Source organism: Salmo salar, chromosome ssa16 (genome assembly GCF_905237065.1).
Source record: "Salmo salar chromosome ssa16, Ssal_v3.1, whole genome shotgun sequence".
Classification (NCBI taxonomy): Eukaryota; Metazoa; Chordata; class Actinopteri; order Salmoniformes; family Salmonidae; genus Salmo; species Salmo salar.
The window spans coordinates 25,507,377-25,579,465 of record NC_059457.1 but is presented as its reverse complement, the minus strand read 5'-3'; the positions used below and the strand labels follow the sequence as shown (position 1 = coordinate 25,579,465).

At 42.9% G+C, this 72,089-nt stretch overlaps 1 protein-coding gene across 1 annotated transcript; it reads left to right on the top strand.

The window, feature by feature from the left end:
• The first annotated feature begins 27,600 nt into the window (after positions 1 to 27,600).
• LOC106573451 (semaphorin-3ab) lies at positions 27,601 to 62,475 on the top strand. Its single transcript, XM_014148512.2, has 18 exons — positions 27,601 to 28,045; positions 28,173 to 28,409; positions 48,200 to 48,360; positions 49,483 to 49,545; positions 52,927 to 53,046; positions 53,949 to 54,039; positions 55,060 to 55,179; positions 55,670 to 55,812; positions 56,497 to 56,611; positions 56,804 to 56,873; positions 57,004 to 57,148; positions 57,326 to 57,545; positions 57,635 to 57,726; positions 57,875 to 57,916; positions 58,659 to 58,816; positions 59,707 to 59,774; positions 59,874 to 60,019; positions 60,269 to 62,475. The coding sequence occupies exons 2-18, from the start codon at positions 28,304 to 28,306 to the stop codon at positions 60,827 to 60,829; spliced, it is 2,421 nt and encodes an 806-aa protein (XP_014003987.1). The 5' UTR covers positions 27,601 to 28,045; positions 28,173 to 28,303; the 3' UTR covers positions 60,830 to 62,475.
• Positions 62,476 to 72,089: the final 9,614 nt, after the last annotated feature.

Below are 72,089 nucleotides of genomic sequence, written 5' to 3'. Positions count from 1 at the left end.
TAAATATAACTTTTTCTTGACTTTTCGTCATCACATTTCCCTCGCGTGCCCTACATTTTGAGTAGCCTACTGAACGCGCAAACAACATGGAGTTATTTGGACATAAATTGTGAACTTTATCGAACAAAACAACATTTATTGTGTACCTGGGAATCCTGGAAGTGCCTTCTGATGATGATTATTAAAGGTAAGTGAATTTTTCTTATGCTATTTATGCATTTAGATGACTCCAAAATGGCGGCTATCTGTAATTGCCTGCTGTTTTTTCTGAGCGCAGTACTCAGATTATTGCAAAGTGTGCTTTCCACGTAAAGTTATTTTGAAATCTGTCAATGCGGTTGCATAAAGGACTAGCCTATCTATAATTCTTAAAATAATTGTTATGTATTTTGTCAACGTTTATGAGGTGTATTTTTGTAAATTCACTGGAAGTTTTTGGTGGAAAATACATTTTCTGAACTTCAAGCGCCAATGTAAAATGCTGTTTTTGGATATAAATATGAACTTGATGGAACAAAAAATGCATGTATTGTCTAACATAATGTCCTCTAGCTTGGCTTCCTGAACTTGGTAGGTAATCGCCTTTCATCTCATATTAATCTTGTCCATCTATGACAAACAGAAAGTGTTTTGCTTAAAATCTATTAATTATTTTACATTAATGGCTATAAATCAATCTCTGAATGTGCTATAGTGAGGAAACCACTTTATATATATCATATTTGCATCATATTTGTACTGTGCGCTTGAGCTAGTGTCCTCAAAAGTGACTACACCTCAGTAATTTAGAATGATTTTTAAAAGGTGAGATTTTAACATTTCTTGGAGAATGCAGCATTACTAGTTATTTTTTATGGTCCTCTTATGATAAATAATTACTTTTGGGGACTTGGTAGATTACATTTTAGATTACATGTAGTTACATTTAAGAGGAGATAAAGATACAAATGGTGTAATTAGAAACAACAAGGTGATTAATCACAATTGTAAAAGTTTATATGAAAATGGATATAAATCAAAATTAAACAATAGTTGGAAGGATCCTATAGACTTCCTAGACTCAACAACCCTGAAGCAAGTATCAGCAGACAAAAATCACTAAAAACAGAGATCATCCAAAAATAAATATCAGATACTGTTGAAACATTTGCATGGAGAAAAGCAGCAGGAATGGAAGCCTTTCCCATAGAATTATATTCACCATTTTGGGACAAAGTAGCACCCCTATTTACGTACTGTAAATGACAACACACATGTCACTCAATTCAGTACTTCCATGTATCAAACAGTTATTTCAGTTATATTAAAAGTCCTTTTTAATAAATTGTAACAATAAAATAACAAACTTTATAAGCAATAGAGTGGGAAAGCCTTACCAGACATGATACATATTAATCAAACAGGGTTTATTAACAAGACATTTATTTTAAAAAATCAAATAACATGTTTCAGTTTCATACAATATGCAAAAAAATAGATCTAGATTGATGGTTGTTGATATGGTTGTTTCGAACGTCTTGAATGGCCTTTTCTATTCACTTTGGAGGCTTTCATCTTTCCAGCTGAAATAATACATGAAATAAAAATATTATATAAATGCCCTAAAGTAAAAAAATAAACAAATAATAGTATTATCTTATGAAATTGCTTTAGAAAGGGGCACAAGACAGGGTTGTCCCCTCTCCCCCCTCCTGTTTGCACTGGCAATTGAACCGCTTGCAGATATAATTAGACAGGACCCAAACGTAACAGGTATCAGTTGACATGAATGTAAACTAAGCTTACTTGCAGTTGATCTCTTGATATACCTGACCAATATTGAAATCTCAATGCCACTCATTGCTAAAAATATTTATTGAATAGTCAAAAATCTCTGGATATAAAATAACAAATGTGGAAAAATGAAAAAATAATAACTGGACAAAATAATAAAAATAACTCATGATCTTCAGCAATCCTTTAAGTTGACCACAATACTTAGGATGCTTAGTACGTGACAACAAATATAGAAATATCACTTTATTCCATTACTAAAAAATATGAAGGCAAACCTAATTAAATGGAAAAATCTTCCCATAAATCTTACAGGTAGAATAAACCTCTTCAGAATGGCATGGCTCCCAAAGTGTTTGTATTTATTTTCGGTAATACCAATTACCCCACTGAAGATATTCTTTTAAAAAGTATACTCAGTCATAACAGACCTTGTATGGGCAAATAACATTCATAGAATATAAAGGAAAGTTTAAATTTTCCTAAGTCTGAGGGTGGTTTTATCCTTCCAGACTTGGAAATGTATCAACTCGCTACCCAAGGCTTTTACTTGTGACATGTAGTTAAATGCACTAAAGAGGAACAATGGGTAAATATTGAAGATGCGCATGCCCATCCCCAGGACCTTTCCATGTGTCTATTTTCAAAGAATTAAGCTAAGAATGTTAAGAACTTAATCATTAAAAACACTATAAATATATGGAAGAAAATTAAATGTATTTTACAAGAACCAATATCATTCCCTAAAAACACAACATTATGGAACAATCCTTGGTTAGCTTTTCACAGATAAGTTCACAGATAAATTGGTCCACATGGAAACTAAAGGCATAGAAACCGTAAATGACTTGTTAACCAGATATTTGTTTTTCCATGACAGAATTAAAAAGCAATTTTGGACTGAACAATGTAGATCATTTCAAATACACGCAACTTAAAAGTTACATATCACAATATTTCGATTTGAAACATTTTGGACATCAGAGCAACCTTGAGGGAATGTTATTTGAGTCAGAAAAGGATGTTCATACGATAGGTAGTATATACAAAACCTTGCATACTGTATAGCATATCTGACAATCTCTTAGAAAAGAATATAAACTACTGGAACCAAGACTTAAAAATATCTGATGTTGGCACAAGATGGAGGGAAGGTTGGAACATAACTAACACAATTACAGTTAATGTACACCTAATCCAGTACAAACTAATGTATAGAATGTATTATACAAAATTCTAAATTCACAAATTCTACAGCACAATGGCAGTCATGTCTTAAGTGTAAAATTAACAATGACTTCATGCTTTCTAAGAATTCTATATGGTCCAAAAGTTATGGGTGGAGCTAGAAAGTTGGATGTCAGAAGTATTACAATGTAAATTTACTTTTAATATGTCTGTCTGCATATTTCGAGATATGGAATATGGGGGTGTAATGAGATACCCAATAGGCTGGACGATAATTTTCTCATCACTCATCTTGAAAAAACATTTAAAAAATGTGGAAATCTATCAATCTGCCACAATTAACACAACGGAAAAATCGCATGATTTATCATTGAAATATTTAAATTGCATGGGCGACTGAGAAAAACAAATTGCTTTAATTTAAGGCCATGTTTTAAAGAATAATGCAGGCACTAGGGATGGGGATGTGAGCATGCAGGTCTGGACAGATGAGATGTAGTTGTTGTTTGTGTGTGTCTGTAAGTTGTTGTTCAAATGTGTATGTTTGTATCTGGTGTGAGGAAAAAAAGGTGGAAAAAATGTAGATATTTATTTTTGATCATAGCCAGTGCATTCCCATTCACCGACCTCACCGCAGGTCACTGCTTTAGAGTGACAAATATAATGAGAGGACGAGATAGGGAATAGAAAAACAGAGAAACAGAGAGAGATAATAGATACTGAGAGAGAGAGAGAGAGAGAGAGAGAGAGAGAATAGAGAGAAAGAGAACATATCAATGAGGATGACTCTAATCTGGAGTGAACACATTGTTTGATCTATGCAGGCAGGGAGAGGAGAAGAGGCATGCTGTGTCAGATGTCTGCAGCGTGTCGAGCAGAGCTATAAATTGCAACAAGCTGCTGTTTCCTGCCGAAGGACCAATTAGTCTGAGCTCGGTGTGTTTATCAACCTCCCTGGGGCTGAATGGGAGGGCTCTGGTCACAGAGATACAGGTAGCTCTGAGTGTGCTCAGGGGGACAGATGTGGAGTTAACACTAGATTATATATGTTTATATCACAGCACTGAAGGATGTCTATGTCAACATGAGGAGAGGAGAGGAAAGGAGATGTCATCTCAGTCCTGGTGAGCTACAGACTCTGTCGTTATATATTTCGCAGCGTGTTCACTCTACCCTACAAAAAAAGTAATTACCAAAGGTAAATGTGCCTTTGAGGCTTGTAGTGAATCGTGTTCCTCCCAGTGTTCCTCTCCTAAGTGACATGTCTCTCTGAGAGCCAGTTGGCCTGATGAAAGGCTGTTCTCTGAGGACCAACATGTTGAGAGATGTTCAGCTGTAGACAGGGATAACTCAACACTCTCAACACTAACACTAACTAATGACCCTGGACTGTCCCCAGTCCTCTCCATTCCTCCTCTATAGCTCTGGATGATTTGGAGGTGCTATTCTCATTCAGTATGGACAGCTAGGCCCAAACTATAGGACCAAGATTAGTGGAGATTGTCAGGGCTGTGTGTGTTAGTGTTCTGTAAGGAGGTGTATATCAGGGGGAGAAAGGGAGTGAAACCCACTGATCCTTTTCGTTTGACCTCAGCTTAACATTACAGACAGCTGGTAAATAACATGACAGACCGATCAGCACCCAGACTGTAGTCAGGGTTCCTCTAGCCTGCACTAAGGTGGGAGCAGTGTTGGGGTTTGTCACTCAAAAAAAGTAATATATTAACTTTTACTCATTACTTCGTTCAAAAATAATGAATTACTTTACTTATTCCTCCCTGGGGAAAGTACTTTGTTACACTACTCGTTATATTACTTTGGCGTTACACCCCAAAACGTTGCGCGTCCTCACTCAATGTGAACTGTCATTGGTATTTTGCTAAATATCTGTCTGAAAGAGGGGGATTCTACCATGGAAAATAGGCAGCATTTTCTCTATTACATTCCCATCTACAAGGTTGTTCAGCTCTCCCTGGGTTACATCCTGTCCTGCTGAATGATTCAAATCAAGCCTTGGTTGTTTGGATGAGTTAGGCCTACAGTCATATTAGCAGCAGTGGTCAGGTCTTGGGGGTCTTTCGGTACGAAATTGTGTTAGCTTGTTGCCTTTACAGGTGCTTCAAAAGATTGGAAGTCGTGTTTCTAGCAGTGTAGAGGTGTTTTACAGATAAATGATTGTCATTTTCTCCAAATCAAAGTAATGTGAGTACTTCCATGCTGAGAAAGTAAATGTTTTAGAAGCTTCTGACATTTTTCATCTCCCTCACTAAAGCAGTTAGTAGTCGTGCGTGCACGTGTAAACAGGAACTTGGTGAGAGGATGAAAAACATTAGAATCTGGGATGGGGCGATTTTTTTATATTGCGCATAGCATAAGCATAGCCTACCCTCCCCTTCATCAAGGCTGGTTTAGCAGCTTTGCATAGGTGCATCTTTTTATCCTGGCCATGCATTAGCCAAGTAGCGTATATGAATAAAGTGGTTTTAAATGATCTACTAAATGTGATTGAAGAATTGTGGAGGTTTTTGCACTCATGATTCACAATTCACATACCTGCATACTTAATTTTTCTTGTTCAAGTAGGCTCTTCATCCACATTTTCTGGCTCAAAATGGCCAGAAACAAATACCTTTCATCTGAAACTCGTCAGCCTATTCTTGTTCTGAGAAATGAAGGCTATGAAATGTGATAAATTGCCAAGAAATTGAAGATCTTGTACAACTCTGTGTACTACTCCCTTCACAGAACAGCACAAACTGTCTCTAACCGGAATAGAAAGAGGAGTGGGGGGGGCACGGTGCACAACTGAGCAAGAGGACAAGTACATTAGAGTGTCTAGTTTGAGAAACAGATCCCTCACAAGTCCTCAACTGGCAGCTTCATTAAATTGTACCCACATATTGCGGAGCATGAAACGACACAGGGGATGTTCAAGGTGCTGCGTGGCTAAATTGATGAAAAACAGATTCCATCCACAGATTTGGCCCCATCTATGGCGGATCGGCGGGCAGGCCTCTGCACTTTAGTTATGAATGGGTATCACTCTGCCATATGGAGTTATTGTATGAAATGCCGAGAGCAACTGGCGGCAAAAGAGCTGAGCATAGAACTCGGAGATATACTGCAGCAGTCAACTGGGAACTCTGTAAAAAAAAATACCGGTCATCCAACTTGGAATTCCAACTTGGGAACTCAGGCCTCTTTCTAGAGCTCCGACTTTCCGACCTGGAGATCACAGATGTATTGATTTGACCACATATTTTTCAGTTCCCAGCTGTCTTCAAAACACTGAAGATTTCCCAGTTCCCAGTTATTTTGAACTCAGCATTCATGCTAAAACGGAGACAGCAGGGTGTTTGTTCCATTTGAGTCAGGAACCAAAACTCCCCACATTAAACATATGTCATGGAGTGTTGAGAAGACAATCAGAAATACTGTTAGAATGTTTTTCAATTGACTGCCATAGCCCCCCCCCCCGGGTCGCAATAATTTTCATATATCAAAATGGGGTTCTGGGCCAAACAAGTTTGGGAATACCTGCTTTACATGTGGTGAAGATGTCTCCCGAACTACCTCCTGAGGTATTGCGGGAGACATCTCTTAAAAATAGATTTGAATCTAGATCCGTCTCCTTACACTACACAAGTATCTCTACTGGACCTAGTTTGTGTCATCCATTTAGCGTGGTGTACATACAGAAGCTGTTCCATTTTTTAATCAAATTCTAGTATAATTATTCACTCTATTTTTAAGCCTTATCAATTGTGAATTTAATGTTGCTTATTGACAACTTTTGGCATGTCCATAGCTCAGACATGGCAGACATAATAAAATTTACAGTAGGCCTAGCCCATATATTGGTGCAAATGCTATGTTTATACACTGAGCAAAAATATAAACACAATGTGTAAAGTGTTGGTCCCATGTTTCATGAGCTGAAATAAAAGATCCCAGAAATGTTCCTATTGCACAAAAGGCTTATTTCTCAAAAATTTTGTGCACAATTTTGTTTACATCCCTTTTAGAGAGCATTTCTCCTTTGCCAAGATAATCCATCCACCTGACAGGTGTGGCATATCAAGAAGCTGATGAAACAGCATGGCCATTACATAAGTGCACCTTCGGCTGGGGACAATAAAAGTCCACCCTAAAATGTGCAGTTTTGTCACACAACACAATGCCACCGATGTCTCACATTTTGAGAGAGCATGACATTGGCATGCTGAATGCTGGAATGTCTACCAGAGCTGTTGTTTGAGAATTCAACGTTAATTTTTCTGCCATACGCTGAGAAATTTGTTTTAGAGAATTTGGCAGTACGTCTAACTGACTTCACAACTGCAGACCACGTGTAACCATCCCAGCCCAGGACCTCTCTCATCCAGCTTCTTCACCTGCAGGATCATCTGAGGCTTCTTACAATGTGGACTGAAAACATTTTCAACATATTTAGCAAAGATGGGATAGGCTTACATACATCTTGTTATTTTGTTTCTGTAGGCTATTTAACAAACTAGGCTGTAACGGACTAACATTTGGATTTGAGTTGATGACAACACAATACATAAAAGACTGTAAATACACAACCTGAAGCAACCACATATGTGACTGACCGGCTCGATTCGGTCTTATGTAGCAAACATTTGAAATTGTTATTTTTACATTGGATAAAAGTAGAGACTCAGAGCTCAAAATTTGTATATCATACACTGCAGTTGAGGAACAATGGGAAAGTAATTCTGCTTTGAAAGTTGATAGACTTGTAACCTCACTTTTGAGAAAATGTCTAGTGAATGTTTTGGTACCTAGTGGAGAGCTCTTCTTTGTCTACACACATTCAGCATCGTTCACACCCTCTTAAGCTTTGGCCCCACCCATCTCTTTAAGGATTCACATGTGAGGCTATGTACTAAACAACCAAAGATTTCAAGACTAAAGGCTGGTTTATACTACGGGTGTGTTCGTAAATTTTATCTGGAGTGCCAGCGTGTGCTCTGGAGAGCATTGTCAGATTGTCGGCTTGTAAATTCTGAGCGTTTCAGTCTCGGAGTGTTCAGAGCGCACACTGGACGCTCTGGCCCAGGAGTAGGGTTGATCCGAGCGTTCTGGCCTAACAACAGCAGTCAAGCACCCAAGCTAACTGGCTGACGTTGGCTAGCTACTGCCAGACACAAATGAGAGAATGGCTCACTCTGACCATTTTACTCACCCTAGCAGTGCTGGTTAGGCTGTTTTTATGTTATCCAGAGTGTTGGTGAATGCAACTGTGCTGCAGGCAACAATTGAATTACAATTTTTGTCAACTTTTACTGACACTAGCCATATTCATAGGGTGTTGAGTGTTCGTAAATTTGTCACTCTGCGCAAAACACCAGTGTCAACATCAACAGTGAAGAGGCAACTCCGGGATGCTGGCCTTCTAGGCAGAGTTCCTCTGTCCAGTGTCTGTGTTCTTTTGCCCATCTTAATATTTTATTTTCATTGGCCAGTCTGAGATATGGCTTTTTCTTTGCAACTCTGCCTAGAAGGCCAGCATCCCGGAGTCGCCTCATCACTGTTGACGTTGAGACTGGTGACGTTGAGTGTTTTGCGGGTACAATTTAATGAAGCTGCCAGTTGAAGACTTGTGAGTCATCTGTATCTAAAACTAGACACTCTAATGTACTTGTCCTCTTGCTCAGTTGTGCACCGGGGCCTCCCACTCCTCTTTCTATTCTGGTTAGAGCAAGTTTGCGCTGTTCTGTGAAGGGAGTAGTACGTACACAGCGTTGTATGAGATCTTCAGTTTCTTAGCAATTTCTCACATGGAATAGCCTTCATTTCTCAGAACAAGTATAGACTGATGAGTTTCAGGAGAAAGATAATTGTTTTTGACCATTTTGAGCCTGTAATCGAACCCACAAATGCTGATGCTCCAGATCCTCAACTAGTCTAATCAAGGACATTTTTATTGCTTCTTTAATAAGCTTTCAGCTGTGCTAACATAATTGCAAAAGGGTTTTCTAATGATCATTTAGACTTTTAAAATGATAAACTTGGATTAGCTAACACAATGTGCCATTGGAACACAGGAGTGATGGTTCCTGATAATGAGCCTCTGTACGCCTATGTAGATATTCCATAAAGAAATCGTCCGTTTCCGTCATTTACAACATTAACAATGTCTACACTGTATTTCTGATCAATTTTATGTTATTTTAATGGGCAAAAAATGTGCTTTTCTTTCAAAAACAAGGACATTTCTAAGTGACCCCAAACTTTTGAACGGTAGTGTATGTATATATATATATACACAGTTGAAGTTAACATACACCTTAGCCAAATACTTTTAAACTCAGTTTTTCACAATTCCTGACATTTAATCTTAGTAAATTTTCCCTGTTTTAGATCAGTTAGGATCACCACTTAATTTTAAGAATGTTAAATTAAATGTCAGAATAATAGTAGAGAGAATGATTTATTTCAGCTTTTATTTCTTTCATCACATTCCCAGTGGGTCAGAAGTTTACATACATTAAATTAGTATTTGGTAGCATTGCCTTTAAATTGTTTAACTTGGGTCAAACATTTTGGGTAGCCTTCCACAAGCTTCCCACAATAAGTTGGGTGAATTTTGTCCCATTCCTCCTGACAGGGCTGGTGTAACTGAGTCAGGTTTGTAGGCCTCCTTGCTCACACACGCTTTTTCAGTTCTGCCCACAAATGTTCTATAGGATTGAGGTCAGGGCTTTGTGATGGCCACTCCAATACCTTGACTTTGCTGTCCTTAAGTCATTTTGCCACAACTTTGGAAGTATGCTTGGGGTCATTGTCTATTTGGAAGACACATTTGCGACCAATCTTTAACTTCCTGACTGATGTTTTGAGGTGTTGCTTTAATATATCCACATCATTTTCCTTTCTCATGAAACCAGCTATTTTGTGAAGTGCACCAGTCCCTCCTGCAGCAAAGCACCCCCACAACATGACGCTGCCACCCCCGTGCTTCACGGTTGGGATGGTGTTCTTCGGCTTGCAAGCCTCCCCCTTTTTCCTCCAAACATAATGATGGTCATTATGACCAAACAGTTCTATTTTTGTTTCATCAGACCAGAGGTAATTTCTCCAAAAAGTATGATCTTTGTCCCCATGTGCAGTTACAAACCATAGTCTGTCTTTTTTATGGCAGTTTTGGAGCAGTGGCTTCTTCCTTGCTGAGTGGCCTTTCGGTTTAAGTCGATATAGGACTCTTTTTACTGTGGATATAAATACTTTTGTACCTGTTTCCTCCAGCATCTTCACAAGGTCCTTTGCTGTTGTTCTGGGATTGATTTGCACTTTTCACACCAAAGTACGTTCATCTCTAGGAGACAGAACGCATCTCCTTCTTGAGCGGTATGACGGCTGCGTGATCCCATGGTGTTATACTTGCGTACCTTTTGTTTGTACAGATGAATGTGGTACCTTCAGGCGCTTGGAATTTTTTTCTCAAGGATGAACCAGACTTGTGGAGGTCTACAATTTTTTCTGAGGTCTTGGCTGATGTCTTTTGATTTACCCATTATGTCAAGCAAAGAGGCACTGAGTTTGAAGGTAGGCCTTGAAAGACATCCACAGGTACACCTCCAATTGACTCAAATTATGTCAATTAGCCTATCAGAAGCTTCTAAAGCCATGATATCATTTTCTGTAATTTTCCAAGCTGTTTAAAGGCACAGTCAACTTAGTGTATGTAAACTTTTGACCCACTGGAATAGTGATACAGTGAATTCTAAGTGAAATAATCTGTCTGTAAACAATTGTTGGAAAAATGACTTGTGTCATGCACAAACTAGATGTCCTAACCGACTTGCCAAAACTATAGTTTGTTTACAAGAAATTTGTGGAGTGGTTGAAAAACGAGTTTTAATGACTCCAACCTAAGTGTATGTAAACTTCCGACTTCAACTGTTATATATATATATATATATATATATATATATATATATATATATATATATATATATATATATACATATACACACACACACTACCAATGTATACAACAAGCAGGATGGAAATATGTTCTCTACTTATTGAGGGTGAGGGAGCAGAGGCACTTTACTGTTTTCTTTCTTGCTGAGGTTTCTTCAACATCAGTATTTTGTCATTCAGTATTACAGAAAACCTTATAATGTAAAATGTTGTGAAAGTTTAATGAAATGTATACAATACAAAAACAGTAATACATAAAACATAAACTTGTCTGTCCAGGATTCCGCGATTCATTTATTTTTTGCCAAATCAACAATTCCCTGCATATTATGTGAGCGCTTGCAAAATTGACCAATCACTGCACTATTTCTGCATAAAAGAGTCTAATCATTGCAATATTATTGCATGAAACTGACATCAAAGCAGTACAAAAAGGGGGCTCGCAATTTCAACCAATCGCCGCACATTTACTGTATATTACAGTGGTAGAAAAAGTAACCAATTGTCATACTTGAGAAAAAGTTGTGACGACCCTCCCACTCTGTCTGCCGAATTCTTTCTCTTTGCTTTTGATTTCCTTAATAGGATGTCGGTGGGCGGAGCCGGGAGGGTCGTTAGCGACATGGGACACACCTGGGCTCAGGTGTGTCCCAGGATAAATGCACCTCTTCCCCATTCATTGGGGAGACTCTATCCATGCAGACACCTTTATAGATTTTGTTGTGGTATTTTTGTGGCCTTTTGGTTGTTTGCTTTTGCACCTTTCAACACCCCACATTATCACATTTATGCATGCAAAACACTCACTTACACTACTGAATACACACACCATTGTTAATTGAATTTAGTTTACTTTATTTAATAAATATATTTTGTTATTCCTTGTCTCCACGTTGTCTCCCTTTTGTTACGAACTTCGAGCCGGTTCGTGACAAAGTAAAGATACCTTAATAGAAAATCTCTAAAGCGAAAGTCACCCAGTAACATATTACTTTAGTAAAAGTATTTGGTTTTAAATATACTTAAGTGTCAAAAGTAAAAGTGTAAATAATTTCAAATTCCTTATATTAAGCCAACGAGACGGCACTATTTTCTTGTTTTTTCTATTTAAGGATAGACATCTCCAATACTCAGGCATAATTTGCAAATGAAAATCAGTGGTCATCCCTACTGCCTCTGATCTGGCGGACTCACCAGATCAGAGGCAGTAGGGATGACCACTGATTTTGTCTTGATATGTGGGTGAATTGGACCATTTTCCTGTCCTGCTAAGCATTCAAAATGTAACGAGTAGTTTTGGGTGTCAGGGAAATGTATGGAGTAAAAAGTACATTGTTTTCTTTAGAAATGTAGTGAAGTAAAACAAACATTTGTCAAAACTATAAATAGTTAAGTAAAGATGCCCCAAAAAAACGACTTAAGTAGTACTGTTTTTAGTTAAGTACTTTACATCACTGGCATAATATTGTTCAGTCAAGCCACATGTCAACAAACTTTTTCCCTTGTCAGCGCATTTTCACAACACATTGGACAAAATCATTGCATATGGCCATGCAAAATGTTAGAATTACCACAAATATCACAAAAAATCCTTGAGGGACTGATAAACTATATGTAACATGAAGTCCCTCTTTAGTGTCAAATGTTTTAGTACTATTGGTAGGGTGTAGGCTTGGGTTTCTGTGTGTGGAGAAAATATAACAGTGGTGTGTGAATTTCCAGGAATGGTGAATACATTTAGAGAACAACTACAATGCCCCTGGCTTCTCTGCTAGGACAGAATCATAATCAGATTGTTCATGTATTAACCATTAGGAATGAACAATGAATCAATGTTGATAAGCATCATACAGAGGTTTTACTGTATCAAGTCTAAACAGAGGTTATCTGGCCTGGCTGAAAGGACTGTCTGCAGTCTGGGATAGACTTCATCAGGATCACACACTAACAGGTGTGAGGCAGGACAATTCCCTTTGGAGGAAAAAGATAACACGAATGTTATGGTTGATAACAATAACATAACTGTACAATTCATGATCGATCACCCTAACATTCAAGTGAAGTGAATGCATTAAGAAGTTATTTGGACAGAGACGGTATAATGGTGTAGGTCTAAAGCTGTACTGTCAGTCTGGTATGTCTCATGATAGCATGGAAGCCTTCTAAGGATCTGGATAGTTTACAACAGCTGCATATTCACAGTGATAGAGAAAAGCCCTGTCTGGAAAGTACATCTATCTGACTGACTGTTAGCAGGACTCTGGTTCACTATGGAGGACAGAGTGCCAAGAGCTTACAAGGCTCAATACACAACAAGACTGCTGACCAAGTGGCAGTCTCAGTTCCTATTTCTCTTGGTCTTACATAATGCCACGGAACACACACACATACACCAACGTTGCCCAATCAGACCTGTGTGTTATACATATAGGAGCAGGCTTAAAAACATCATCCAAAAATCCATGTTTATTGGTTAAAAAAAACATATATTTAGTTTTCTGTGTGGTTCTGGGGATAGATAAGGATGTTACAGTAAATTATATTGAACAAACCTGAGCTTAACCTCAGACAGTAGAGCCAAGGCAACTTGGAGCGGTGGTGGTAAAATGTAAATGTCCCTATCCCAGTTCACTAGACATGGGGCAATGTGAATCCTTGTGGTTGTGTAACTCAGGTAGACTCACAGTGAAATATTCATGGCAGATGATAAATTCATGTGGAGAAAGAACAGGCTGAGAACAGCGACCCTCAGAGCTCTGCTAAACCTGCCAGTTAGAGAACAGGAATCCTATAGGCTATTCCCTACTGACGGGTAGGCTTACTGTATAGTATATCACTTTTCTGGAATGTATTGGATTAAAGAGTGAAGGTCTATGTGTATTTTAGTTTACTAATCCTGCAGAGTAAGGGTGGGACTTCCACCAGGGATTTAGTGGCTATAACGTTAAACGCTGGTTTAGATGACTGGCAGCAAGAAATGTAAACTCTAATGCTACCAATGCTAATTTAGCTTAAACGTTTGTAACTTGTTCATAAACAGCATTGATGTGCTTTTATGCTCCATTACATCCCTGGCTGCATGGACAGATAGGGTGGATAGGGTGGGGCTGCATGGAAGTCGAGGACAAAACACTGTCCCCAGTTTTTGTTTTATGAATACTACATGGACTAATCTGTCTATTTAATACACGCCTTTCAGATCCAGAGCCATGGGAACGTGCCCATTCACCACCCCCAAAGCTTCTGTTTCATCGTCACAGGCAACTCAATATCCGTGGAAACAGGAGAGACTGTGTCTCTATTTCATATGTGTCACGCCCTGATCTGTTTCACCTGTCTTTGTGATTGTCTCCACCCCTTCAGGTGTCGCCCATCTTCCCCATTATCCCCTGTGTATTTATACCTGTGTTCGCTGTTTGTCTGTTGCCAGTTCGTCTTGTTTGTCAAGTCAACCGGCGTTTTTGTGTCTCAGCTCCTGCTTTTCCCAGTCTCTCTTTTTTTCTAGCCCTCCAGGTTTTGACCCTTGCCTGTCCTGACTCTGAGCCCACCTGCCTGACCACTCTGCCTGCCCCTGACCCTGAGCCTGCCTGCCAACCGGTACCATTGCCCCACCTCTGGTTTACTGACCCCTGCCTGCCTTGCACTGTTTCCCGAGCCTATGCAACTAGGCAGAGCTGGGCTGTCGCCAGCGGAACAGCAACACAGGATCAACACAAGGAGCTGTCTGTATTGCGGGACTTTTGGTCATTTTATGTCCTCTTGCCCGGTAAAAGACCAGGCTCACCGGTAGGAGCGAGTACTCTGGTGGGCCATATGGAGAAGTTCTCTGCTTCCCTTTCTCACACATCTTTTCATGTTATTCTGTTGTGGGGAAACAAGTCCAAATCTCTAGGGGTCCTCATTGACTCTGGGGTCGATGAGAGCTTTTTGGACGCCACACTGGCTTCCGAGCTGAACATCCCCACTCAGCCCCTCTCCATTCCCATGGATATTAGCGTGCTGGATGAGCGTTCTATAGGTCGGGCCACCCATAACACCACTCCCATCAATCTATGTGTGTCAGGGATTCCTGATCATCAAGTCCCCCCAGATTCCTATGGTTTTGGGATTCTTCTGGCTCCAGCGACACAATCCCCTCAACAACTGGTCTGCGGGTGCTATCATGGGCTGGAGTCCGTTCTGCCATGCCCATTGTCTAAAGTCGGCGCAACCTGTCCCGGGACGTCTTTATGGGGGCTTGAAATTTGCCCCGGACCTCGCTGCCATTCCCGCAGAGTAAAAGGACCTCTGGGAGGTGTTCAGCAAGTCCTGGGCCACTTCCCTTCCACCGCAGCCCCCTATGACTGTGGGATTGCCTTTCTCCCTAGCACCACGCTGCCTCGGGGACATCTGTACTCTCTGTCCAGACCAGAAATCAAGGCTATGGAGACCTACAATGGTGACTCCCTAGCTACAAGATTTATCCGTCCCTCTTCCTCTCTTGCTGGCACAGGTTTCTTCTTCGTGGAGAAAAAGGACAAGACCCTGCACCCGTGCATTGAGTACCGGGGACTCAATGACATTACTGTGAAGTACCGTTATCCTCTACCACTCATTTCCTCGGCCTTTGAGATGCTCCATGGGGCCACTGTTTTCTCCAAGCTGGATCTACGAAACACCTACCACCTGGTGCGGATACGAGAAGGGGACGAGTGAAAGACCGCCTTCAACACAGCCAGCGGCCACTACGACTATCTGGTCATGCCCTTTGGCCTGAACAACGCCCATGCCGTGTTCCAGGCTCTGGTGAATGATGTTCTCCACGACATGCTGAACCGGTTCGTCTTCGTCAACATTGATGACATCCTCGTCTTCTCCCGCTCCCCTGATGAACATGTGCTCCACGTCCGACAGGTTATGCATGCCTTCTTCTGGCTAACAAGTTATTTGTTAAGGCGGAAAAGTGTGAGTTCCATCGCCCCTCATTCCCTTTCTGGGCCACATCATCTCTGCTGGGAGTGTCCAGATTGATCCCGAGAAGGTGAGAGCGGTGGTGGATTGGCCTCAGCCTACATCCAGGGTTAAGCTGCATCCCTGCACCTTCTTCTCCCACCACCTCAGCACCACGGAGAGGAACTACGATGTTGGGAATCAAGTGCTTCAAGCGAGATGGGCCCTGCTCTTTACCCGGTTCAACTTTTCCCTCTCCTACCAGCCGGTGTCCAAGAACGTCAAGCCGGATGCCCTGTCTCACCGCTATAACCCCACGGTTACCACTCCAGAGACCGAGACCATCCTTCCCACCTCGTGTCTGGTGAAGGCACTCAGCTGGGGTATAGGGAAACAGGTCCGGGAGGCGCAGTGGTCCCAGCTGAACCCTGGGGGGGCCCAGATAACCAAATGTTTGTGCCTGACACTGTCTGCTCCGCGGTCCTGGAGTGGGCCCATTCCTCCAGACTTGCCTGTCACCCGGATTCTCGTCGGACCCTGGCCTTCGTGCGACAACACTTTTGGTGGCCTACTATGTTTCTGGATGTTGCTATGTTTGTCATCGCATGCACGGTCTGCGCACAGAACAATACTCCTCGGCAAGCTCTGGCTGGTCTTCTCCAACCACTGCTTGTTCCTCACCGTCCCTGGTCCCATATATCCCTGGATTTCATCACGGTTCTCCCCCCATCTGAGGGCAACACTGCCATCCTGACTGTGGTCGAAAAGTTTTCTAAAGCTGCCCACTTCATTCCTCTCCCCAAATTAACCTCCGCCAAGGAGATGGCCCAGCTTACGGTGCAGCACGGCTTCCAGATCCACAGACTCCCGGTGGACATGGTCTCTGACCGGGGTCCGCAGCTCTCGTCCCGGTTCTGGAAGACGTTCTGCGCGCTCATTGGGTCGTCAGCCAGCCTGTCCTCCGGATTCCACCCCCAGTTCAATGGCCAGTCAGAGCGAGCCAACCAGGACTTAGAGACAACTCTTCCCTGCCTAGTCTCCGCAAACCCTACCACCTGGAGTCAGCAACTGGTATGGGTTGAGTACGCTCGCAACACCCTTCCTTGCTCTGCCACGGGTCTCTCGCCATTCGAGTGTTCCCTGGGATATCAGCCTCCGCTCTTCCCCAAGCAAGAGGAGGAAGTCAGCAATCCCTCCGCCCAGATGTCCTTCCGCCGCTGTCGCCATACCTGGAAGAGAACCCGGGCTGCTCTGTTGAAGACCATTTCCAGGTATAGGCGACAAGCGGATCGCCACCGTACCCCTAGTCCATGCTATCGGCTCGGGCAGAGGGTATGGCTCTCCACCCGGGACCTGCCCCTCCACGTGGAGTCCCGTAAACTTTCCCCCATTTCATCGGCCCGTTCCCCATCTCTAGAGTAATTCGAACCACTGCTGTTCGTCTTTTTTCTACCTCGTACCCTCCGTATTCTTCCTACATTCCATGTGTCTAGGATTAAGCCTGTGTCACACAGCCCTTTGTCTTCTATTTCCAGGCCCACCCCTCCTGCCTGTGTCATCGATGGCCATCCGGCATTCACGGTGAGACACCTCCTGAGTGTTCGACCACGATGCAGCAGGTTCCAGTGCCTGGGTGACTGAGAGGGTTATGGCCCGGAGGATATCCCCGCTAGAGACATCATGGACCCAGCCCTCATTGCCGACTTCCCCCGCCGGACCCCCAGTCAACCAGGTATGAGCCCAGGTAGGACGCCAGGTGGTGCCGCAAGAGGGGGGTTACTGTCACACCTTGATCTGTTTCACCTGTCTTTGTGATTGTCTCCACCCCCCTCCAGGTGTCGCCCATCTTCCGCATTATCCCTGTGTATTTATACCTGTGTTCTCTGTTTGTCTGTTGCCAGTTCGTCTTGTTTGTCAAGTCAACCAGCCTTTTTATGTCTCAGCTCCTGCTTTTCCCAGTCTCTCTTTTTTTTCTCACCCTCCTGGTTTTGACCATTGCCTGTTCTGAGTCTGAGCCCACCTGCCTGACCACTCTGCCTGCCCCTGACCCTGAGCCTGCCTGCCAACCGGTACCATTGCCCCACCTCTGGTTTACTGACCCCTGCCTGCCTTGACCTGTCTATTGCCTGCCCCTGTTGGACTATTAAAACATTGTTGCCTTACCTTCATACCTGATAATATGTTTCTTCTCAGGTATATCACACACACACATTTACAAATACACACACACACACACACACACAAACTCATCTCCAATAAAATGTTATTCAGATGTATTTCAGTTAATTCAAGGATCGGTCATCCATTCTGCTAAACCTGCCAGTTAGAGAACAGGAATCTGATAGACATCAGAAACAGAAGGCTTTCCCTGACAAAGCACAGATGAATCCACTGGTTCAATCCCATTGCTAGGCACCCGTTTTTATTATTTTGGTTTTAACCCTATCCCAAACCTTTACCCAATTTGAATGAATGGGGGTATTTATTTTTGGTAAAAACGGACATTTGACATTGAAATGATTAAACCAAATTGAAACTGTGTAAAAATGACCTACAGTATATTTATAGTCTCTTCACTCTGTCCAGCTTGCTAACAGTGATAAAAATCAATGCTAGACAGTCAGGGAGCGTCGAAAATGGGACTATTTTATTAAATATTTTGACGGTAAGGAAATATAATCAATTTTAAGTGCACCCCACCGGACCTCGATGAAAACCGAATGCGGGGCAAAATTTGTTTGACATCCTTGGCCTAAACTTAACCTTTGAGTTGTTTCTGTTTTAACTCTATCCCAAACCTTAACCCTTAAGTTAACCAATAGGAATGAACACCTAAACTGTAATTAACCATCAAAGCTCAATGTTTATCCACCCTGGACAAACGTGTATATTGAAGTCAGACCGTGTCAGGCTATGAGATCTTGTTGCCCACTCCTGTGGAGTGGAGAGAGAACAGAGGGGAGGGGAGAGAGAGTGGAGCGGAGGAAAAAGAAGATAGTGGAAGGGAGGGGAGAAAGATTGTGGGTGAGGTAAGGGGGGAAGGGCTATTCTGAGTCAGAGGGGGTAACAGGGCTGGTCTGGATGGGGGTCAGGTCTTAAGTGGGGTGGGGGAAGAGAGATCTGAGAGTTAGGAGTGCATGTGTGGACATGGGGTGGGGCGATGGAGGTGGTATTGTTTGAAAAGGCATGAGTGAGCTCTGATGGGGTTATCCGGACTCCCAGTGGGTATCAACAGAACCTCTCCACTAACACCCAATCCCTAACAATACCACAAGCACCCCACTGCATAATAAACTGAAACCCTTCCCCCTCTCACTCCAGAAATATGAGTTTTAAGCTCTTCAGTCCTTTGAGGTCGTCAGACCACTTCAAGTCCTCTCTGTATTAACACCATTATTTAGTGGATGTGACAGTTTATATTTTGCCTCATTGAAACAGTGTAGCTCTCTGATAACCCACAAACCCACAGGATACTGTCTGAATACTGAAAGACAAACTGGACTAATGTAATGCAGTGTGTTTCTAAACAGTAGAGGAGCTAAAATGAAAGGCAGAGGAGGCTAATATTCTGGGGTTTACAAGGCTGTAAAGATGAAATCAGACACTGTGACTGAGAGAAGGAGAGAGCAGAGGAGAGAGAGTGAAAGTTTGTGTCAGATTCAGGAGATTTGATAGCACCGGAGAGAGGTGAGGAGAGGAATGGAGAGAAAAGTGAAGAGAGGGGTAATGGAACATGATTGAGAAAGGGAGATCGAGAGGAGTGGAGGGGTGATGGGTGAGTGGGTGAGGAGTAGAGAGAGGTGGAAAGATAAGAGGGGGAGAGTTAAGACATGAGGAGGAGAGGTGTAGAAAAGGGATGAAATGAGATGAGTGGAGATATGGTTTGAGAGATGGAGAAGAGTTGAAGAGGTGACGAGAGTGGGAGAGTGAGGAGTGGAGGACTCTTAAGTTGTCCTAAATACATTCCCTAACGGGATGGAATGGTCAATGCTAGCAGTGAAGGATTTCAAACAACCATTTTTTTCCTCTGTAGCTTTCTGAAGCTCGTTTATCATGCTATCACCCATCACTACTTTTCTAACAAACTGATAACCTTCCATTAGATGGAATTACATTTCAATCCCAGTTGTCAAGAGATGGGAAAGAAGACAAAGTGTGTTTTATCAATCTCAAGTGGGCCATTCACCAGTCATCTACCTCACCAATAGTCCTGTCTGGCTTCATAACCTGGTCTCAGAGCATTTCATATTATTATGTAAGTAAATTTGTAACCCTCCATTTAGTATGATATGTTACTTTTTTGTGTGGTATGTATTAATTTGTGGATGTTCATCACCAATTTTATGTGATATGTTATGAATTACAATTTGTGTTATATGTTATGAATTTGTAAAATGTGCAATGTTACGAATTTCTAAAACGTACTATATGTTACAAACTTGCAAAACTTATGATAGGTTACAAATTATATCTAGGTGGGTATGTGGCTAACGTTAGCTAACTGGCTAATGTTATCTAGGCTAGGGGTTAGGGGTTAGAGGTTAGGGTTAAGTTTAGGAGTTAGGTTAAAGGGTTAGGGGAAGGGTTAGCTAAAAGGGTTAGGGTTATGGGAAGGGTTAGCTAAAAGGGTTAGGGTTAGGGGAAGGGTTAGCTAACATGCAAAGTAGCTAATAAGTAATAAGTAGTTGAAAAGTTGCTAATTAGCTAAAATTCTAAAGTTGTTGTGATGAGATTCGAACTTGCAACCATTGTGTGGCTAGACATTCACGTTATATGATAACCCATCCACCCTGACCAACCAACCACCCTGCTTTGCTTTTTGCCTTAAGTAACCATCTGTCTTCTTTAATCATACCAACCGTAACATATCATACTCATTTGAGAGTGCCGGATTGATTGGATTTGATTTTGACTGTGTGTGTGTGTGCGTGTGTGTGTGTGTGTGTGTCCAGTCCACAAATCTACATTACCATAACCATGTTTCCACTCGCTTTAGTAGGGGATTAGTTCTGCTGTTCTCAGTGTTTCTAAATGGGTCTTTATACACTTTGCATGTTAGTGGTCACTACCATCAGCCCTGGGTCTAGATCAGACACATAGAACCACAATTACTAGAACACACATCTCCATTCAAAGTTACACTCTGTGGTGGATAGACGACTGATGGCCAGAAGTGCCATTTCAAATGTTGAGTTAGTTAAATTCAGAATTCTGTGCCACTACATAATTCAGTGTCTTGCTCAGTGTTTAAAAGAGTCAAGAATTCTGATATTGGGTGTGAAATTATGTGGCGTTCAGGGTTATGTCTGTTCTATCAGTCCTGAGTCATGGCCAGAGCATCCACACTAGAACTAATTATCATTCACTAGAGAAGGGAGACAGCTTACTAACTGTCAGATGTTTGTTAGGGAGTGACGTCCCACTTTACACACTTTAAGAGGAAATACAATTGGTCATGTTCTGTTATAATCTCCACCCGGCACAGCCAGAAGAGGACTGGCCACCCCTCATAGCCTGGTTCCTCTCTAGGTTTCTTCCTAGGTTCTGGCCTTTCTAGGGAGTTTTCCCTAGCCACCATGCTTCTACACCTGCATTGCTTGCTGTTTGGGGTTTTAGGGTGGGTTTCTGTACAGCACTTTGTGACATTAGCTGATGTAAGAAGGGCTTTATAAATACATTTGATTGATTGATCGAATAGTCCTCTTGATGAGTCTATGATTGATGACTCTCTGTTTATGGCTTTTACATGTGTTGATTGATGATGTTAATTCTAACTTCCCTGTTTTAACCTCAATTGTTTGTGAAAACTGGGAAATAACTGTTGTGGAAATAACAAAACCGTATGTGATAGTTAAGGCTTTAATCTTTGAATTGTGAAAGTATCAAATTGATTGTGTCTGGTAACGTTTGGTATGAAATATGTATATCTCATGTAACGGTTATAGCAGTGTACATGGTACATGGACCAAACAGTGGTCCTGTCCATTTGACCTGGGTTCAAAAGGTCATGTGATCAGCTCAGTGAGCTCTTATTACAACAGTGTTCTAGATGACTTCTTGGAACTTCCTTGTGTGACTGTGAGTGTGGGAATATATGTCAGAATATATGACAGAGAGAGATATGGAGAGCATGGTATATTTCTTTATGTGATCAGGCGCCAAGTGTCTGAGAAGTAAACCCTACTGTAGTGGAAACTTTCCCAGAAATTCATGTCATATGTACTGTATACATCTATTTCATTTTTCATTGTGATGGAGCCAATCACTCACACAATATGTACATACAGTATGTGTCTGTCTAAGCATGAACCATGATTAATCAATTTCATAATGTTGTTTAAACCTGTGATGTTTGATGTCCTGATAAGCACAACGAAACACACGAAGAGCACAGTTGAGGAGTGGGACATTGCGCATTGATGACTTGCTGGATATAAAATCTCCTAATAAACCTGGATAGGAGAGTCATTCAACACTGCACCGAGTTCTCAGAAAAACACAGAGCGTAAGTTTTGTTGTCACATCGTCAGCTGACCGCTTTGGGCACCGATGAGATTGTGTAACCACAGTGCCACCGAGTCTTGATGAAAGATAGGTTATTAGATATCCATGTCGGCTTGAATGCAAAGTAAACATTATGTGGCTCTAGCCAGACAGTGCACCGTTTGACCTGCGCTGAACTCACAAGAGAAACTGAGAAATCCACAAAGAAATGTCTGGTACTTCAAAGCAGTCAACCAAACACATAATCATTTCCTGGTAGGCTTAAAGGTCCTTAATTTAAGTAATATCAGGGTAATTTAGAGTTCAATGCTGCATTTATGAAAATGTATTATTTGTCAAGAACATACATACAGTGAGGGAAAAAAGTATTTGATCCCCTGCTGATTTTGTACGTTTGCCCACTGACAAAGCAATGATCAGTCTATAATTTTAATGGTAGGTTTATTTGAACAGTGAGAGACAGAATAACAACAAAAAAATGCAGAAAAACGCATGTCAAAAATGTTATAAAATGATTTGCATTTTAATGAGGGAAATAAGCATTTGACCCCCTCTGCAAAACATGACTTAGTACTTGGTGGCAAAACCCTTGTTGGCAATCACAGAGGTCAGACGTTTCTCTCACTGTATCTATCATTGTGTGACACTCTAGGTTCTAGGTAGCACAAATACAAAAACTTCACAGCAGTGGGTTACGGTACTTAGTAATTTATCACCATCTCAACGCAACTCTCCAATGATATGCCAGTACTTGTACATGTCAAGAGTCAGTGTGCAGCAGGTGGGACGGAGTCAGGCGCAGGACACCGAGAATGAGTAATAAAGGTCTTTACTCAACAAAACAACAAAACATTCCACGCAGGGAAAATAACTCAGCTCACAAATATACACCACAGCTTAACACAGAACAAACACGCAGGAAACCAGAGGGTTAAATAGGGAACAAAAATTATGAAATGGAAATCAGGTGTGTACAATGAAGACAAAACAAATGGAAAAAGAAAACGTGGATCGGTGGCAACTAGAAAACCAGTGACGACGACCGCCGAACACCGCCCAAACAAAGAGAGGGACCAACTTCGGCGGAAGTCGTGACAGTACATTTATAACAGCTTGAACTTTTACCTTCATATTTCAATTTTTTGTCAAAATAAAGTTTTAACTAACCATTACAGATTGACTGTATGTACAGTACAGTAAGCATTGGCAGCAGATTATAGCAAGCCCTGCCAAGTGATCTCAGTATGATTAATATACATTAAAATGTCTGACTGTAGGGAGAGGGACCTCGCAGAGATAAAGAGAGAGAAACAGATTTAGAACTGCTGCAGGGAGAAATGTGAAAAGGGTGAAGAGGGGGGATAGGGATCGAGAGGTGGAAGAGAAAGACTGACAACCGCTGATGGAGGGAAGGGAGGATGAGATTGAGGGAGGGAGAGATAGAGGAATGACAGGTGAAGGGTTTAGAGATGGAAAGGGAAGTAGAGGTGTGAGACAGGTCAGAACAGATGTGGACACATTAGACATGTCAGGACCGGCTGACCCTATAGAGTGACTCTAGAGCCGGTTTCACAAGTCAAAAAGTTTCTCATTGGATTTAGCTTAACATTATTTGATTTTGTCTTCTTTCTAGTGTCTCTGTGTTTATAATTATTGTACATAGATTTAGAAGATATACTGTACATAAAAAAATGCTGGGTTAAAAACAACCCAGTGCAGGGTAAATAGTGGATAGATCACATGTTAGTTGGGATATTGAGCAATGATCAGTGGTGTAATGTACTTAAGTAAAAATACTTAATTAGTTGTTTTGGGTATCTGTACTTTACTATTTATATTTTCGACAAATTTTACTTTTACTTTACCACATTCCTAAAGAAAATAATGTTATCTTTAATCTATACATTTTCCCTGACACCCAAAAGTACTCGTTACATTTCGAATACTTATCAGGACAGGAAAATGTTCCTATTCATGCACTTCTCAAAGAACATCCCTGGTCATCCCTACTGCCTCTGATCTGGTGGACTGACTAAAAACAAATGCTTTGATTGTAAATTAGTGTTGGAGTGTGCCCCTGGGTGTCCGTAACTTTAAATAACAATCAAATTGTGTTGTCTGTTTTGCTTCATGTAAGGAATGTGAAATAATATATACTTTTACTTTTGATACATAAGTATATTTTAGCAATTACATTTACTTTTGATACCTAAGTATATTTAAAGCCATATACTTTCAACGTTTACTCACTTATTATTTTACTGGGTGACTTTCACCTTTACTTGAGTCATTTTCTATTAACATGTCTTCACTTTTACTCAAGCGTGATCATTGGGTAATTTTTCCACCACTGGCTATGATCGACCAGGTCAGATTAGGAGACTGGAAGTGTGGCTTAGTAGGGGCATGGCTTTAATCTAGTTATTTTTTTTACTACCCGTGAGAGTAAATGTCATTCCGCTTAATTTGTTCTGTTGTATTGTCAAGCAAATAAAGTTTGAGCACTGACATGTTGGTAGCTTATTGAGGTTTCCTCAAGTGACTATGTATATCTAAATGCTGGGTGTAGTTACCACTTTGTTATTATTTGTGTAGTAAAATGTTTAATCTACAGAAATACTGAAGGAGAGCTTCAATTTGCAGTGTACGAACAGGAATGACATTTAATATCAAAAGAGGCCAAAAACACTTATCTGAAAGCCATGCCACCCCAATAGGCCACGCATCCTTAAGATATACTATGGATCACATTCAAGGTCATGAACAGTCAAAATCATGTTTTTCATGAAATTGGATGAAACCAGATCAAAGTACGATGTCCAAAGTATGAAAAATGACTGTTGCTTCTACATTGATAAAGTTGAATTAATTCCCCAAATGAACTTTTAACAAGGCACACCCGTTAAATGAAATGCATTCAGGTGACTACCTCATGAAGCTGGTTGAGAGAATGCCAAGAGTGTGCAAAGCTGTCATCAAAGCAAAGAGTGGCTACTTTGAAGAATCTCAAATATAAAACACAATTTGATTTGTTTAACAATTTCTTGGTTACTACATGATTCTATATGTGTTATTTCATAGCTTTGATGTCTTCACTATTATACTACAATGTAGAAACAAGTAAAAATAAAGAAAACCCTTCAATGAGTAGGTGTGTCCAAACTTTTGACTGGTAATGTATGTAATCCGAACCTTTCCTCAGTACTTTGTTGAAACACCTTTGGCAGCGATTACAGCTTCGAGTCTTCTTGCGTATGACGCTACAAGCTTGGCCCACCTGTATTTGTGGACTTTCCCCCATTCTTCTCTGCAGATCCTCTAAAGCTCTGTCAGGTTGTATGGGGAGCGTCGCTGCACAGCTATTTTCAGGACTCTCCAGAGAGTTTTGAATTCCGGGCTCGGGCTGGGCCACTCAAGGACAATCAAAGAATTGTCCCGAAGCCACTCCTGAGTTGTCTTGGCTGTGTGCTCAGGGTTGTTGTCGTGTTGGAAGGTGAACCTTCGCCCCCAGTCTGAGGTCCTGAGCGCTCTGGAGCAGGTTTTCATCAAGGATCTCTCTGTACTTTGCTCTGTTCATCATTCCCTTGATCCTGACAAGTCTCACAGTCCCTGCCGCTGAAAAACATCCCCACAACATGATGCTGCCACCCCCATGCTTCACTGTAGGGATGATGGTGCCAGGTTTCCTCCGGACGTGACGCTTGGCATTCAGGCCAAAGAGTTCAATCTTGGTTTCGTCAGACCAGAGAGTTTTGTTTCTCATGGTCTGAGAGTCCTTTAGGTGCATTTTGGCTAAATCCAAGTGGGCTGTCATGTGCCTTTTACTGAGGAGTGGCTTCCGTCAGGCCACTCAACCACAAAGGCCTGATTGGTGAGTATTGCAGAGATGGTTGTCCTTCTGGAAGTTTCTCCCATCTCCACAGAGGAGCTCTGGAGCTCTGTCAGAGTGACCATTGGGTTCTTGGTTACCTCCCTGACCAAGGCCCTTCTCCCCCTATTGCTCAGTTTGGTCGGTGCCGCCAGTTCTAGGAAGTCTTGGTGGTTCCAAACTTCTTCCATTTAAGAATGATGGAGGCCCCCGTGTTCTTGGAGACTTTCAATGCTGCAGAAATGTTTTGGTACCCTTCCCCAGATCTGTGCCTCAACGCAATCCTGTCTCGGAGCTCTATGGGCAATTCCTTCAACCTCATGGATTGATTTTTGCTCTGACATGCACTGTCAACTGTGTGACCTTATATAGACAGGTGTGTGCTATTCCAAATCATGTCCAATCAATTGAATTTACTACCTTGTCATTATGGAGTATTGTGTGTAGATTGATGAGGGAAAAAAATTGGTTAATCCATTTTAGAATAAGGCTGTAAAGTAACAAAATATGGAAAAAGGGAAGGGGTCTGAATAGTTTCCGAATGAGCTGTATATCACTATAATGCCATGATGTTATCCATTGACAGTACTGCTTTGTAATGTCAATAAACAAATCCTATACACAACAAAGAGTAAAACATAAATAAGTAGAAATATTTGTATCCCCTAATCTGAAACATGTTTTAAGGGATAAATGGTTGATTAAAGCCAGATAAGGCCTGAGCTTTATTCTAATGGTAATGTTTTCACAGGACAGTAATCTAATGCTGAGTCCATTCTCCGAGCTTCTGGCCTACAGCCCACTGCAACTACCGTAGCAATCTGTCATTATTACAATAGCATTAGCTACCTCTCTCGCTCTTTCAAGGACAGTGAAGTCCTTGGCCCTGTTTTGCAAGGCTAACCAGTAAATTGTGTGTTTGGCTGTGATACAGTAACAGTGGTGTGTCCAGCTAGCCAGGCCTGTAGAGGCTGTATGGGACTCATTCAGATGGTTATTGTGGAGCATTGAGACTGTTGACTGATCTGGAAAGGACATGTCTACTATTCATTATACCAGTGACCTAATGTCCTGGTAGTGGTACTGATAGAATCCTGCTGTCAAAGATATATCAAGATAGGGTAGGTCTCCCCAGGTAGAACCGAGCATTGGGAGAAGGAGAGTAGCAGAGGTCAAGCGTAGAGGAATAGAGCAATCTGAGGTAAAACAGTAGAGCTCATTGTAGAAAATAAACAGTCACAACCTCTCTGTTACAGCATTCAATTACAGCACTCCTCTCTACTATTCTCTATGCTTTCCTGCTCCTCACTTACTCACTCTGCCCTCCTTCTTTCCCTCTCTCTTTCTCTCTCCCTCCTCTCTCTTTCACTCTTGCAGCTCTCTCGCTCTCTCACACTTTCCCGTGCTCTACCCACCTCCCCCCCTCTGGCTGTGCTGGCTCCCTCAGCTGCTTTCAGTTGCCCTGTGTGCAGTGTGCAGTGTGGACAGGGCTAGGCTGAGCTGGGCTGTATTGAGGACATATAGTGGATCTGAGTAGTGAATTTGTGAGAACTACAGAAGGAGTGTCTCAGTACAGACTCTGTTTCCCAAACTAATTGGATTAGGAACTGGAACATACTGGACCTGTTTTTCTACACTAACTTAAGACAGAGCTTTAAGCGAGGGGAGGCTGGAAGAGAGAAAATAGAAAACCATACAGAGAGTCAACACTGGAGAACTGCTGGAGCAGAGAACCACGTCAAGGCTGATCTCTAGCCCAGCTCCCCTCACTCTCCCTGGGATCGGTATGGTGGGACTCCTCCTGCCTCTGACCTCCAACACTGGGGTGATGTGAGTCTGCTGTGTGGTTCCTGTTTAGCTCAGTTCAGTCCCAGATAGTTAAGTTTGGCTCAGTTCTGTTTGACTTCCTTAGGCTGGCCCTTTATGACACTGACCCATACCCCTGCTCCATTTGCAGGTGCTGTGTCTCTGGAACCCCTGACCCCTAACCCCTGAACCTAGGACAGATTCCGGTAAGGTTTTGTGAATTACTGTCTTCTGGAGGACTGGTGCTTCAGGGACCTGTCTGGCATCTTTCTCCCTTGGATCATGGCCTCTCTCTGGGGCACGGTGGTGCTGCTGTGTGGGGTGGTGGCTCTCTCTGGAGCCCAGCAGAAAAAGAGCAATGTTCCCCGGCTAAAACTCTCTTACAAAGGTCAGTCCACCTTACTCTGACATTTACTGTACCATGTTCCTTTCCTCTTTCTACTCTTACTCTACAAGAAGAGTCCTCTATGCTTACTGTCTTCTCACCAACTGCTCTCTATGTTTACTTGTCTGCATGCATGTCTGACAGGGACAACGGTTTCTGGGGCTTTTTGTATTGAGAAAGAGCAGAAGCAGAATTGATATGATGTTGTTGTTTCTATTTGAGACCTATGTAGGCTATAGGTTGAAAAATAGCAGGACTCATGTGTAATATGTGTGTCAAGATAAAGTGCAACCCTTATTTCAGTGGTGTTGTTTGGTTGCTTTTAGATAGTGTATAGTAGTGGCTTTATGAAGCACATTTTGAGCACAACCATAATCTAGTTGCAAAAACTTCATTTTTTTCCTAAAAATGAGAGATGCATGTTTGGTATGATCATTGGATTGAATAAAACATTTAATGTATAGCCTATGCACTCTGCACCATATGTATGTATGTATGTGTCTATGTATCTCCCAGCTCTACATAGATCTGCCCTGATATCCACCTCTAGAAACTATACACTGGAATATATGTTATACTTTTCCACTGTGTGGTATAAGTCAGGTGGAACTGAAAGATCTCTTATTTCATAGAATACTTTATCAGAGCATCCACATAATCAGCTATGTGCATGAGTGTACAGTACTACCAGCTCTCTATTGTTGTCAGTTTGTTAATAAAGAGAGATGCCAGAGTCTGACTTGCCAGTGCTTAAGTGAAGTATCACTCATCTATCTATCCTTCTCTCCCTCTTGTTTTCGTGGTTGTCGTTTTTCCGCTCTGTCGTTCCCTGCATGGTAATTATGGATGAACGGTGTAAGTCTGTCTCAACAGATGGCTCTCCCAAACAGAGACGTTTCTCTCTCAGCACCACCATAATTACGCATACACATGCACACGCACACACACACACACACACACACACACACACACACACACACACACACACACACACACACACACACACACACACATACATACATACATGCATACACACTCTCTCTCTCTCTCTCTCTCTCTCTCTCTCTCTCTCTCTCACATACACACACGTACAAACACACATGCATGCACGCTCACATGCACTTTGGCCATCTGTAGGTAATGATACCTGTGTGTGTATGTATCAGTCATCTCTAAATCACACTCCTTCTGGGATTTCTCTATTACAGCACTGCACAGAACTACACAAACACAACATGGCAAAATTTTGCAGAGCCACATACACACAGCAGCACAGACCTGCACAGAGCTCAGGGTAGAAAGTCAGTCTCTGATATGGATCCATTCATACTGACTGTTTAATTATGATTATAGGCTTAAAGGCTGCTGTGGATAAAAGCTAAATTACTTTACATTGCTAAACATTTGTGGGGTGAGATGTGAGGTGTGTGTGTGTGTGTGTCTGTATATGTGGCTTCTGAGTGTGTGTGTGTGTGTGTGTGTGTGGTTGGACTTCTCTGTGAACCACAGGTTCCGGGGCGTGTAGAAACCCTGACCCCTACAGGTGGCACTCAGCACACACACACACACACACACAGACACAAACACACACACACACACACACACACACACACACACACACACACACACACACACACACACACACACACACACACACACACACACACACACACACACACACACACACACACACACACACAACCTTAACTCTAACAGAGGGCAATAGGACAGGGGGTCAGCGAAGGGGTGAGAAGCATGGTGGAAGTATAACAGTAGCCTCCTTACCTTAAGATGATCCTACCAGGTCCAACTGTAACAACAGCAGGCCAGCAGGACTATAAGACTGCAGGGCAGCAGAGGGACAGGGTAGAGAAATATCACTGGTCGCCTGAGGTGAGGTTTTAATGGATTTCTGTACAGTGGCAGGGACATAGGAACTAAAGCTTAGCTGTACAGTATGTCATACATGTGTCCTAGCCAGGATAAGTGGAAGGCATATTGTTAAGTGTCTGGGAAATAGAGGAAGACAAAAGGAGAGTTTGAAGGAGAAGAAATGCGAGGGAAGGAGAGTGAAAGAGAGGGTACTTTAGTTTCATGGCCAGTGAGGGAGCTCTGTCTCTGTCAGACCTATCCACCCCTTTGATACCCACAGCCAAGACACACGCAAATACACACACACACACACACACACACACACACACACACACACACACACACACACACACACACACACACACACACTAAAACTCTCTCTTCCGCCCCCTTTCTCCCATGTTTCTCTATCCATCTCTCTCTCCTCCTGAGGTCATGTACATCTTAGTAGTAATGTTATCCACTGGTTTGTTTGGGTCTGAATAGACTTTTAGTCAGAGCATGGAATGAGGGAGGTTAATTTCAAATGTTTAATATATAAGTATGTTTATTTGTCTATGCTTTACCCATCAGTATCCCACAGAGACAGATAACATGCTGACATATGCTTGTGTGAAGCCTGGTGTTGTGGACAGTGACTAGGAACATACAGAGAAGGAGTCTTCCCTGTGGCTCAGTTGGTAGAGCATGGTTTGTGCAACGCCAGGGTTGTGGGTTCAATTCCCACGGGGGGCCAGTACAAAAAAAAATACAAATAAATAAAAAATGCATGAAATGTATGTATTCACTACTGTAAGTCGCCCTGGATAAGAGTGTCTGCTAAATGACTAAAATGTAAAAATGAACTGAAAGATGAGTCATAATAGCCTGGAAGTAAAGCAGCATTGAAAGCCAAATTTGAAATGGAATACATTGAATACATGGAGCATTAAAACATGATTTAAATGTATTTTTCGAAAGGGGTGTGGTCACCATTCATGTAATACATTCAATCTATACATCTCATGGTAGTCGGGAGCTATTTTATAGCTTTCTCAAGGGTATATTATTTTCACATTTTAATTGTATAGCAACCCTATGCTTGACGTGACTGTTATGGGAAGAGTAGACCATACGATATGCCTAATTATATGAAAGCTGGAATAAAAATTTAAGAGGACCAGTGCTTCTATATTGATACTAATCTCACATCAGTGTAGTTTGCAAGCAATGTTGTTAGGCTACATTGTATCGTTGTTTCTTCTTCAGATGATACATTTTACATTTATATTTTAGTCATTTAGCAGAGGCCCTTATCCAGAGCGACTTACAGTTAGTGCATTCATCTTAAAATAGCTAGGTGTTACTCATTTTGCTTGACCGTCAGAATCGCACGTTCTTTCAAGTTTTGCAATGTATGTTCTGAAGGTTTGCATTAAAATAAAGTGTATAGGCTATTAAATATCAGTGGAGGAGCCTATAGGCCTACTATAAAAAACATCTAAATGAACTGATTGGATCCCCCTCACCTACTGAACAAACGTACTATACAGCGCAAAGCACACCACATGATCTCCACCCCAGACCATCAGGTCGGAGAAAACAGACAATTAAATGGAGGACATTCATCCCAGGGGCTATCACTATTATGAACAATTCCCCATGTGGGCAGGTGTGGCGGGGTAGGAGAGTAGGAAAGGTATCTGTCTGACTGTTCCTATTGTTTGTTTCCTATTGTGTTTTCTATAAGTGTTGTTTAGGCCTATGTGACGTGTTAGAAGTGGTATGATTTCCTCTTGTAGGACAAAAGTGAATCTGAATCGGAATTGGTTTTACTTTTCCATCACATGAGCGTCATGATGCAAATACATTGATATAGTTTTATTCAATCAATGAATCAAAGTTTAATGCTGGAATTATTTTCTCCTTCATGGCATGAGGAGTGATCGGTCGTGAACTGAAGAGAATTCAGGCCTATACGATAAGATTGATTGCCTTCCTTCTCTCGTTGACACGTTTTACACCTTCCCAATTCAGACCCAAACACACATTTGAGTTACACACACAGGGACTTCATTAACATAATGTGGGATGTGATGGGGATATGGTCTTTAAAGTTAGGAAACAAGAATCTCAACCTACAGCGGTCAAATGATTTGGCATAAATATAAATAAGCATCAACAGCTTGATAAAAAGTGTAAAACATGCATGTGAAGATGAATTGCAATATTAGTGGGAATATGTCCATGATAAAGAGAATGGGATGTAATTAGATAAATTAGAAAAAATATTATTTGAGATGCAGCCACCACTTGATTTTGGATCGCTATTTCTAAAATCAATATGGACAGCGAAAGTTGAGTAGGCAAATTAGCAAGAGGGTTTTGTTGGATCACTAAGAAATAAGAGGTATAGGCTTAGCTGTTCGACAGATGCAATTATGTTATCCATATATTTGTCAATATAGCTATTTCCTCCAAACTGTCACCATACACTCCTTAAAGAGTTTATTTCTGCGTCAGACTCGGGCCTCATGTCTGGGGTGGTAAATGAACTTCTGAAATGACTATGCTTAGATTCATGTATTTTATTTATTTATTTATTTATTTATTTATTTCACCTTTATTTAACCAGGTAGGCAAGTTGAGAACAAGTTCTCATTTACAATTGCGACCTGGCCAAGATAAAGCAAAGCAGTTCGACAACATACAAAAACACAGAGTTACACATGGAGTAAAACAACATACAATCAATGATGCAGTAGAAAAAAAATAAGACTATATACAATGTGAGCAAATGATGTGAGATAAGGGAGGTAAAGGCAAAAACATTTTTTTTTTTAAATGCCATGGTGGCAAAGTAAATAAAGTATAGCAAGAAAAACAATGGAATGGTAGATTTGTAGTTTGAAGAAAGTTCAGAGATAAAATATAAATAATATGGTGCAAAGGAGCAAAATAAATAAAATAAATAAATACAGTAGGGGAAGAGGTAGTAGTTTGGGCTAAATTATAGATGGGCTATGTACAGGTGCAGTGATCTGTGAGCTGCTCTGACAGCTGGTGCTTAAAGCTAGTGAGGGAGATAAGTGTTTCCAGTTTCAGAGATTTTTGTAGTTCGTTCCAGTCATTGGCAGCAGAGAACTGGAAGGAGAGACGACCAAAGGAGGAGTTGGCTTTAGGGGTGACCAGAGAGATATACCTGCTGGAGCGCGTGCTACAGGTGGGTGCTGCTAAGGTGACCAGTGAGCGGAGATAAGGGGGGACTTTACCTAGCAGGGTCTTGTAGATGACCTGGAGCCAATGTGTTTGGCGACGATTATGAAGCGAAGGCCAGCCAACGAGAGCGTACAGGTCGCAGTGGTGGGTAGTATATGGGGCTTTGGTGACAAAACGGATGGCACTGTGATAGACTGCATCCAGCTTGTTGAGTAGGGTATTGGAAGCTATTTTGTAAATGACATCGCCGAAGTCGAGGATTGGTAGGATGGTCAGTTTTACGAGGGTATGTTTGGCAGCATGAGTGAAGGATGCTTTGTTGCGAAATAGGAAGCCAATTCGAGATTTCACTTTGGATTGGAGATGATTGATGTGAGTCTGGAAGGAGAGTTTACAGTCTAACCAGACACCTAGGTATTTGTAGTTGTCCACAAATTCTAAGTTAGAACCGTCCAGAGTAGTGATGCTGGACAGGCGGGCAGGTGCAGGCAGCGATCGGTTGAAGAGCATGCATTTAGTTTTACTTGTGTTTAGGAGCAGTTGGAGACCACGGAAGGAGAGTTGAATGGCATTGAAGCTCGTCTGGAGGGTTGTTAACACAGTGTCCAAAGAAGGGCCAGAAGTGTACAGAATGGTGTCGTCTGCGTAGAGGTGGATCAGAGATTCACCAGCAGCAAGAGCGACATCATTTATGTATACAGAGAAAAGAGTTGGCCCAAGAATTGAACCCTGTGGTACCCCCATAGAGACTGCCAGAGGTCCAGACAGTAGGCCCTCCGATTTGACACACTGAACTCTGTCAGAGAAGTAGTTGGTGAACCAGGCGACGCAATCGTTTGAGAAACCAAGGCTACTGAGTCTGCCGATGAGGATGTGGTGATTAACAGAGTCAAAAGCTTTGGCCAGGTCAATGAATACGGCAGCACAGTATTGTTTCTTATCGATGGCGGTTACGATGTCGTTTAGGACCTTGAGCGTGGCTGAGGTGCACCCATGACCAGCTCTGAAACCAGATTGCATAGCGGAGAGGGTGCGGTGGGATTCGAAATGGTCGGTAATCTGTTTGTTGACTTGGCTTTCGAAGACCTTAGAAAGGCAGGGTAGGATGGATATAGGTCTGTAGCAATTTGGGTCAAGAGTGTCACCTCCTTTGAAGAGGGGGGATGACAGCAGCTGCTTTCCAATCTATGGGAATCTCAGACGACACGAAAGAGAGGTTGAACAGGCTAGTAATAGGGGTTGCAATAATTTCGGCAGATAATTTTAGAAAGAAAGGGTCCAGATTGTCAAGCCCAGCTGATTTGTAGGGGTCCAGATTTTGCAGCTCTTTCAGAACATCAGCTGAATGGATTTGGGAGAAGGAGAAATGGGGGAGGCTTGGGCGAGTAGCTGTGGGGGGTGCAGTGCTGTTGAATGCAGTAAGGGTAGTTAGGTGGAAAGCATGGCCAGCCGTAGAAAAATGCTTATTGAAATTCTCAATTATAGTGGGCTTATCGGTGGTGACAGAGTTTCCTATCCTCAGTGCAGTGGGCAGTTGGGAGGAGGTGTTCTTATTCTCCATGGACTTTACAATGTCCCAGAACTTTTTAGAGTTGGAGTTGCACGAAGCGAATTTCTGTTTGAAAAAGCTAGCCTTGGCGTTTCTAACTGCCTGTGTGTATTGGTTTCTAACTTCCCTAAAAAGTTGCATATCGCGGGGGCAGTTCGATGCTAATGCAGAACGCCACAGGATATTTTTGTGTTGGTTAAGGGCAGTCAGGTCTGGGGAGAACCAAGGGCTATATCTGTTCCTGGTTCTAAATTTCTTGAAAGGGGCATGCTTATTTAAGATGGAGAGGAAGGCATTTAAAAAAAATAACCAGGCATCCTCTACTGACGGGATGAGGTCAATATCCTTCCAGGATACCAGGGCCAGGTCGATTAGAAAGGCTTGCTCGTTGAAATGTTTCAGGGAGCGTTTGACAGTGATGAGTGGAGGTCGTTTGACCGCTGACCCATTACGGGTGCAGGCAATGAGGCAGTGATCGCTGAGATCTTGGTTGAAAACAGCAGAGGTGTATTTAGAGGGCACGTTGGTTAGGATGATATCTATGAGGGTGCCAGTGTTTGCGGCTTTGGGGTAGTACCTGGTGGGTTCATTAATAATTTGTGTGAGATTGAGGGCATCAAGCTTGGATTGTAGGATGGCTGGGGTGTTAAGCATGTCCCAGTTTAGGTCACCTAGTAGCACGAGCTCTGAAGATAGATGGGGGGCAATCAGTTCACATATGGTGTCCAGAGCACAACTAGGGGCCGAGGGGGTCTATAGCAGGCGGCAACGGTGAGAGACTTGTTTTTGGAGAGGTGGATTTTTAAAAGTAGAAGTTCAAATTGTTTGGGTACAGACCTGGATAGCAGGACAGAACTCTGCAGGCTATCTCTGCAGTAGATTGCAACACCGCCCCCTTTGGTCGTTCTATCTTGTCTGAAAACGTTGTAGTTAGGGATGAAGATTTCAGAGTTTTTGGTGGACTTCCTAAGCCAAGATTCAGACACAGCTAGGACATCCGGGTTGGCAGAGTGTGCTAAGGCAGTGAATAAAACAAACTTAGGGAGGAGGCTTCTAATGTTAACATGCATGAAACCAAGGTTATTACGGTTACAGAAGTCATCAAAAGAGAGCGCCTGGGGAGTAGGAGTGGAGCCAGGCACTGCAGGGCCTGGATTCACCTCTACATCCCCAGAGGAGCAGAGAAGAATAAGTATGAGGGTACGGCTAAAAGCTATAAGAATTGGTCGTCTGTGACGTCCAGAATAGAGAGAAAAAGGAGCAGGTTTCTGGGGGCGATAAAATAGCTTCAAGGTATAATGTACAGACAAAGGTATGGTGGGATGTGAGTACAGAGGAGGTAAACCTAGGCATTTAGTGATTATGAGAGAGATATTGTCTATTGTATATTCATAATGACATCTCAGATTTAATTATTTGCACACAGTGACAGTTTATTTGCAAACAGGACACACTGGTTTGGCATTAGAAAATAAGGTAAGATTAATATATTTTAATAGAGTAAGTAGGCCTATTCATGAAGACATAAGGGATTTTAACAATGTAATCAGATCCAAATTAATATGTCATTGTCAATTAACTGATTAGCCCACAAACCATGTGTTAAATGTGTAGTGTAGTGCTTTGAATTGGGCAGCTAGTAGGCTATTTGCTAATAGGCTAATTATGTTCTGGCGCACCAACTAGCTACAAACTCAGGAACAGCCGTTAGCCAAGGTATATTGGCCATATACCACAAACCTTTGTGATGCCTTAATGCTATTATAAACTTACTATTAAAAAATCTAATCAAATCCAACTTTATTTTGTCACATGCGCCGAATACAATAAGTGTAGACCTTACCTTGAAATGCTTACTTACAAGCCCTTAACCAACAGTTCAAGAAGAGTTAAGAAAATATTTACCAAATAAATTAAGTAAAAAATAATAAAAAGTAACACAATAAAATAACAATAACGAGGCTATATACAGGGGGTACCGGTACTGAGTCAGTGTACGGGGTTACAGGTTAGTTGAGATAATTTGTACATGTAGGTAGGGGTGAAGTGACTATGCATAGATAATAAACAGCGAGTAGCAGCAGTGTACAAAACAAATGGGGGCAGGTCAATGTAACTAGTCTGGTGGTCATTTGATTAATTGCTCAGCAGTCTTATGTCTTGGGGGTAGAAGCTGTTAAGGAGCATTTTGGTCCAAGACTCCGGTACCGTTTGCGCTCCGGTACCGTTTGCCTTGTGGTAGCAGAGAAAACAGTCTAAGACTTGGGTGACTGGAGTCTCTGAGAATTTGATGGAACTTCCTCTGACACAGCCAATTATATAGGTCCAGGATCGCAGGAAGCTTGGCCCCAGTGATGTACTGGGCCGTACGCATTACCCTCTGTAGCGCCTTATGGTCAGATGCCGAGCAGTTTCCATACCAGGCGGTGATGCAACCGGTCAGGATGCTCTCGATGGTGCAGCTGTAGAACTTTTGATCTGGGGACCCATGCCAAATCTTTTCAGTCTCCTGAGGGGGGGAAAGGTTTTGTCGTGCCACCCTCATGACTGTCTTGGTGTGTTTGGACCATAATAATTTATTGGTGATGTGGACACCAAGGAACTTGAAACTCTCGACCCGCTCATCTACAGCCCCATTGATGTTAATGGGGCCTGTTCATCCTGCCTTTTCCTGTAGTCCACGATCAGCTCCTTTGTCTTGCTAACATTGCGGGGGAGGTTGTTGTCCTGGCACCACACGGCAAGTTCTCGGGCCTCCTCCCTATAGGCTGTCTCATCGTTGTCGGTCATCAGGCCTACAACTGTTGTGTCATCAGCAAACTTAATGATGGTGTTGGAGTTGTACTTTGCCACGCAGTCATGGCTGAACAGGTAGTACGGAAGGGGACTAAGTACACACCCCTGAGGGGCCCCAGTGTTGAAGATCAGCTTGGCAGACGTGTTGTTGCCTACACTTAGCACCTGGGGGCGGCCCGCCAGGAAGTCCAGGATCCAGTTGCAGAGGGAGGTGTTTAGTCCCAGGGTCCTGAGCTTAGTGATGAGCTTTGTGGGAACTATGGTGTTGAATGCTGAACTGTAGTCAATGAACAGCATTCTCACATAGGTGTTCCTTTTGTCCAGGTGGGAAAGGGCAGTGTGGAGTGCGATTGAGATTGCGTCATCTGTGGATCTGTTTGTATGCAAATTGGAGTGGGTCTAGGGTATCCGGGTGGATGCTGCTGAAGTGAGCCATGACCAGCCTTTCAAAGCACTTCATGGCTATTGACGTGAGTGCTACGGGGCGGTAATCGATTAGGCATGTTACCTTTGCTTCCTTGGGCACAGGGACTACAGTATGGTGGTCTGCTTGAAACATGTAGGTATTACAGACTCGGTAAGTTGAGGTTGAAAATGTCAGTGAAGACTTTGTTCCACGCATGCTTTGAGTACACGTCCTGGTAATCCGTCTGGCCCTTCGGCTTTGTGAATGTTGACCTGTTTAAAGGTCTTGCTCACAGCGGCTACTGAGAGCGTTATCACCCAGTCATCCAAAACAGCTGGTGCTCTCGTGCATGCTTCAGTGTCGCTTGCCTCGAAGCCAGCATAAAAGGCATTTAGCTCCTGGTAGGCTCGCATCACTGGGCAGCGCGCATCTGGGTTTCCCTTTGTAGTCCGTAATAGTTTTCAAGCTCTGTCACATCCGACGAGCGTCAAAGCCGGTGTAGTAGGATACAATCCTGTGTTGACACTTTGCTTGTTTGATGGTTCGTCTGAGGGCATAGCGGGATTTCTTATCAGCGTCTGGATTATTGGCCCGCTCCTTGAAAACGGCAGCTCTAGCCTTTAGCTTGATGCAGATGTTGCCTGTAACCCATGGCTTCTGGTTGGGATATGTACATACGGTCACTGTGGGGACGATGACGTCAATGCACTTATTGAGGAAGCCGATGACGGAGGTGGTATATTCCTCAATGCCATTGGATGAATCCCGGAACATATTCCAGTCTGTGCTAGCAAAACAGTCCTGTAGCGTAGCATCTGCGTCATCTGACTACTTCCATATTGAGCGAGTCACTGGTAGCTTTAGTTTTTGGAATCAGGAGGATAAAATGATGCTCAGATTTGCCAAATGGAGGGCGGGGGAGAGCTTTGTATGCATCTCTGTGTGTGGAGTAAAGGTGGTCAAGAGTTTTTTCCCTCTGGTTGCACATGTGACATGCTGGTAAAATTCTAATATTAATGATTTAAGTTTGCCTGCATTAAAATCCCAGGCCACTAGGAGCGCCGGTTCTGGATGAGCATTTTCTTGTTTGCTCATGGCCTTATAGAGTTGGTTGAGTGCAGTCTTAATGCCAGCATTTGTCTGTGGTGGTAAATAGACGGCTACGAATATTATAGATGAGAACTCTTTTGGTAGGTAGTGTGGTCTACAGCTTATCATAAGGTACCTCAGGCGAGCAATACCTCAAGACTTTGGCAAATAGCTTTTTCTCTGTTCTGCCGGTGCATGGAAAATCCTGCCAGCTCTATATTATCTGTGTCATCGTTCAGCCACGACTCAGTGAAACGTAAGATATTACAGTTTTTAAGGCACTAAGGCACTGCATCTCAGGGATAGAGGCATCACTACAGACACTGGTTCGATTCCAGGCTGTATCACATCTGGTCGTGATTGGGAGTCCCATCTGGCTGTGCACAATTGGCCCAGCCTCGTCCGGGTTAGGCTTTGGCCGGTGTAAGCCGTCATTGTAAATAATAATTTGTTCTTAATTGACTTACCTAGTTAAATAAAACAATCTAGAACACTTCACTGTTCATTGTCTATACTCCACCCCTCAAGACAGATATAACCTGGAGTCTCTGTGTTGACATGATCAGGAGATGCTTTGTCTGCTGTTACCGAGCAGACACACACAGCCAGCCATGTGGATGTCAGCTGATCTATAACAACAAGGCCTTGAGATATAGGGCACCATACCATACAATACTGGCTCATATGTTTTATTGCTTAGATGTCTTCTGATATTTTCTATCGCAGCACTTAACTCTCCCTATGCCCTCCAACCCAGAGACAAACAAAGAAAGAGATAGACTTAGAGAGAGAGAGAAAGAGAGAATGTAGGCTCAAATAATTAATTTATATAGGTCTTACATAAAATAAAGCTGTGTCTTAACTGAGAGTGTGAGACAGAGAGGGAGGAAGGTGGAGGATGAAAAGAAGGATGAGGAGAAGTGACTGGAAAATGGAAAGGCAGAGATGGAAAGAGAGAAAAGAGAGAGTATAAAAATAGATAGTTTGGGTGAGGGGTGACATGGAGAGTGCATTGAAATAAAATAGAGTGGGGAGGGTGGAGCATATTGCATCTGAGAGAGGGGGAAAGTTGAATGGAGAGTGTGGGAAAGGAGGAAACATGAAGAGTGGGGATAGGGAAAGGTTAACAGCTGACATTTTGTGACCCCACTTCCCATATAATTGTCTGTCTGTCTGTCTGGCCACCTGTTGTCCACCTGTCCATCTGTCTTTCCAAATGAGCCCCTAAGCAGAACGCGACTGAGTAGTAGGGCTAGGAGTTGTTTCTGACCAGGAGGATACAGATAAGAGTTGATGTGTGGATCCACATATGCTTAATCGTGCATGTGTGTGTCTGTACGTCAACAGTTGTCCTTGTTTATTTTTTATAATCTCACTATACTCTGGTGAATGGTTTCCATGGATGCTAGTCCCACACAAACACACCCACTCACCTGAGCTGTGTGTGGTGTGTGTTAAAATGGTGATTCCCGGACTGGCTCTCTACATGTCTGACACGCCGCTGTTTATACGACAAGCAGGCTGGGATCTATGCAATTAGCTGCTTACTTTTCACACAGTGGATAGCATATACATTAGGATTACAGTAACTCACACCGCTGTATCTTTGTTTGTTCAGGTGTGTGTGTGTGTATATGTGTGTGTGTGCGTGTGTATACATGTGTGTGTGCGTGTGTGTGTGTGCGCGCGTGTGTGTGTGTGTGTGTGTGTGTGTGTGTGTGTGTGTGTGTGTGTGTGTGTGTGTGTGTGTGTGTGTGCGCGCGTGTGTGTGTGTGTGTGTGTGTGTGTGTGTGCGTACTTGGGGGGGTGGGGGGAGGTAATGCTGGGGTGTGTGTAGTAGAGGAGTGCTTTCAATGAAAAGTGGTGTGTGTTTGTGACAGAGCAGAATGAAGGGCACTTGAGGGAATATGTTTCTAACTAGAAGTAGGCGGTCTCTCTCTCTCCCCTCTCTCTTTATCTCTCCCCCTCCCTCTCTTATTCTGTCACTCTCGTCTTTCTACTTCCTTTGCACATTTTCCCTAACATTGCATTTTTCTTAAACTGCATGCATATCCATCTCTCTCTCTCTTACTTTGTCCAGTTCTCCTCTTTTCCTCCCCCATGTACTTTCCCTTCTCCTCTCTCGCTCCTCCCTCTCAGGGGTTCTGACATATAAACATACTTCAGATAGGGGGCATTCTCCCTGCTGAAACATTCATGATGTACACATTTATTTATTCCCAGAGAGAGAGACAGAGAAACAGAGAGACAGAGACAGAGACAGAGACAGAGACAGAGACAGAAAGAGAGACAGAGAGAGAGAGAGAGAGAGAGAGAGAGAGAGAGAGAGAAGGATACAGATACTGCCCTGCCAATAGTTGAAGTTTCAATAGTTTCTGAAAATTACACTTCCTGAGTATTCAAATATGTAAAAAAAAATATCCTGTGACAATCAGAATTGAGTCACTAATAAAAGTTTAAATTTATTACAAAGCAATACACCTTCAGCTAACAACCAGCTGCACAATAAGGTGTTGATTCAGCATATAGCACTCTGAAACCTATCATCAGCTAAAGTTTTCAATATCACACATAGTAATACATCTACTACCATACATCTACTACCAATCCCACATTTAGAATCGAATCTAGCAACTGGCTGTAGAGTGGTTGTAGAGGGCTTTCAGGTGGGTTGTATATTGGTTGTAGAGAGGTTTCATGTTGGTTGTAGATTATTGGTTGGTGTAACACAGAATCTGAAAACATAAACAGTGTAATGTATGACTGTGGTGTGACCTGGACTACGTCAACAGGACATTCCCATTAGTCTAGCGAGCTATACCTCTACCCACACATAGTGATATTAAACACATGGCCGTAATGAACATTACTAATGTTTCTCCAGAGAACACTCACACATGGCTGTCACTATTTCAGGAAAAACACTACTTGACGAAAACATTTCAGGGAAAATACTCTTGTTCTAGCAAACTCAGGAGTCCAACCATCTGGAGAGCTGTCCAACCATCTTATGTATTCTGATAGATGAGACTAATGGTAATACATGGTAGCTAGGTTTTCGTGGTTCATCTGTGTGAAGAAATGTGCTTCTAAGATGAGACACAGATCTTGAACCAACAGATATTCCACCTAGCTTTCTAGCCATAAGTGAGGAGGGAGTATGTCACTACTGCCTACGTCAAACCACATTGGTCTGTGGGGAGAGAGAGGGAGAGAGAGAGAGGAGGAAATAAGGCGCCCAGAATTACAGGGTGTTAGACACTCATCTCAACAGTTCCTCAGAGACTTTACGCTGTGGTTACTTCATTATTGCCACTTATCTCACACACACACTCACCCTGTCCCTTCCCCTCTCTCCCTGTCCGTCACTCTCTCCCTGTCTCTTCCCCTCTCTCCCTGTCTCTTCCCCTCTCTCCCTGTCTCTTCCCCTCTCTCCCTGTCCCTTTCCCTCTCTCCCTGTCCCTCACTCTCTCCCTGTCCCTTCCCCTCTCTCCCTGTCCCTTGCCCTCTCTCCCTGTCCCTCCCTCTCTCTCCCTCCTCCTGACTTTCGCTTATTCACAAGATTCACAATACCTCTCCATCATTTTATATTTTTCCTTATATTGTTTCTCCCTTCTCTCTTTCCCTCTCTCCTTCCCACACACAAATGTACGGGTGGTCAGCTGGTGTGGGCGATGGGTGTTGGTGGGTTCATTGGGTGAGGAGAGAGTGTGAGAAGGAATGGTGTGTGCATACGTAGGTGGGTACGTGTGTGTGTGTTTGTGTGTGTGTGTGTGTGTGTGTGTGTGTGTGTGTGTGTGTGTGTGTGTGTGTGTGTGTGTGTGTGTGTGTGTGTGTGTGTGTGTGTGTGTGTGTGTGTGTGTGTGTGTGTGTGTGTGTGTGTGTGTGTGTGTGTGTGTGTGTGTGTGAGGTGTTAGAGATGGAGTGTGAGAGAGGTTTAGGTGTGAGAAAACAATTTTGGCAGCAGGTAAAGGTTACAGTTTCATCTTGAAAGGCGGTCAAAATAACACCCCTCAGGTTTCAAATATTGTATTGTACAATACTGGGCTGTTTGTTGACACTGACCTAATGGTTGTTGTGGTTTGAAATGGTTCACCAGAGCCTACAGGAAGACTAAAACTAAAATTGTTTCCCAGATTATTCATTAGGTCACTGCAAATTTTCTCATAAAACAAAAACTGTCCAATCGTGGTGATAATTATAGAATGTTTGTAAAAAACATTCACCTGATATTGCAAGAAAGTTCCTAGAACACATTTAATCTGTTCTTTTTATTTCACCTTTATTGAACCAGGTAGGCTAGTTGAGAACAAGCTCTCATTTACAACTGCGACCTGGCCAAGATAAAGCAAAGCAGTTTGACACATACAACAACACAGAGTTACACATGGAATAAACAAAACATTCAGTCAATAATACAGTAGAACAAAAGAAAACAAAAAGTATATATACAGTGAGTGCAAATGAGGTAAGTTAAGGCAATAAATAGGCCATGGTGGCGAAGTAATTACAATATAGCAATTAAACACTGGAATGGTAGATGTGCAGAAGATGAATGTGCAAGTAGAGATACTGGGGTGCAAAGGAGCAAGATAAATAAATACAGTATGGGGTTGAGGTAGGTAGGTAGATGTGCTGTTTATAGATGGGCTATGTACAGGTGCAGTGATCTGTCAGCTGCTCTGACAGCTGGTGCTTAAAGCTAGTGAGGGAGATATGAGTCTCCAGTTTCAGAGATTTTTGCAGTTCATTCCAGTCATTGGCAGCAGAGAACTGGAAGGAAAGACGACCAAAGGAGGAATTGGCTTTGGGGGTGACCAGTGAGATATACCTGCTGGAGCGCGTGCTACGAGTGGGTGCTGCTATGGTGACCAGTGAGCTGAGATAATACAGGGCTTTACCTAGCAGAGACTTGTAGATAACCTGTAGCCAGTGGGTTTGGCGACGAGTATCAAGCGAGGGCCAACCAACGAGAGCTTACAGGTCGCAATGGTGGGTAGTGTATGGGGCTTTGGTGACAAAACGGATGGCACTGTGATAGACTGCATCCAGTTTGTTGAGTGGAATGTTGGAGGCTATTTTATAGATGACATCACCATAGTCGAGGATCGGTAGGATGGTCAGTTTTACGGGGGTATGTTTGGCAGCATGAGTGAAGGATGGTTTGTTGCGATATAGGAAGCCGATTCTAGATTTAATTTTGGATTGGAGATGCTTAATGTGAGTCTGGAAGGAGAGTTTACAGTCTAACCAGACACCCAGGTATTTGTAGATGTCCACGTATTCTAAGTCAGAGCCATCCAGAGTAGTGATGCTGGACGGGCGAGCGGGTGTGGGCAGTGATCGATTGAATAGCATGCATTTAGTTTTACCTGCGTTTAAGAGCAGTCGGAGGCCACGGAAGGAGAGTTGTATGGCATTGAAGGTCGTCTGGAGGTTAGTTAACACAGTGTCCAAAGAGGGGCCAGAAGTATACAGAATGGTGTCGTCTGCGTAGAGGTGGATCAGAGAATCACCAGCTGCAAGAGCGACATCATTGATGTATACAAAGAAGAGAGTCGGCCCGAGAATTTAACCCTGTGGCACACCCATAGAGACTGCCAGAGGTCTGGACATCAGGCCCTCCGATTTGACACAATGAACTCTATCAGAGAAGTAGTTGGTAAACCAGGCGAGGCAATCATTTGAGAAACCAAGGCTGTCGAGTCTGCCAATAAGAATGTGGTGATTGACAGAGTCGAAAGCCTTGGCCAGGTTGATGAATATGGCTGCACAGTAATGTCTCTTATTGATGGCGGTTATGATGTTGTTTAGGACCTTGAGCGTGGCTGAGGTGCACCCATGACCAGCTCTGAAACCAGACTGCATAGCAGAGAAGGTACGGTGGGATTCAAAATGGGCGGTAATCTGTTTGTTAACTTGGCTTTCGAAGAGCTTAGAAGGACAGGGTAGGATAGATATAGGTCTGTAGCAGTTTGGGTCTAGAGTGTCACCCCCTTTGAAGAGGGGGATGACCGCGGCAGCTTTCCAATCTTTGGGAATCTCAGACGATACGAAAGAAAGGTTGAACAGGCTAGTAATAGGGGTTGCAACAATTTCGGCAGATAATTTTAGAAAGAGAGTGTCCAGATTGTCTAGCCCAGCTGATTTGTATGGGTCCAGATTTTGCAGCTCTTTCAGAACATCAGCTATCTGGATTTGGGTGAAGGAGAAATGGTGGGGGCTTTGGCGGGTTGCTGTGGAGGGTGCCGGGCAGTTGACTGGGGTAGGGGTAGCCAGGTGGAAAGCATGGCCAGCTGTAGAGAAATGCTTATTGAAATTCTCAATTATAGTGGATTTATCGGTGGTAACAGTGTTTCCTAGCCTCAGAGCAGTGGACAGCTGGGAGGAGGTGCTCTTATTCTCCATGGACTTTACAGTGTCCCAGAACTTTTTTGAGTTACTACTACAGGATGCAAATTTCTGTTTGAAAAAGCTAGCCTTAGCTTTTCTAACTGCCTGTGTATATTTGTTCCTAACTTCCCTGAAAAGTTGCATATCACGGGGGCTATTCGATGCTAATGCAGAACACCACAGTATGTTTTTGTGCTGGTCAAGGGCAGACTGGTCTGGAGTGAACCAAGGACTATATCTATTCCTAGTTAAAAAAAAATTGAGTGGGGCATGCTTATTTAAGATGGTGAGGAAGGCACTTTTAAAGAATAGCCAGGCATCATCTGCTGACGGGATGAGGTCAATGTCATTCCAGGATACCCCGGCCAGGTCGATTAGAAAGCCCTGCTCGCAGAAGTGTTTTAGGGAGCGTTTGACAGTGATGAGGGGTGGTCGTTTGGTCGCAGACCCCTTACGGATGCAGGCAATGAGACAGTGATCGCTGAGATCTTGATTAAAAACAGCAGAGGTGTATTTGGAGGGCGAGTTAGTTAGGATGACATCTATGAGGGTGCCCGTGTTTACGGATTTGGGGTTGTACCTGGTAGGTTCATTGATCATTTGTGTGAGATTGAGTGCATCAAACTTAGATTGTAGGATGGCCAGGGTGTTAAGCATGTCCCAGTTTAGGTCACCTAGTAGCACGAGCTCAGAAGATAGATGGGGGGGCAATCAAAAATCCCAGAATATTTCATTGGGTTGTGGGAACGTTGTGTGAGAATCCCAAGAGTTTCCAAACACAAAAACTGTCCAGTTGTGTTAATTATTGCAATCTTTCTATTAGGTTGCAAAAAACTGTTGACTGATGTTGCAAGAAAATTCCCAGAACACATTTTATTTTCTTAAAAATGTCTTAACACATTTTTTTACATTGTGGGAACATTGTGGGGATATGACAAGATACATTTTAGAGAGAAATATTATTGTGTGGACATTTTTGTGTGGGATGTTTTTGTAACATTAGGTGAATATGTTTTGCACCCTAAAAAAACATTGTAGACTCATCCGTACAATTGGACAGTTTTGTATTTTGGGAACATATCTTTTGTGATGTCTCCACAATGTTCTCACCAGACGATTCCCACAACCTAATTAAATATTCTGGGAACCTTAAATAATAGATTAAGGACTTAATGCAATCTGTAATGATTCAGCTTTACAGATTCCGCAATATAAATATAAAGGTAATATCCGATTGAGCCGACATATGCAGCGTTTACCGTGAATGCAGTCTCTGCTAAAGCGGGAACATTGCCTTTAAATTTAATTCATGGTGTAACGCTGAACTTCCCTAAATGTTTTATTCTGTCGGAAAGTTCTTGCAACATAAGGCAATTGTTTCATACAAACATTCTATAATCATCACCACAAATGGACAGCTCTTGTGTTAGGAGAAAATGTGCAGCGACCTAACGAATGTTCTGGGAACGTTCACTGAATCAATGATGGTTTGCTGGGAAAACGTTACTGATACATGTACATTGTTATTAGATTATCTGGAAACCTCATGAGAACTTTTGGGGAATGTTCAATGGTGGTTGTTACAGATGTTGTGCACATTTTAATACAACAATTTAAATGACCTCATGGTTGTTGTGGTTTGCAGTGATTTCGCCAGTGTCTACTCTGAGACAGGCTGGTCATACTGTATGGAGAATTGTCTCAGTTTTCCGCTGTGAGTTTGTTCTGTGGTCCAGTTCTGCTTGGCTGGACAGTCAAGGTCAGTTCCCCTAGCCAGACCATTTGGTCATTGCCTCCATTTGGTCATTGCGTCTGATTCATAGAATACATTTTGTTGGACACAAACTAGTGTGGGGAAGAGGGTGTGAGGGAGAATGTGTGATTGGGCAAGAGAGAACACACTAACATTTTTTAAATTAAATCTCAGCTAAAGCACCCTCTCTTTCTGGTAACTCCCTAGGCTTTTGGAGTTGTGATCCTGTCCCTGCTGCTATGCTCTTAGTAAAAAATGGTTCCAAAAGGGTTATTAAGCTGTCCCCATAGGATAACCCTTTTTGGTTCCAATTAGATACCTTTTTTGTTGCAGGTAGAACCCCCCATTTTTCTTTTTACAGGAACCAAAAAGGGTTCTTCAAAAGGTTCTGCTATGGGGAGAGTGTAGGATGTGTCTTCATGTGGGGATGGGATGTTTCCCCTCTGACATTATGACTATATTGAGGAGACAGGTCAACATATGTTCTATAAGATGCTGTTCTATTAGATGCTGTATGCTAAGACGTCACTAATTCCCTTTTTCAAACTATCTTTATTTCTCTCTATTCTAATATTACCTGAGTATATCAGCTACCATAGGAAGTAATATGGTTACTAATTGTAAATGCGCTCTCTCTCTCTCGCTCTCTCTCTCGCTCTCTCTCTCGCTCTTTCTCTCGCTCACTCTCTCGCTCACTCTCTCTCTCGCTCACTCTCTCTCTCTGTTCTCCTCTCCAGAGATGTTGGAGTCTAATAACTTGGTGACGTTTGAGGGCCAGGTGAATAGCTCTGCCTACCACACGTTCCTATTGGACGAGGAGAAGGGTCGTCTGGTGGTGGGAGCCAAGGACCACATCTTCTCCTTCAACCTAGTCAACATCAGCAGAGACATGGCACAGGTAACAGTTACAACACACTTATAACGCATTATAATCAATACACATGCATATATACACCATAGTCTGCTTGTTGTCTGTCTGATGTAGGATCTTCATTCGAGACAGTTTGCTACCGAAGAAAAATAATCCGGCAGCAAAAGGAAATGTGAATTATTATGTGGCTTATAATTAATGAACAATTTTGTAGGGGTTGATACGTTTTTCGTAAGGGAAAATCATGTCTAAAATTCCAAAGTGGAAATTCCAAACTTCAGAAACCTTTTAAACCTCAAATACACTACAAGTTTAACATTTCCTGCATTTCAGGAAAATTATCCTGCAACAGGGTGATCAAATTAAGATCTTACATCTGTAGCTACCTCACCCCTGTCAGTCTTAGCCAGTTTCAGCCAGGGACTCTGTTTCTACCATAGAGATAGATAGAGGACTCATCTTTGTATCTGTGCTATTATAACGTCTGTGACAGCATAGTCAGTGCTATTGAGGCAATCTCCATTTTTAAGTATTACATTTTCTTCTTCACAATTGGCTGATCCCTCCTGATGACCCAGTTGAACATAACTCTAACAGGGTCACCAGGAGGGATAGGCCAATAAAGTTGGAAGTCCCACCAAGGTGACTACATTAAAATGGTGGAAGCCCTCAATGGCGCTGCCCATGCTAATACAGCCTTTTGGCACCTAGAGGCCTCTATCATTCTCCATGGTTTCTACAGAGAAATGGCTGATGATTAATTCAGACCTGAGCTGTCGCGCAGCATCTCACACTGGCATGTTAGCCACTCCACGCACACCTGGATGAATAATGTGTAATCGAAAACAAAGTGGAGAACAAATCGCATTGTGACTCCACTACCCCCACCACACACATATACACATGTGAACATACGCAGGCTCGCAAGCAGACACATATACATCAATGAAATCTCATAAAATATGAGCTTCCTCCACGTTGCTGGCAGAACCACCTCAGCTAATTTAAGGCCTGTTAGCTGACCAGCTGCTTGGTCGAGGGTTTAGGGTTAGGGACTGGTTGAAGTTAGGATTGCTAGTGGCTTATTAAGGTTATTATATCTATGTGTATTGTGTAGTGAAGTATCCTTATCTCTCCGTGTCTGTGTAGATCCCGTGGCCTGCCTCCACCTCCAGAAGAGACGAGTGTAAATGGGCAGGAAAGGACCTAAAGGTGAGTAGCTACCTCATCTTACACTATCTCTCCCTCCCAAAGTACTACTTTTTACACTACAGTGGGTTTATGTAATCTGTGTGTTGACACATGGACAGGAAGCTCGGAATCTGATCATAATCCCCTTGCCAAGATAGAGACATTACATGAACTTAATCAACTAGAGTCCAACCCATAGACTGTAAAAAATCCATTGATGAAGACACCCCATTGTTTCCTATGAGAATGCTCAGTGGCGCATTTGAAGATCAGGAAGTGTCATATCAACATGTCACCATCTTGCTACATGTTATTGGAAATATTGCATGCGCAGTTTGAGCTACTCTAGGAAGTGACGTTGCATGCTAGCTCAGTGTATCTTAAGTTGAAGGCTGACCGCGGTACTGCAGACTACAAATAGAAACTAAATTATCCTTTTCCTGTGTGTGATTTTAAAGTAATCAGTTCAAGGACATACATCTGGTTAAATAGAAACAATTGTTGGTACCATGATTGTATTGAATGTTTTTTTATATATATAGCCACCAATATTGACCACAAAGATCGTCATTTTCCCATTCACTATAATGGGGTATCCTGTTTTCTGGAAACAATGCCTGCAGTACTGCAGTCGGCCTTCAACTTGAAATTCTCAATGTGAGGGGACAGTCGTTCTCCCCTGGTCTAACAATAGAACAGTTGACCTAACCACTGGGATACGGGGCTAACAGTGGACAGCCAATGGGCTTACAGTCACTGCTTTCAACACAGGAGCAGTGTCCTACTGTAACATCAGCTATGGCTGTGTAGAGACATGGGTATTTGTTAAATAGAGCATGGTTTCAGTCTACACAGTCATATGGCATTAGAAATTCCCACTGCTATATGAAGATCATTTAGGTGTGTGTTTTCCTCAGTCTAAGAAGAGTGATGACAATACCAGCAGCACCTCTATGCTACATATGTCCTTCTTGCATGACTAGCTCAGTCGTGTATATTTGTCCTGTATATATGTCTGAATGCAAGCAGTACATTGTGTAAAGACTCAGAGAGACAGTTCCATCTCTCTCCTTCTGACTTCCCTCTCAGACACAGCCTGGGGCCATGTGTTGCCTGCAATATAAAATCAGAGCTCCACTGCGTCTGCCTCACTAAGTTCACAGGCGCAAGGTCAAGCTATGCTGAGTTTCTATAGGGTTGATTTGAAGGGCCATCAGGTCTTTTGTGTGTGTGTTTTCTGTAAACATTCTGGAAGGGATGAGCGGGGAGCCCTGAAGGATGGTCTTTGTGTGTGAAGGGCAGAGGAGACAGGGAGGAGAGGAAGAAAAAGAGGGCAGAGGGGAGAAGGAGAGAGAGAGAGAGAGGTAGCAGGACTACAGATGCCCTTTGATGAACTTGAACAAAAACACTTGTGAACATGCCGCGGGGAAGACCGTGAAAGAGAGATGAGAGAGAGAAAATAATAGAAGCAGACATTTCTAATTTTCTCTACATCTGTGAAGAACGGATGGTGATACACAGAGCCAGGGGAAAATTAATTAAATCTGCACATCTGCACAACCAGCTAAACCACCCTGAAATGTCAGACAGCTCTTTGGACTACCACAAAGGCATACCCAATCAACAGAGCTGCTTCCTGTTGATAAAGTCAGATTAATTTAGTCATGCATTATTTGTGGTTCTGTTTTCTCTTTTTTCCCATCAGTGTGATGACATTAATTTTCATATGAGGTCAGGCCTGTTGCCTGCTCAGGCATGTGCTGACAGATCACGGGAAACAGGCTTTACGGCATGGAGACAGACACACTACACTCACTACACTAAACAGTAAACTCAGATGAGGTTACAGTATGTAATGCTCATAACATTTTATTGTTGTGGGAAGGTTGCTGGTGCGTTGCAGGCTAGTTGCAGGGATGTTTCTGCATTAAAAAGTCTCACTGTTGATGTCCATCATAAAATCCCAGCTGTTTCAGTACTCATCACATGTCCCTGAGCCTTTCTGATCGGGAGTCAGGATAGGAGAGAGGTCATTCAGTGTATATGGGGAGGGGGAGATGGAGAGAGAAATATAGGAGCAAGATATAAAGATCATTAAATAAAGAGAGAAAAACTGAGAATTACAGATGACTGGCCTCAATCTGAACAGCGAGTTGTTGAGTTATTACACAGCACAACAGTCTGGATTATCTCTGAAACAGCAGAAACAGCACTCACTCAGCTGGCCTGGGCATGATGTCATTGGTACAGTATAACCAATCAGGGCGGTTCCTTTCCCCAACATTGTTATTCACATGTAGTTGAAGTAGTTCCCTGCATATTCTTGGAATATTATTTCTAGATTATTCAGACAGGACAAGCCTTTCATTCTGATTTCAGATGCCCTTTATTCCCTCAACCTAAATATTTGTTTTCCAGCATTGCTCTACTGTATGTGATGTTGTGTTAAGTCCAGAGAGGGTTAACACTTTTCTCTGTCCAGTGGATCAGCTCTGGATAGGAGGGCTTACATCTGATGGACAAACTGGGTTTTGACCCAAATGGGCAGGACTGGGTCTTGTCCCAAATCACCACGACATGATTTTGCCACAACAGCTTCAGAAAGTTTTATTCTCTGTGTATGTTAGTTGTTTTCATAGTCTGTTTATCTCCTGCTTACCCATGATATGCAGTGGTGCAGCGGTCTAACACGGAACCCAAACCGGCTGTGTGCGTGCGCCATCGTGCGCTATCGTGCATAAATATATTTTGTCCCCCTACACCAAACGCGATCACGACTTGCAGGTTAAAATATCAAAACAAACTCTGAACCAATGACATTAATTTGGGGACAGGTCGAAAAGCATTAAACATGTATGGCAATTTAGCAAGTTAGCTTGCACTTGCTAGCTAATTTGTCCTATTTAGCTAGCTTGCTGTTGCTAGCTAATTTGTCCTGGGATATAAACATTAAGTTGTTATTTAACCTGAAATGCACAAGGTCCTCTACTCCGACAATTAATCCACACATAAAACGGCCATCCGAATCGCTTCTATAAACCAATGAGGAGATGGGAGAGGCAGGACTTTCAGCGCGCCTGCATCAGAAACAGAAAGGAGTTCTATTTTAGCCCTTGGCATCGCAGACGCTCTTTGGCCAGCGCGAGCAGTGTGGGTGCAATAATTGGTCAGCATGTTAAGCACTGCATCTCAGTGCAAGAGGCGTCACTAAAGTCCCTTGTTTGAACCCAGGCTGAATCACATCCGGCCGTGATTGGGAGTCCCATAGGGCGGCGCACAATTGGCACAGCGTCTGGCCGGTGTAGGCCGTCATTGTAAATAAGAATTTGTTCTTAACTGATTTGCCTTGTTAAATGAAGGTTAAAAAATATATACAAAATCTCTCTCTTTTTCTATCTCCAGAGTGAATGCTCTAATTTCATCAAGGTGTTACAGCCATTTAACCAGACCCATCTGTATGTATGTGGAACCGGAGCCTTCCACCCTGTCTGTGCCTACCTGGAGGTGGGGAAGAAACTAGAGGTATACCAACCTGCATTGTAACTATTCACACATGTATTCATCTTTCTGCCCACCCATCAGTCTGCTTACTCTAGTAATCTAGCTCTAGTGTTCTACTATTTACTGACCAATATGACAACATAAGCCATGGAAGAGGGAATGTCATGGTTTTTGCTGTCTGATTCAAGCCTTATATGAGCTGCAGCCAGATTACAGTATTAACAAAAACTCTACACTATAATGTGTGATTATGGTTTTGGCTTTCGATTTAAAACCATAAACCGTGGAGGTATTCTCTGAATCGTAATGATTCACTGATGGCCTGAAGAAAAATGTTTTTATTCGTTCAGTAAATGAGGTGGAAAATTCCATCGTCCAAAACATCGTCAATTCATTACTTTACAAATGAAACGCTGTGTGTTTGCGTGTGTTCTATGTCTCCTCTTCATAATGTCAGTGAGTCAGGCTTATAATTGTGTTTCCTATTCATTAGACTGCAGAGAATTAGAGAGGGAGAATGCCTCTGAGGACAGTCTTCCCAGCTCTTAACTGCCCGGCTGGGCCCACTTGTAAAAGTGACTCTATAACAGGGGTGTCCAACCCTGTTCCTGGAGAGCTAACTTCCTGTATGTTTTCGGTCCAACCCCAGTTGTAACTAACCTGGTTCAGCTTATCAACCAGCTAATTATTAGAACCAGGTGTGCAAGATTAGGGTTGGAGTGAAAACCTACAGGATGGTAGCTCTCCAGGAACAGAGTTGGAAAGCCTGGCTCTATGAGAATGTAAAATATCAAAATCTGCAAAAATAGAGATACAATGTTTTTTTCCAAGACGCCAACATCATGCATTGATGTCAATCGGACTTTGCGGTAAAATCTGAGTTCTAAATGCTCTTTATTTTGACCTATTTCTTATGTAAACAGGACAGTGTGTTCAGGCTGGAGCCCCAGATAGAGAACGGTCGAGGGAAGAGCCCTTATGACCCCAAGCTGCTCACAGCATCCATGCTCATTGGTGAGTGAGCCAAAACAAATTCACACACTCAACTTTCTTTATCAAGGTACTAATTTACCCCAGAACTTTTCACACACATAAAGAGGATGTTAAACCTCTTCTCTCATCGCCACTCATTCATTATGCATATTTACAGTTAAGAGGAAGTGAATAAATGACAGGGCTGGGTATATGCAGTATAGCAGGGCTGCCCAACCCTCTTCCTGGAGATCTACCATCCTGTGGGTTTTCAGTCCAACTCTAATTTAACACACCTGATTCTACTAATTAGCTGCTCAACAAGACCTTAACTAGCTGAAACAGATACGCTAAATTAGGGTTGGACTGAAAACCTACAGGACAGTAGATCTCCAGGAAGAGGGTTGGGCAGCGCTGCAGTATAGTGTTCATCATTAGTAGTGCTCTACAGTGGACACACTCTAATTTTCAAGCCTGTAAGAGTGGTAGATGTGTGTGTGCAAACGTGTGTGTGTCAGCTTCATTTCTTCACCATGTTCATCACCAGAACCAGTCATACTATATGACATCACATCACCCCAACCAAAAGATGGTCATTTTCCAGCCTAGGACCCCTTTGTCGCTATCTCCTCTTTCTCCTCTCACCTGTCTCCCTCCTTTTCTCTCTCTCCTTTCTCCTCTCACCCCTGTCTCCCTCCTCTCTCTCTCCTCATTCTACTCACCGCTGTCTCTCTCCTTCTCTCTCTCTCTCTCCTCTTTCTCCTCTCACCCCTCTCTCTCCTTCTCTCACTCGCTCCTCTTTCTCGTGTCTCCCCTCCTCTCTCTCTCCCCTCCCTCCTTTCATGCAGCCAGCTACCTGGCCCTGAGTCTCTTCCTTGTTCTGGTTCGTTATCTGGTAGATTAAGGTGTTCCTTGTGACAACACATTCTACCTGTATTGTTAAGCCAGCAGGCACCATAATGTACCTGCTAGACTAATACAGACACTTGACACCTGTACATGAAAGGTTATGACACACACACACACACACACCTGATACTGTCCTCCTCCTCTGTCCTTCAGATGGCGAACTGTATTCTGGGACATCAGCTGACTTCATGGGGAGAGACTTTGCCATTTTCCGTACGCTGGGACAGCATCACCCAATCAGAACAGAGCAACACGACTCTCGCTGGCTGAACGGTGAGATGGAGATAAAGAACATTCTCAGTTCTGATGTTCTTAGTTCATTGAACTATGCTTGCATGATGAGTAACCTTGCTTGATTCTTGAAGACTTGTGTTAGCTCCCCAAGTGGATGCCTAGGCTTTAGCTCAGCTAGCTAACAGTCTGTTGGCATGCAGACGAGCCGGATTAAAACCATCTTAATTTGAGACAGAAAGTGTCTCAAAGACAGAAACTAAAAAGACAAACGGACAGAAGCTGAGACAGAAAGTTGTTCTCAGAGTAAGATAACAGAGAAGACAGTGGAGAGCGAGTGTTAAGTGTTAAATCCTCTGTGTTATTGACATGACTGCAGAGAGCGAGTGTTAAGTGTTAAATCCTCTGTGTTATTGACATGACTGCAGAGAGAGAGTGGTAGCAGACACAGTATGTTAAAGTTTTTACTGGGGAAGAAGTCATGGATTCCCTATTTCATTATTTGTTAATTTTTTGTTTTTGTTTTGTGTAGACCCCAGGTTTGTGAGTGTCCATCTGATCCCAGAGAGTGACAACCAAGAGGATGACAAGATCTACCTGTTCTTCAGAGAGAATGCTATGGATGGGGAACATGCAGGCAAGGCTACTCAAGCACGCATCGGACAGCTCTGCAAGGTACACACACAAACACACTTAGACACCTCAGACTAAAACAGCTTCCTCTACCTCTAACAGAGTAAATGATTGACAGCGTGTTTTCCATAACGGATGCTTTCATAACCAGGTATCTCTCTCCTCTCAGGTTATATTTAGCTGTGAGGTGAGTTGTGTTTGGTGTGGCTCTCCTCTTACTGAGGGAGAGGTGGTTAATACATGACACTGGAGCCAGTGAGACTACAGCGAGACGACATAACAATGGTGGTACTGTTCGGATAATGGCTAGTATTGGCACAGACTAGTGTCTCCTCAGCCACCGAGTAGCGTGCACAACCTCCCAGGCTGATCTCGCAGTATGTGAGAAATCTGCTCTTCTCTAGTCAACACAATCCATTCATTATACAGCGTGTCAGCCTTAATAGAGCGTAATAAATCACTGTGGATCTTGGTGTGGATGTGTTTATTTTCTCACACTGGGAGCCTGTATTGTGTCGACGTGTGCAGAAAAACAAACACGCAAACGCAGACTCAAGACACTTTTGTTTTGATGAAGTAATATAAGAATCTGTAAGACTGCATTAAGCCGTTGTTGTCTGTTCGGGTGTCAATCATAGTTCTAAAATGCAGTAGTGTTATTTTGTAGGCGGGATGTAGTAAATGTTTGAGAGGTTCATTCTGGACTGGTGTGTTTCCCTCTATCAGAATGACTTTGGAGGCCACAGGAGTCTCGTGAATAAGTGGACCACATTCCTGAAGGCCAGACTGGTCTGTTCTGTACCTGGACTCAATGGCATAGACACTCACTTTGACGAACTACGTGAGTGTTTAACTACCACTGTGCATGTGTTGTATTCTATGTCATGCGTGTGTGCCTGTGTGGGTATGAAGAGGGGCTGTAGTGTGTATGGATATGTTTTGGGGAAACAAAATCATCTACTGTATATTTCTAATGCTACTGTATTGCGATTTGTTCTCGAGGCTAACACTTCAAGGATGTTTTTGTTCTCAGAGGATGTGTTTCTGATGAGCTCTAAGGATCCCAAGAACCCCATTATCTATGCAGTGTTCACTACATCCAGGTACGTACACCTGTCAGTCACCTGTTTAAACTCCCATTGGAGGTGTATGGATCATGTTGAATATTTTTGCTGGAGATGTGTGTGTCTAACCTCTATCTCCCTCATCCCTCTCCCTCTCTGTCTACCTCAGTAACATCTTCAAGGGTTCAGCAGTGTGTCTGTACAGCATGGCAGACATCAGAAGGGTGTTTCTAGGTCCCTATGCCCACAGAGACGGCCCTAACTACCAGTGGGTTCCCTTCCAGGGACGGGTACCATACCCACGGCCCGGAACGGTAAGGGCATGAAAGGGTCTTTGGGTGGGGGAGGGGCACACTTTACTTGAAGGGGCTATACATAAATCATTTACAGCACTTTTAGAAGTGTCACCATATACAGTATTGTAAACTAGTGGATGAAATGGGACATGAAAGTAAGGATTCACATTGTAATAGGTGTATTTGAATCCACAGTGCCCCAGCAAGACGTTCGGTGGATTTGATTCGACAAAGGACTTGCCCGATGATGTCATAACATTTGCGAGAGGTCATCCGGCAATGTTTAACCCCGTCTACCCCATCAACAACCGACCAATCATAGTCAAGACGGACACAAACTACCAGTTCACACAGATAGTGGTGGACAGAGTGGAGGCTGAGGACGGACAGTACGACGTCATGTTCATAGGCACAGGTACACACACACATACACACAATTGCACGCACTTACACACAAACACACACTGAGTAATGTAATGTGTGTATGTTGTGTGTGTGTTGTAGATATGGGGACAGTGCTGAAGGTGGTGTCCATCCCCAGAGGGTCCTGGCATGACCTGGAGGAGATTCTACTGGAGGAGATGACTGTGTTCAGGGTAGCTTACACCCACTTATATAGTATACAGCTAAATGTACACTACATTAGTACATACTTATTACTCATACAGCTAAGGTACGATGATAACCCAAACGTATCACAATTGTCTTATGTGTTTGTACAATTGTTCATGTATTTTCTCCCAGGAACAAGCTGCTATTACAGTGATGAAACTCTCTACGAAGCAGGTAACTAACGCTGATGCTATCCCTCATGGCATGAGCAGGACAGACAAGTAATGGATGTCATACAATAAACATTTATATGGGAAAACAAACGAGGCTGTCCTACGTTACAGAACCACGGCCTTAGTCTTCACTACAAATCAAATGTTATTGCTTCGAAAACGACAGGTGTACAGATCCAGCCTCTAAATAGGGATACATCATCTTTCTGACATTCAGAGTGAGCTATATTCATATGTAATGAAGTAGTGTTTCTCACTAGTAGTCAGCTTTCATCAACGCCAACTAGTGTTCAACATGCCAACTCACACACTGAGCTGCAGAAGAGAGGGACACTACCATAGAAGAAGAATTGAACTGAGTGAAAGCTATGCTATCCATAGAATTGCATTGTATTCCTAATACAGACTTGATGTGTCCTGTCAATGTCATGGGTGACACACCTAGCCTGAGGGCTTTATAGGGAGAAAAGAGACACTCATTATAAGATGTTAACACGATGCTGACTAAGACAGAAATCCATTGCTAGGATGTCAATCAACTGGTCTCTAATACGTGGGAAGGAAGAGAACTGTATTTGTGTGCTATAGAAGGTGCCGAACACCAATAATAATATAATGTGGCGTTTCTGTTACTGTAAAAACACTACGGGGCTCTGAGAAAATGTCTAAACCAGTATGCGTAATATATAAATAATGCATCAATTTGATCAGGTATTTTGAATATTTCCTCTCTGTTTCCACAGCAACAGTTGTACCTCGGCTCAGAGCTGGGTGTATCCCAGATGCCTTTGCATCGCTGTGAGGTGTATGGGAAGGCCTGTGCTGAGTGCTGTCTGGCTAGAGACCCTTACTGTGCCTGGGACGGGACCGAGTGCTCACGATACTTTCCCATGGCCAAGAGGTATGCTCACACGCACACACTCATCGCATAGTTAACTTTCAAGCACTGTTATTCTCATTCAAAGACTGCACATAGTGAGTACACTACGAAGTATGGAAAATCAGATCGTTCATATCCACAGATTAAGGATATACAGTATGTGTTTCTGTAGAGGTGGGTCTGATGATGAATAGAGCAGGCCTTGTGTTGGAGCCAGAAAGCCCTGAAGGTAGCCAGGTCACATTTCTCACTGAGACACAGAAGAATAACCTGAACTGTGTTTACTGGCAATGAGAACCAGTGTCAGTCGTACCTGCAGGCAGAATGTCTGGGTGAACGCAGGGTGAAATAAAGTGTTAACAGTTCTGTGTGTGTGTGTGTGTGTGTGCTGCACTGTAGCCTTCCACCCACTCATAAAGTCTCCACAGGGTTATTGATTTGAGATTTAGCCTGAAGGTCTCATATTTCTACATCTTTTAGAATTGAATACTCTCATACTCTCTGAGAAAACCGGCCCTGTAGGGAAGAGATTATATGTGAGAGAAGACACTAGTTCTTTCTCAATTAATAAATATCTGTTTTGTTTTTCACTCTCGATATTCCGTTGTTTATTCCGTCATTATTTACAATACGCGTGTGTGTGTGTGTGGAATCCAACCCCTCTGTATCCGTGACTGAGTGTGACTGTGCGATTCAGGCTGTGTAGCAGTTAGAGTGAGTGATTGATTAATTAGGTCGGAATTCCTCAGTCTCAGCTACCCTGTAATTATACCTAAGCCTGTGGCCTAGTGGTATGAAGCTCACTGGTGTTAGTTTATCAGCCCGGCTCACAACCACCAGCACAGCACATCCAGAACCACACACATGCACGTGCACATTCACAAACTCACTGTTGATATGTGTTTTTGCAGGAGGACAAGGAGACAGGACATCAGGAATGGAGACCCTTTAACCCAGTGTTCAGATCTGCAGCATCAAGGTATGTATTTACAGATCATGCAGTATTCCTCTATTCACATTATAATGGTGCTGAGTTCATGTAGTGTTCACACTATTATTTGTGTGTGTGTGTCTGTAGATAACCTGAATGGGCAGCCCACGGTGCTGGATAAGACAGTGTATGGAGTGGAGAACAGCACTACGTTCCTAGAGTGTAGCGCCAAGTCCCAGAGAGCACTCACCTACTGGCAGTACCAACAAGCCAACGACGACAGAAGACAAGACGTATGAAACCTGCTTTCACGAAATCTTAGACATACTGTAGAACTCCAGATAGCATTTCAATCATGATGTCCATAAATGAATGAAATACTGATTCCAGCACATCATACTGATTTCTGTATTACTATAGATACTAGATCCTGTACTGTGACTATGTAAAAAAAATAACGGATATCAAATGTAGTACTGTTTATCTTAGTATGTAAAGTAAAGTCAAGTGAAGTAATTATTGTATTATTCCTTTCTGTGCAGATCAAAACAGAGGATCGTTTTGTATGTACGGAGCAGGGCTTGCTGATCCGCACGTTGGACAAGAAGGATTCTGGGACATATGTGTGCCAGGCAGTAGAACACGGCTTCATGCAGACGCTCCTAAAGGTCACCCTGGAGGTCATCGACACTGAACGCCTCGACGATCTCATTCATCGTGATGACGATGACGCCGCACACTCCGCTTCCACACACACCACCACCCGGGACACGTCCGCAGCCCGGGAATCGCCCAATCAGAAGCTTTGGTACCGTGACTTCCTGTCGTTAGTGAACCACCCGACCCTGAATAGCGTGGATGAGTTCTGTGAGCAGGTGTGGAAGAGGGAGAGGAAGCAGAGGAGGCAGAAAGCAAACCTATCCCAACAGGTCCAGCTACACCAGCTACACCAGCAGCAGCAGCAGCAGCAGCAGGGCCTCGTGCACGCTCACACCCACGTGCACACCCACGGCCTGGCGGCCAAATGGAAACACCTGCAGGAGAGGCAGAAGGGCCGCAACCGCCGGACCCACGAACTGGAGAGAGCCCCCCGCAGCGTCTGACCTCTCACCCACTGAATCCCATGACCCTCCAACCCCCAACCCACGTACCCTTTCCTCGTCCACGAACACCCTCCGAACCTCCTCCCCTGCCTCCTCTGCCCCATACAGAGATAAAGACTCGTTCCACACTGACTTTGTACAGAGAATCTCAACTGGAAACAAAGGCAATATCCCGCCCTGGTCGATGTGTAGGCTGCGTGGGCACCCATGTTTACAGTGACACGGCACAGAGACACAGGATGATACAGTACTATTATATTCTATTATCTCAGCTGGCCTCTGTGGCCCCAGCACCATGGAGGGACAGTGTCAGCCAACATGAGGACTGGACTTCATGTAGTTACATGCTCTCTCTACTATTGAATAACCTATTGAAAACATGGCTCTGTCTCCGCAGTAGTACTTTGTATGGCTCATTGTTGTTGTCCACCCAGATTTAGTGGGTATCTTCTATTAATTAACAACCACTATCTTGGAACAAGGGATGATGGTGTTTGATGACATACATGATTGAGCAGGGATGTACCTTATGTGTGTATCACAAGGACAATTATAATATACAGGTCATGTAAAGCACAACGGTTTGATGTTGAGAAGATTCTATGAGATATGAAGAGTTCTGAGGAGAGAGGAGGATGCCCGAGCACTGCAAGAAAATAAATCCCTGGCTACTGAAAATTCAGTAGCCATGGATTTATAACTAATGATGTTATTCTAACTTAAATCAGACATGTAAATATGCTTTGATACATTCTTGTACGAAAGGGAATGGTTCGGGGTTTCTTGTTACATGATGCTGTTTCACCATAAACAATTGAATTTAGCAGTAGGTTAAAAAAGTATACAACAAGATTATGAAAGTGATTGTGTTAAATGTATAGATAATCTCTCCCTTCCAAGACACAAATGTTTTCATTTTTTGTTTTGATGTTTATCTTTAAGATTTGTTCAGAGCCCTGTATAAAATATGTTACATAGTTGACTTTATTTGAAATATTTTCTTCATTTTATGTTTCAGTCAAACCACTGCATCCCAGCTTAACTATTCAATCTGTGTCGCTGAAGCGTTAAAGTTTGCGTACTAGAAATGTAAAGGTAATTCCTGATTGAGATGACATGCAGCGTTTACCGTGAATGCAGTCTCCACCAACGCAGGACATTGCCTTTGAATTTCAATCATGCTGTAACACTGAACGTCCTCGATTCGGATAGAATAGAACCCTAAAACTTTGACGTCTCTGCATCGACTCTGTCACATGTTGTTTAAATGAATAAATGACTCAATTTGCATACAAAACTTGTTTTCCAACGCACACATATTTATAGATATATGTACATTGAGAAAGAAATATTTGATATAAGTTGATCTATTTCAGAAAACATTTTGTAACATGTATTTTTTATTGTTTTATATCATTATAACCCTGTTGTTACTTTATGATAACACCTACATGTACAGAGCATTCGGAAAGTATTCAGACCCCTTGACTTTTTCCACATTTTGTCACGTTACATCCTTATTCTAAAATAGTTTTTTCCTCATCAATCTACATACAATACCCCATAATGACAAAGCAAAAACTGAAATATAACAAGTATTGGTATCACGCAGTACTTTGTTGAAGCACCTTTGGCAGCGATTACAGCCTTGAGTCTTCTTGTGTATGCCGCTACAAGCTTGGCACACCTGTATTTGGGGAGTTTCTCCCATTCTTCTCTGCAAATCCTCTCAAGCTCTGTCAGGTTGGATGGGGAGCGTCGCTGCACAGCTATTTTCAGATCTCTCCAGAGATGTTAGTCCGGGCTCTGGCTGGGCCACTCAAGGACATTCAGAGACTTGTCCCAAAGCCACTCTTACGTTGTCTTGGCTGTGTGCATAGGGTCATTGTCTTGTTGGAATGTGAACCTTCGCCCCAGTCGGAGTGCACTGGAGCAGGTTTTCACTAAGGATCTCTCTGTACTTTGCTCCATTCATCTTTTCCTCGATCCTGACTAGTCTCCCAGTCCCTGCAGCTGACAAACAGAGCACTCATTAAAAAAACACCACTGGTGTGTTATGGAACATGCAGGTTTCTATTACAATAGTTAGCATACCACTAATGTACCGTATATTGTCCATGTCCGTTTGTCCATGTCAGACTGCAAATGTACTACATAGCGTACCATACTCTTCCAGCAAAATGCAGGTATTGTGTTATTTTCCAGGAGCATAGTGTATCTGTTCTTCTATGTATTTTCAGCAGAATCACTACAGTATGTACTTTACATGTGTTTTCTATGTACTTCAGGATGTGTGTTTCATTTTGGAATATCTCAACAGAGACAGACACAGAGAACCTGGAATGTAGTTGTGAACATAATATACACATTGAAGAGTAAATCCTATGGTCCAACAGTATGACACTGTGCTAATTGCATGTGAATGCCATTCTAGTGTACCTTTGTTTATATAACTGTGTAATGTTTCATGTTGTTTCTGATGTTATGCTCTTAGCTTAGAGGCAGTACACGTTAACCTGTTACTGAGGTGTAAATACTCTATTTTCAGTAGGAAATATAAGGCACACAATCGATTACTGGAAGTACTGACATACTTTGAAGAACACTAAAGTACTGCATAACTGAAGTACTCAGACTTTAATTTTACCATACCAGAGTTCCTATTTTCGAACCGGTATTCTTCAGTATAAAAGGTGCTGGTTCTCTGTACCGGTCATCTCCAGCCAACTTCAACCACTAGCAGGACTGCTGAGTGTAAATGAGGGAGTAAACTGATGCTGCTGTATAGACTGTGTTTGGCATGATGATGATGATGTACTCTACTGTTCTAATAAAAATCTGTTCCTAAAGCCTGGTTTTACTGACCCTGTCGTGTTATATCTGTGTAACGGCAGTCATAGAGAGGGGACCAAAGCGCAGCGTGTTGATTGCTCATGATGAATATTTATTATAACTCAGAACACTAAAGAAAAAATAACAAAGAGAAAACGAAAGCGCACAGTTCTGTCAGGTACATAAAAGTAAACAGAAGACAACTACCCACAAACACAGGTGGAAAAAAACCCTACTTAAGTATGATCTCCAATTAGAGACAACGAGGACCAGCTGCCTCTAATTGGAGATCATCCCCCCCAAAACAACCTACTCTACTATATAAAATAATCTCTTACTATGGTCAGGACGTGACAGTACCCACCCCCCCCCCCCAAAAGGTGCAGACTACGAATGCCACAAAAAAAAAAAGGGAGGGTAGGGTGGGTAACTCCTGTCTACGGCGGCTCTAGTGCAGCCCACATAACCTTATCCTCCAGCAGAGGAGGCGGCTCTGGTTCGGGGCGTAACCCCCACTCCACCCGCTGATCCCTCTGCTTTAGTACCACCAGACCGTGGATCGTCGTCGAAGGAACCGGACTGTAGATCATCGCTGGAGACTCCGGGCCGCAGACCGCCGCTGAAGACTCCGGGCCACGGAGCGTCGCTGGAGGCTCCGGGCCACGTAGCGTCGCTGGAGGCTCCAGACCGGGGACCGTTGTTGCAGGTTCCGCGCCCTGGATCATCACTGGAGGCTCTGTGCCATGGATCATCACTGGAGGCTTCGTGCCATGGATCATCTCTACAGGCTCCGGGCCATGGATCATCCCTACAGCCTTCGGGCCATGGGTCATCCCTACAGGCTTCGGGCCATGGATCATCCCTACAGGCTCCGGGCCATGGATCATCCCTACAGGCTCTGGGCCATGGATCATCCCAACAGGCACCTTGCCATGGATTATCCCTACAGGCTCCGGGCCATGGATCATCCCTACAGGCTCCTGTGCCATGGATCATCCCTACAGGCTCCGGGCCATGGATCATCCCTACAGGCTCCGGGCCATGGATTATCCCTACAGGCTCCGGGCCATGGATCATCACTGGAGGCTTCGTGCCATGGATCATCACTGGAGGCGTCGGACCATAGATCATCACTGGAGGCTTCTTTCGTGGAGCTGGAATAGGTCTCACTGGACTAGGGAACGTCGCTGGAGGCTCCGGACTGGGAAACGTCGCTGAGAGTTCTGGACTAGGGAACGTCGCTGGAGGCCGGGTGCACAGAGCAGGCACAGGGTATACTGGGCCATGGAGGCGCACTGGAGGTCTGGAACTTATGGCTGGCACAAGCCGTCCTGGCTGGATAACCCCCGTAGCCCGGCAAGCGCGGGGCGTTGTAACAGGTCACAGGTTTGTGCTGGCGAACTGGGGGTACCGTGCGTAGAGCTGGCGCAGGATAACCTGGGCCGAAGAGACGCACCGGAGACCAGGAACACTGAGCAGGCACAATCCTTCCTGGATGAATGCTAACTCTAGCACGACAACTGTGAGAAGCTTGCACCGAGCGCAGTGGGCTGTAGCTGCGCACTAGCGACACAGTGCGCATCCCCGCATAACACGGTGCTTGCTCGATCACTCGCCCCCCACGGTAAGCACGGGGAGTTGGCTCAGGTCTCCAACCTGACTCTGCCAATCTCCCCGTGTGCCCCCCCCCCAACATTTTTTTGGGGCTGCCTCTCGTGCTTCCCCGGCAGGCTTCTGTATCTGTCCAATACTTGCCCCCAAGTCCAGTCTATCCTCTCTCGCCACTCCTCCAGAGACCAGGTATCCATCTCCTCCCGGGCACGCTGCTTGATCCAGTTGTGGTGGGTAGTTCTGTAACGGCTGTCGTAGAGAGGTGACCAAAGCGCAGCGTGTTGATTGCTTATGATGATTATTTATTATAACTCAGAACACTAAAGAAAAAATAACAAAGAGAAAACAAAAGCACACAGTTCTGTCAGGTACATAAAACTAAACAGAAGACAACTACCCACAAACACAGGTGGAAAAAAACCCTACTTAAGTATGATCTCCAATTAGAGACAACAAGGACCAGCTGCCTCTAATTGGAGATCATCCCAAAAAACAACAACATAGAGAAAAACTATAACCTAAACATTGATATACAAAACATAGAAAAACACCCCCTGTCACGTCCTGACCTACTCTACCATAGAAAATAACATCTTACTATGGTCAGGACGTGACAATCTGAGACTGTTACTCTACCACACTACCACAATGCTACTAAGTCATGGGCACTCTGCAATTGGTACATAAATTGTTGCACATTAAATGAATGATACAGTATATACCCATTGGTTCTAGAATAATATAACTTCTAAATGCCTAATGAGCTTAGTTTAACCTCTTACATCTAGACGTTACGCTAGCGGAACACCACTCCAATATCCAATGATTGGGCGTGGCGCGAAATACAAACTCCTCGAAAATCCGAAAACTTCAATTTTTCAAACATATGACTATTTTACACCATTTTAAAGACAAGACTCTCCTTTATCTAACCACACTGTCCGATTTCAAAAAGGCTTTACAACGAAAGCAAAACATTAGATTATGTCAGCAGAGTACCCAGGCAGAAATAATCAGACACCCATTTTTCAAGCTAGCATATAATGTCACAAAAACCAAAACCACAGCTAAATGCAGCACTAACCTTTGATGATCTTCATCAGATGACACTCCTAGGACATTATGTTATACAATACATGCATGTTTTGTTCAATCAAGTACATATTTATATCAAAAAACAGCTTTTTACATTAGCATGTGACGTTCAGAACTAGCATTCCCACGAACACTCACAGGGAAATTTACTAAATTACTCACGATAAACATAACAATTATTTTAAGAATTATAGATACAGAACTCCTTTATGCAATCGCGGTGTCCGATTTTAAAATAGCTTTTCGGTGAAAGCACATTTTGCAATATTCTGAGTAGATAGCTCGCCATCACGGGCTAGCTAATTTGACACCCACCAAGTTTGGTACTCACCAAACTCAGATTTACTAGAAGAAAAATTGGATTACCTTTGCTGTTCTTCGTCAGAATGCACTCCCAGGACTTCTACTTCAACAACAAATGTTGGTTTGGTTCCAAATAATCCATAGTTATATCCAAATAGCGGCGTTTTGTTCGTGTGTTCAAGACACTATCCAAAGGGTAACGAAGGGTGACGCGCGGACGCGTATCGTGACAAAAAAATTCAAAATATTCCATTACCGTACTTCGAAGCATGTCAAACGCTGTTTAAAATCAATTTTTATGCGATTTTTCTTGTAAAAAAGCGATAATATTCCGACCGGGAGATGTCCTTTCCGTTCAAAGACTCAAAATCTAAAATGGACTCTTCATGTGCACGCGTGTGCCCGTCTCATTGTTCTCAGATCGACCACTTACCAAATGCGCTACTGTTTTTCAGCCACTAACTGCAGAGTCATCATTCAACGTTCTGGCGCCTTCTGAGAGCCTATGGGAGCCTTAGAAAGTGTCACGTTACAGCAGAGATCCTTTGTTTTGGATAGAGATGACAAAGAAGGCCAAGAAATGGTCAGACAGGGTACTTCCTGTACAGAATCTTCTCAGGTTTTGGCCTGCCATTTGAGTTCTGTTATACTCACAGACACCATTCAAACAGTTTTAGAAACTTTTGAGTGTTTTCTATCCAAAGCGACTAATTATATGCATATTCTAGTTTCTGGGCAGGAGTAATAACCAGATTAAATCGGGTACGTTTTTTATCCGGCCGTGAAAATACTGCCACCTATCCATAACAGGTTAACTGTTGTACCACATCATAACCCAAAATAAGCTTGTTTTACTCAATCGTTTGTAAATAATGTAATTGTAAACAAATATTGTATAGCCTCAAAACTTGGAGTGGGATTCAATCTGATTGGCTTTGTCCGCAATACACGTTTTAAAGTCAAGGTTCCTGTGTTCGCGGTGACAACACTCACTGTAAATGTTGTAAATGTCAGCTCAATAGGAATTACCTTTAAATAGCGCATTTTCCAATTCCGCGATCTAATTGATCTAATTGAATATCGGCCTTTGTTAAATAATAATAATAATAATTAATCTCATGGTTGTTGAGTCCTTGCATCCATAGTTCTGTCTATGAATTTGAATGTCTCCACCCCCAGCCCTCAGATTTCTATTAAAACTGTGGTTACCGCTTCGTTGTTGTTTGAACTGCAGATGTCCCCTTTAAAAACTAAAATCCACGGTGGCCTTGGTCATATTAATCTATTTAAAACATCAACACATTGAGGTGAGACATTTGGTTGTCGAGGGTGTCGTTACAGATTTTCTCTTTTGTTTGCATGAGCCAATAGTTGTAATACAATTGCAGTATTTTAAATTGTAAATAAACACACAATGATATTCCATACACTAAAGCTATAGACCTAGCTAACAGCACACAGCCCATTTACCACCAGTATTTAATAAGTATTATAAATTACAGGCACTGAAAGTATTATTCATGCTCGATGATTCAACATCTCGTCCTATGATAAAAGCAAAAAAACAAACAGAAATCTCTGCAGGTTAATGATATTATGATTAGACATAGCTGACATGCCTTTGCTTTGAAACGTCACTGTCTGTCTTGTGGTACGTGACTGCCCCCCTCTGGCAGAGCGGACCTTTGTCATCATGGATCACTTACAACTATCCTCATGTTCCTCACCACCAGGGACCACCACAACTCTCATAAAGGACTGCTATATCCAGAGGACCTTACACGACAGACAGAATGAGAGAGATACACTTCCCCTTTCACAATGAAATATGCCTCTCCATAAGAAAGTCACTTTAGTAAGAAATCACTAAATCAATTCCCAATGTCCAAATATAAGAAAAATAATAGAAATTGAAAATACTCATGTCACTATGACCTATCCAATACAGTCCTCCTCCTCTCTCTCCTTCCTCTCCTTTACAGCGACTGAGGGGCAGAGGCGAAATGGTACAGAGATACAGTCATTTATCACATGCTACCGTGGGAAGACACTGGGTTATTTCTCACTCAGGGGAATAGGGTTCTACTGGAGGGCACACACACACACACAAACACACATAGACACACAGGTACACACAGCTGGCAAGTGTCTTCACTGACATTTTCAACCTCTCCCTGACCCAGTCTGCAAGAAAAAGTATGTGAACCCTTTGGAATTACCTGGATTTCTGCATAAATGAGTCATATAATTTTAGCTGATCTTCATCTAAGTCACAACAATAGACAAACACAGTCTGCTTAAACTAATAACGCACAAACAATTACACGTTTTCATGTCTTTATTGAACATACCATGTACACATTCACAGTGTAGGGTGGAAAAAGTATGTGAACCTTTGCATTTAATAACTGGTTGACCCTCCTTTGGTAGCAATAAACTCAACCAAATGTTTTCTGTAGTTGTGGATCAGACCTGCGCAACGTTCAGGAGGAATGTTGGACCATTCATCTTATCAAAACTGTTTCAGTTCAACACTATTCTTAAGATGTCTGGTGTGAACTGCTCTCGAGGTCATGCCACAGTATTTTAAATCGTGTTGAGGTCAGGACTCTGACTGGGCCACTCCAGAAGGCGTATTTTCTTCTGTTGAAGCCATTCTGTTGTTGATTTACTTCTTTGTTTTTGGGTTGTTGTCCTGTTGCATCACTCAACTTCTGTTTAGCTTCAATTTTTCCATCAATGATAGCAAGCTGTCCAGGCCCTGAGGCATCAAAGCAGCCCCAAACCATGATGCTCCCTCCACCATACTATACATTTGGGATGACAATTTGTCTTACCGTGGACTGATGAACATCAAGGCTTTTAGAGATACTTTTGTAACCCTTTTCCAGCTTAATGCAAGTCAACAATTCTTAATCTTAGGTCTTTTGAGATCTCTTTTGTTCGAGGCATGGTTCACATCAGGCAATGCTTCTTGTGAATAGCAAACTCAAATTTTGTGAGTGTTTTTATAGGGCAAACCAACATCTTGTGTCATTGATTGGACTCCAGGTTAGCTGACTCCTGACTCCAATTAGCTTTTGGAAAAGTCATTAACCCAGGGGTTCACATATTTTTTCCAACCTACACTGGGAATGTTTAAATTATGTATTCAATATAGACAAGAACAATACAATAATTTGTGTGTTATTAGTTTAAGCACAATGTGTTTGTCTATTGTTGTGACTTAGATGAAGATCAGATCAAATTTGATGACCAATTTATGCAGAAATCCAGGTAATTCCAATGGGTTCACATACTTTTTCTTGCCACTGTACATGTTTCAAGAAAACCACCATAGTCCCTGTGCCCAAGAATGCCAAGGTAACCTGTCTAAATGACTATCTTCCCGTAGCACTCACATCAGTAGCCATGAAAGGCTGGTCATTGCACACATCAACACCATCCTCCCAGACACCCAGGACCCACTCCAATTTGCATACCACCCCTACAGATCCACAGATGATGCAATCTCTATTGCACTCCTCAACTTGCCCTCTCCTTCCTGGACAAGAGGAAAACCTTCGTGAGAATGCTGTTCATTGACTATATCTTAGCATTCAACACCATAGTGCTGAAGGCTAAGCTCAGGACCCTGGGAATGAACACCTCCCTCTGAAACTGGATCCTGGACCTCTGAAGGCCGCTACCAGATGGTGAGGGTAGACAACAACACATCCGCCATGCTGACCCTCAACACGGGAGCCCATCAAGGGTGTGTGCTTAGTCTCCTCCTGCACTCGCTGTTCACCCACGACTGCGTGGATGCGCACAATGGGGGTTGGCCTGATCACCGACTACCTATTGACCCAGAGGTCTTCATCTATATTCCTAAACCCTTTGGTGGACCACTACAAATGCAGATGCCAGCTGCAGTTGACTTCAGATTCCATGCATAGTCCATATGCATAGTCATAAGGTTTACTTGCAACCAAAGGTTAGAAAAGTTAGGATGTAGTGCCTACTTTCTCACACACCCTCCCATGAACCTCAACATGTCTGTCGTTTATCCACCTGGGAAAGGACCCCTCAGCACATTCATCACATTACTAAAACTACACTTTGCCGTTATTTCACATAGGCCTTACATGTGGCAATGGTACTATCTTTCTTTCTGATCTGTCGCTCATCAAAGACTTGTAGGGTTATATCTCTGCCCTGTCTGTTCTCCTTGAGTGACAGAACTGAAGTGATTTTCTGGAAAATCAAATTCTGCAGACCAGTGTATTGACTTGATCAAGAGTAATGCCTCAGACTAGAGCAATCCTAATGCTCTCCAAATAGGCGGGCTGCATACTCTGTTATTTTGAACCCCCTGAGGTGGCAGTGTGCTCAGAGTGTCAGCACATCACTAGTCCGGGTAGAGGAGAGAGGAGGAGAGTAGCCTATTTGAGTATTAGCACTAACAGTGATGTTGTGGTTTAGCCTTGGCAGTAGCAGTGATGTTGTGTTTTAGCCTTGGCAGCAGCAGTGATGTTGTGTTTTAGCCTTGGCAGCAGCAGTGATGTTGTGTTTTAGCCTTGGCAGCAGCAGTGATGTTGTGTTTTAGCCTTGGCAGTAGCAGTGATGTTGTGTTTTTGCCTTGGCAGTAGCAGTGATGTTGTTTTTTTAGCCTTGGCAGTACCAGTGATGTTGTGTTTTAGCCTTGGCAGTAGCAGTGATGTTGTGTTTTAGCCTTGGCAGTAGCAGTGATGTTGTGTTTTAGCCTTGGCAGTAGCAGTGATGTTGTGTTTTAGCCTTGGCAGTAGCAGTGATGTTGTGTTTTAGCCTTGGCAGTAGCAGTGATGTTGTGTTTTAGCCTTGGCAGTAGCAGTGATGTTGTGTTTTAGCCTTGGCAGTAGCAGTGATGTTGTTTTTTAGCCCTGGTAGTAGCAGTGACAGTGTATTAGTATGCTCTAACATTGGCAGTAAACCACTAGGGCTGGACAGAGTGCTAAAATGACAGATGAGGTTTGGTCTCCTTTACCCAATTTCACACTTTCAAATTCTCTATTCTATCTCACTTTCATTTGTCTGACCTTTTCTATGAGCACACAAAGATTAAGATAGAAGGGTGTGAGAAAGAGAGGGGGGGGGGGGTTGCAGGAAGAAATAAGAGGAGAGTGATAGAAGTGAAAGCGAGAAGAGAGGAGGTAGACAGACAGCCTCCGACATAGTGTACACTATGGTAGGAATACTCTTTATTTGGACTTTACTGTAGAGTTCATTGTAGTATACCGTAGAATGTACAGTTTACTATAGTATACATGCTTTAGTAAAAAAAGAGTAGTACTGTATAATCACTGTTGTGTTTTTGCAAAATGTATTATACTATAGTATTTACTGTAGTGTTTTTGCAGACTGCAGTACGGTATACTGTAGTATTTACTGTAGTTTCTTT

What these genes read in the sequence shown, in the direction of transcription:
- LOC106573451 (XM_014148512.2), top strand. Translation starts at nt 28,304, where the DNA reads ATGGCCTCTCTCTGGGGCACGGTGGTGCTGCTGTGTGGGGTGGTGGCT. An exon ending in TCAGCAGAGACATGGCACAG is followed by an intron (nt 48,361 to 49,482) that starts GTAACAGTTACA and finishes GTGTCTGTGTAG; the next exon opens with ATCCCGTGGCCTGCCTCCAC. An exon ending in AGGTGGGGAAGAAACTAGAG is followed by an intron (nt 53,047 to 53,948) that starts GTATACCAACCT and finishes TTATGTAAACAG; the next exon opens with GACAGTGTGTTCAGGCTGGA.